Source organism: Ursus arctos, unplaced genomic scaffold (assembly GCF_023065955.2).
Source record: "Ursus arctos isolate Adak ecotype North America unplaced genomic scaffold, UrsArc2.0 scaffold_1, whole genome shotgun sequence".
NCBI classification, from domain to species: domain Eukaryota; kingdom Metazoa; phylum Chordata; class Mammalia; order Carnivora; family Ursidae; genus Ursus; species Ursus arctos.
In genome coordinates this window covers 63771564-63843652 of record NW_026622763.1, presented here as the reverse complement: position 1 = coordinate 63843652, position 72089 = coordinate 63771564, and the positions used below count along the sequence as shown (strand labels likewise).

The following is a 72089-nucleotide window of genomic DNA, read 5'->3' as shown; positions in this document are numbered from 1 at the left end:
TAAATGTATTTCAACCCCTGACTCTGATGCCATCAAAAGTCCCCCCATGAGTCACTCCCAAGGGACTTTCTGGAAACTTGGATTTTAACTGAGCAAAGGGTGTTATTATCCTGCTCAGACATATTAAACTATTAACATATTAACATTGATTGTGTTTTCTGGTTACATGTTTCTGCCAATCATTTTTATTGGAGGGAGCAAGGTGTACAGGGAAAGTAAAGAACATCTGAAACACAGTGCCTGGCCCATGTTATGAAGTACTTTTATGGAGGGCTTGGATAGCGAGAGGAGGCTCTAAGGCACATTTTCTCTTTGTCAGGTAGGGAGAAAGGAGAAAGACAAAAGGGAATATTCTCAAAACAAACTATGATTTTTTTTCTCCCTTTAGCCAAAGTTCTTTTTGTCTTCTAATAACTGGGGTACTTGCTAGGTCAGTATCAAAATGTGATAGTTTTCCACTGAAATTAGATGGTATTTTGATTATTCTCTTAGTAAAACAAACTTAAATAAGCAGTTGTACAGTTATGACTTAATAGATCCTTTAGAATATTCCTCACAAGAGTTCTACGATAGACACAATCATTTGAGATTAAAAATGAGGGGACTACAAAGAAAGTGGCATAAAACGTTTGTCTTTCGCCATGTGTTAAGCTGCAAGAATTTATCCCATCCTTGTAAGTGGTTTTAGTCTCTGAGAGAAAAACATTTAAAGAAAGCAGATGTTGGTGAGTCACATTTAATCTCTTATAGTTTGAAACACATGTTTTATTTGTATATAGAGCTGTTGTTTAGAAGGTGGTTAGCTGAAGTCCTCAACGAGAACTCTAAATGGTGGATTTTTCTGCACTGTAAACACCAGAGAAGTTGGTGTTAGATGATCTCTGAGAACACTCCCAACTCCTATATCCTACACTTCTTTACGAGCTTTACGCCTTTTTTGCTTTTGCCCCCGTTATGTAGCTACCAGATGATATTGCCCCCCCCCCCCCTTATCTCCTCTCACTCCTTCTTTAAGTCACTGTTCAACCTTTAACAGTGAGGGACTTAGGAAGAAAGAGAAACTTTCAAAGTGGGAGAAGGGGAGCAATTCCTTCACTGTTTAATAAATACTTAGAGATTTCTTACCATGTGTTGGACTGACCACAAGTAGACTAACTAAATCATCATAAGTACAACCGTAGACAAAGATTAGTGCTAGGACGTTTCCCTATAACGAAGGACTGAGGACCTGACGGAGGACTCCCGACAAGCTTCTCTCAGGAAGGATGGACACCTGAGCTGAGATCTAAGGAGGAGGAGGGGTTACAAAGTGAAAGAAGGTGGGTGGGCAAAAGCATTCCAGGTAGAACAAAGAGCCAGCGAGCCTTCACAAGGGTCGTGTAGCAGGAGGAAGTATGGTGTGTTCAGGAGCCTGAAGACAAGGGGATTCACCCCCGAGGTAGTTAGGAGAAATTGGACGGGACTTGGTAGTGATTTGGGTAACTGGAGATAGCTCTCTCAGATTCCTTGCTACTCTCTTCCTCCCTCTTTCTTTCCTAGCAGAGAACACTTCAGCTAGGCATTGTTTTAAGCACTTTATATGTATTAACTCAACAATGACCCAAGGAGTATGTGGTAGAATACATGAACTCATGACCCTATTTGAAAACCTCCTCTTAGACCTTTTCTGTCCCTCATATACTGAGCTATCCTTAAGATAGGAGACAGTTTTCGTAGGGACAAGCCCAGGGTTATCTGAGAAAAGAAATAAACAAACGAAGAAGATAGGGGTATGCAAATGTGTTTTGCTTATGCTGAGTCCCAGGGCATGGGACATAGGGAGAAAACTACTGAAAACCACAATCCGTTCATGTGTTATTTATTTAATTGCGATGTGTAATATTTGTTGAGTGCATATGGTGCCAGGTACTGTTCTGAACACTTTCAAATATTCGTTTAGTTAATCTCCACACTTATGTTATTATTACGGCCATTTTACAAATGAGAAAACCGAGAGAAATCTCCAAAGATGTGCAGCTATTAGCAGTGATGGGAGCGGGAGCGGATCCCACCACGGGGCAGTCTGTCTTCCAACGCCACACCCTTGCGCACTAGGCATTGTTTGCTCATTTGCATGACTGCCAAAGCCTTGCTACCTCCTAAAATTGTTCTCTTCTTCCTTCTCTAAAAGACTCCTTAATTACATTAGGAAAGAAAGATCCTCATGACAAACATAATATAGTCACCGAATTAACAGGAAAACAGGGAAACTCCGGTGGACCTCTCTGTAAGAACAACTACTGAAATTGCCTTTTCTTCAACAAATGAGAATATGGAAGTCATTTTGTGGCCGGTGAACATAAAATACTTAAGATATGCACCAAGCCACCATGTAACTTTAGATTCCTGAAATTGGTAGTATAGAAACAGCTCCAAGGCTGCTTTTGAGCAGGGATTATAGTCAACCCTACACCACTAAAGTAATTACAGTAGAAAAAAGGACCATTTTCAATAAAGTTGCAGAATTTCTCTGATTTGCATTAAGCATTTGTCATTTTCTTGGCATATGCTTTTCCTTTCATCACCGAACTGTATGAGAAATCATGTGTTTCAAGTCTGCCTCACTCTCATCTGGGTTCAGATCAAATTCCACAGAGTTCTTTTGGAAGAAGGGGTTTCCCTGAAGCTGAAGAGTTTCCTCCACTTTTGTTGAGATCTAAAGAAGCAGGATTTCAGTTCCTCTCATCGCTTTAATCACTTTCTTGCTACTTTCTTCCTCCATCTGACTCCCCCTAGCAGATAATAAAGCATTTCTGTTGTATTTTCTATGTGCCAACCACTGTTCTAACACTGCACACCTACTGACTCAACAATACCTTGTGAGTATAATAGCAAAGTGCAAGGGTCCAAATGCAGGGAGGCTGGAAGACAGCGTGGTGGAAGCATATGAAAGATCTCTTCTAAATGCTTGAAATCTCTATATAAATGAGAAACAGGCTATACTCTTTCACAGATGAGGAACCTAAAGCACAGAGAGAGTAAGCACATTGTTCAAGACCTTATAGCTGCAAAGTGGCAGAACCATGATGCAAATCCGAGCGGTCTGACTGCAGAGTCCACACGCTGAGCCTTCACACACAACTGCAAAACTCCTCCTTGGTTAAATTCGACTCTGTACATCCCCCTGCCTCGCCTTGGGAAGTTGAACATAACTGAACAAAAATGATCATGCGGAGTGTTCTCCCTTCACATTCAGGCCTTGGCATAGCCCTGAAAGCCCACTTTACTTTCCAGGTCAGTTCATTTGTGAATTATTTCATAGCTTCTCTCTCTTCAAACCTTTCCTGCCACTTCTCCACTCTTCACTCTGCTGAGGACTTATTTCCCATTTCATTGAGAAGAAACAATCAGCAGAGAACTTCCACGTGCTCCCACCAACACGTCTACTGCTCTGCTTGCATTGGGTCCCATGGACGCTGCCTGACCTTTTACCGCGGGTGAATGTCTATCCTCCTGTCTAAATCCAATAGCTTCTTATTGTGCACTGCACCCCATTTCCTTACCTTCTCTAGGATTGGTTTTTTTTTTTTTTTCAAATTTATCCTCTTTACTTTATCAATTTTCCTACCTACGAAGTTATTCCCATCAGTATATAGATATTCTATAATATCTCCTATATTAAAAACAAAAGCAGACTTTCTGGGTTTCTAGTCTGGCATGTAAAGAGGTGGGTAACTGGGGCACCTGGGTGGCTCAGTCAGTTAAGGACCTGGATCACTTCAGCACATTAGCCTCCTTGCTGTTTCCCAACTATACCAACTATACCCAACTATTCTTAACTATACCCTCCATCACTTTTGCATTTGTTTTCCCTCTGCCTGGAATGTCCTTCCTCTGGATAATCTGCTCAAATGTCTCTACTCATCCCTTCTTGCCTTCTTTATTATCTCCCTCGAAGAATTTTCCCCTCTTTTGAAGCATCATGGCCACCAGGAGAGGACTTAGCCTATAGATCAAGTTAAAACTTCAAAATCAGGTTCTTGGTGACATCCTTTGAGCATCTAGATCAAGCCTTGCCTAATGACGGCCGTACCCTTGGACATTTATATGAGGCAACCATGCCTTTTAGAGCTTATTACTATTTCTGGCAAACAACTTGGAAGGCATTGTATGTGAAAAACATCATTATCACTAGTATATTTTAATCATAATTATTGTTCACATTTTAATGTAGTAGAATTGCACATGATGAGTATTAGCATAAAGAAAATCGTAATTGTGTAAAAGGCTGGAGAAATGTGTTGCTTAATCTTTTCTTCTAAAGACATTATTATGTTGTACAACATGAAGAGAAAAGAGAAGAGACAGGGGAAGGAGACAAAGGGAAGGGAGCTGACAGTTATAAACTGTTAGGCTTTGTGCTAAGTGCCTCACAAGCATTTTCTTCTTCAAAACTCAGCATCTGCAGGGCAAATGTTTTCCTCCACATTTCATAGATGAGGAAAAGCAGAAGCTTAAGGTCATCTAGCTATTAAGGGGAATAGTTAGCACTTGTGACTAGGGCTGTGTTACTCCAAAACCTATCCTTTTGCTATTTTCACCATTCTGGGTTTGGTCTTTAAACCTTTCTACAATAAATAAGTACTATTTATTGAGTCAGTGAGTGAAGCCAGAAACCAAGTGGAAAAAAAAATTCTTTTCAGTCTGCAAATGTCAAGGGTGATAATATGTGGCTGTGTTCTTACCATTGAGCTTAAAATCTTGTAACTCAGGCTTTTGTAAAAATAGGAACAGAAGAAATATTCCGTCAGCACTTTTAATGAATTAAAGATTGGTAAAATGTTACTGCATATAGGGACAACAACCCACCTATTTCCTGGAGCCCATTCCATGAGGGAGAAGGATATGAATTAACCACGAATAGAAAAATCAGCTCACCTGTTTTTATCACATGCAAATTTAGTATCTAGGGTAAGCGTTGGTTTAAGAGTCCCCCTAAACTTGCCTTTTAGTGAGCAAAATTTTTGAATAGTGTATGTCTAAGAAATTATGATTATTCACTGTTATATTGTGGCTTAAAGTATGTCACATGAGAAACATTTAAAGAAGGATAATTTGGTATCTGTCCCAAGAGAAATTAACTTCAAACTACCATAAGTTATCAGGTGAATTCACTCAACTAACATTATTTAAGTGCCTATTTGTGCTTTGAACTCTGTTGGGTACTATGTACAAAGAGAGCACGGTGTACTCAAACTAGTCCATAGCCTCTAGAAATCCTCCAGGGACCCCTTCTTTTGTGAGTTCCCAGGCAATACAAAAGCTATTTGGGATGAGCTATATCCTGGGCAAAAAGCAGACATTGAATTGGCCAGTTCACCTCCTTCATGGAGTAGGAGAACTGAAATAAGGGCAAGGTATTCTTTCAAAATCCTTTGCATAACCAACCTACGATTAATCCTTTAAGTGTCTTCTCAATCTGTCTCACACATAAATTACTTTTATTGCTATTCTTTGAATCTATGCCAAAATACTTTACATATTCCCAGTACTGAGATATGGACAAATGGACACAAACATTTTCCAATAATTCTTAAGAAACATATATTTTTTTAAAAATCATCATTTGGGGTTTTCATTGGGAGAGCGGCCCTACAAGGTTTATTGTTGATACTCTAGCTATGTTAGTTTGGTATCTAGTTTTCCTCTTAGATCCATTGTTTAGTTCATTTGTTGCTGAAAATGTCCTCACTCCCATTAACACTTTATGCTGTGCCAATTAAAACAAGTTTTTAATCTATATAACATTTTTTGTTGATTTGTTTCTGCTCTCTGGAGAATTTGCAATAGCAGCCAATCTCCATTTAGGGCCACCAGTGTGTTACTATGCTTTCCTTTTATATAACAAGGAAGTTGTTCATGGTGTTATATCATACAGTTAAAAGATTCCAAGAAAAAGTGTATTCAAATCCAAATTAGCCACACCTTTTAAACACATATATAGCAGTGTCTGTACATGGATGGGAAAACCACTTGGCAAACGAGACTACAACATAGCTGGGGGAGGAGAGGGATGACACATTGGCTATGAATTTTCACTTCTGAAGCCAAGAGGGTCCTTATGCCTGCAATTTTGTATTCCTTAATCCACTCTGGGCTTCTGAGGGTCCAGATTCAAGAAACCCTTATTAGTAGTGGTTACCATGCCTTGCTTATATAGTTTCTGGAGATTGGGTGAGGCACCTATGATTGTTGTGAATGTGTTCAGCCATGAGGCAGTTTTCAGGGACCCTAAGAAGTGAGAAATCATCACTACTGGGTAATTTTATTCTTTCTTCTTTATCCAGTTATGGAATATACAACTTTGTCAGTTTGTGGTCTGTGCGTAAGTATGGTGGGCAAGGTGGAGGAGTGTAAGGAGAGAGAACTATTTCCTCTATGTTCGAACATGGGACTCCAAAACATATTTATAGTAACACCTTCCAATTTAGTGGAAAATATGAAGTTCTAACACTTCACTTTACTATTTTTTTAGAAAGAAAAACCTAAGGTAATTGTTGAAAGACCTTCACAGTTGCTAGAAACTAACTTGAAATTGAAGTCAACTCTGGAAATAAAATTTTTTTTCATTTTAATGTTGAATATATGACATAACTCAAGAATAAATGTATCCAACATATTGTATCCAAAAAATGGAATGAATGGATTCATTAAATGGCTAAGTTCTTCCTTAGAAGTTCACTGGTATTATTGCAAAATCATTTGGGTCCCAGGGTTCAGTATTCATTCTGAATGGATCTGCTGTGCCTTGGCCCAATTAATTCATCTTGCAGATCAACTGCCCAGAAGTGAGTAGTTGAATAGACTCAGATATTCTTCTAATTAAATCATGGTAATGTTGGTTTTTATATTGATAATCACAATAGCCCCACAGTATACTAGCTGAGGTTAAAAATAAAGAACTATTCATAAAATAATGTCAAAAGACTGACTGAGATTTGATTCTGCTTCTGACAGTGGCTATTTGACATTTTCTTTTTTTTTTTTTCTTTTAAGATTTATTTATTTATTTGAGAGAGCTTGAGAGAGAGAGAGAGAGAGAGAGAGCATGACTGGGAGTAACAGAAGGACAGGAAGAGAGGATCTCAAGCAGACCCCACTGAGCATGGGGCTCGATCTCACAACCCTGAGATCACGACCTCAGCTGAAACCAAGAGTTGGATGCCTAACCATCTCTGCCACCCAGGTGCCCCAGGGACATTTTCTTAACCTCTCTGGGACTCATTTGCTTTTTATGGAACAGAGGGATAAGAGTACTCAGCTCACAGAGTTCTTGTGAGGAATACATGAGATTAGCATGCAAAGAATTTAGCATAATGCCTGGTACAAAGTAAGTGCTCAATAGATACAAAGTGCTATCATCATCATCATTATTCCTACTGCCTCTATATGTGAGTGCCATCATGTTGGTTTTGTTCCTCCTCAACTCTATAGGGTTTGAACCCCAAGTAGAGGAAAATCAAATCTAAATTTAGTAATTAACAAAATTCCAATAAGTTAAAAAATCCTTCACAGTACTTTTAAGTATCCAGTAAACAATTCTAACATCTTGTTTTTTATAATTTTAATGTATTTATAATAAAATATAAATCTAAATATTTATTTATTTATATATATACTTTGTAAATATTTTAGGAATTTAGCCATGTCTCATGAAAAGGAAACTTAGTGCCACTCAACCTATTGAAATGATGTGAAAATAGGGTTTTTTAAAGTTTATTTTTTTAGTAATCTCTACATCCAACATGGGGCTCAAACTCATGACAATCAGGAGACATGTACTTTTCTGACTGAGCCAGCCAAACACTCTGAAAATAGTTTCTAAGACAAGAAAATACTTATTTCAATTGATGCAGAATAAGCATTTGACATAAATCAATACGATTTCATGATAAAAATGAGGAATAAAAGGAAAGTATTTCAATATATTAAAAGCCATATATGAAAAATTCACAGTTAACATCATACTCAACCACGAAAGACTGAAAATTTGTCTTCTAAGAAAGAACAAGGCAAAGATGCCCACTCTGGCCACTACTACTCAATATAGTACTGGATATCTAGGCAGGGCAGTTAGACAAGAAAAATAAATAAAAGGCATCCAAATTGTAAAGCAAGAAGTAAAATTATCTTTGTTCTCAGATGACATGTAGAAATGAATGTATATATAGAAAATCCTAAGTATTTCACACACAAAAAATGTTAAAACTAAAAAACTATTTTGGCAAAGTTGTAGGATACAAAATCAACATGCAAAATTCAGTTGCATTTCTATACAATAATGATGACCAATCTGAAGAGGAAATTAAGTAAACAGTCCCATTTATAAGAGCATCAAAAAGGATAAAATCTTAGGAATAAACTTAATTAAGGGGGTGAAAGACTTATATACCAAAAACTATAAAACATTGCTTAAATAAATGGAAGGAGATACCAAAATAGTGGAAAACTTTGGAAGACTTACCATTGTTAAAATGTCCATACTACCCCAAGAAGCTGCAGGTTTAGGAAATCCTTATCAAAATCCCAACAATATCCTTTGAAGAAATAGAAAAAAAAACTAAAATTCATATGTAATCCCATGGGACCCTGACTAACCAAAACAATCTAAAAGAACAAAGTTGGAGTCCTCACACCTCCTTACTTCAAAATATACTACAAAGCAACAGTAATGGCATATACATACAATGGAATATGATACAGTCTTTAAAGAGAAGAAAATACTGTCACATGCTACAACAGTGATGAACCTGGAGGAGGTTAAGCTAAAAGAAATAAGCCAGTCACAAAAAGACCATCTACTGTATGATTCCACTCATATGAAGCATCGGAAGTAGCCAAAATCATAGAAACAGAAAGTAGAAAGGTGGCTTCCCAGGGCTTGGGTCAGGGAAAGGAGAAAGGAGAAATTAGTGTTTCAGTTTTGCAAGATGAGAAAGTTCTAGAGATCTGTTGAACAACAATGTGAATATACTTAATACTACTAAGCTGTTATACTTAAAAATGGTTAAGATGGTAAATTTAATGTTATGTGGGGTTTTTTTTGCTACACACACACACACAAATCTGAAAGTCAAGGGTCTCTGTAACTGCACTCCCCCCCTACTAATACGTAATAACCATAATACAAAGACAACTACTGTTAACAGGTATATAGCTTCAACACCTTTTCTTTTTAACAAGATACACACAATACACTTTTCAATAGTGTTCTCATACTTGCCTTTTTTTTTTTTAATAGTCAGCATAGTATCATGGTCATCTTTCCATGTTAGTACGTTGAAAAATCTACTTTATTCTTTTTTTTAAGATTTTATTTTTAAGTAATCTCTACACCCAAAGTGGGGCTTGAACTCACAACTCCATGATCAAGAGTCACACTCTCTATTGACTAAGCCAGCCAGGTGCCCCTCTACTTCAGTCTTTTAAACAGCTGCATAGTACTTCATTGTATGGATGTGCCATATTTGACAAATGTAGAAACATAGGTCTCAGAGACTTATATTTCCTAAAGAATGAGCACTTTAATGATAAAAATTTTAATAATGAATAAATATTCATTGCCTAAAAGCACAGCACTGGGGGGAGTGCTAAAATTAATGAGAGTTCCTGTCCTGAAGCAAATAATACTCTATTATGGAAGCAAAGATATATACATTAATAAACAATGTAGAAAGATTGGAATGTGAATTTTAGACCACCAATATGGGGAGAATCAAAGGTGGTTTCAAGGGAATGTGTCTTCAGAATATTCAAGGATTGGAAGGTTTTAGGAATGTGGAGATTGGGAGACTAGAGAAGAACAAGAGAATACTTCACAAAGTAGGAACAGGTAGATAAGACATACAAAATTACCATACAATAACACAATAGCTACCAGTTCCTCAGCACCTGTGTCCTAAGTATTTGATAGCAAGTACTAAGTACATACATACCAAGCTACATTCTTTACATATAATATCATATTTTAGCCTCGCAACTGAGGAATATTTTATTCCCATTATACTAGTGAGGTAACTCAGGATCAGGAAAGGTAAGCATTAACATTTCAAGTCATTTGACTAAAGAAATGATAGCGTTGTGACAACATGCATGGCCCTTGAGGGCATTATGGTAAAGAAATAAGTCAGAAGAAGACAAACACTATACGATCTCACTTATATGTGGTATCTAAAAAAACAACTCATTGAAAAAAAGGTCATATATCTTGTTACCAGATGTGAGGGTGGGGATGGGGAAATTGTATAAAAGTGGCCAAAAAGTACAAATTTCCAGTTAGAAGATAAATAAGTACGAGGGATTTAATGTACATGATGACTATAGTTAACACTCGTATATTATATTTGAAAGTTATAAGATGAACAGCAACATGCAAAAGAATGAAACTGGACCATGCTTCCTACGCCATACACAAAAATAAATTCAAAATGGATGAAAGACCCAAATGTGAGACAAGATACCATAAATATCTTAGAGGGGAACACAGGCAGTCACCTCTGACATGAGCCATAGCAACTTCCTTCTAGATATGTCTCCTGAGGCAAGGGAAACAAAAACAAAAATAAACTATCAGGACCATACTAAAACAAAAAGCTTCTGCACATTGAAGGAAACAATCAACGAAACTAAAAGTCAACCTACAGAATGAGAGGAAATATTTGGAAATGACATATCTAATAAAGGGTTAGTATCCACGAATATGTAAAGAACTGGTAAAACTAAACACCCCAAAAATGAATAATCCACTTAAAAAATGAGCAGAAGACATGACTAGGCATTTCTCCAAAGAAGACATACAGATGGCCAACAGACACACGAAAAGATGCTCAACATTACTGATCATTGGGGAAATACAAATCAAAACTACAAGGAGATATCACCTCACACCTGTCAGAATGGTTAAAGTCAATAACACAAGAAACAACAAGTGACGGTGAGGGTGTGGAGAAAAAGAAACCCTCTTGCACTGTTGGTGGGAGTGCAAACTGGTGCAGCCACTGTGGAAAACAGTCTGGAGGTTCCTCAAAAAGTTAAAAACAGAACTACCCTGTGATCCAGCAATTGTACTACTAGGTATTTACCCAAAGAATACAAAAATACTAATTCGAAGGGATACATGCACCCCAGTGTTTATAGCAGCATTATCACCAACAGCCAAACTATGGAAAAAGCCCAAATGGCCTTCGACTGATTAATGGGTAAAGAAGTGAGACACACACACACACACACACACACACACACACACACACACACACATGAATATTACTCAGCCATAAAAAAGAACGAAATCCTGCCATTTGCAATGACATGGATGGAGCTAGAGAGTATTACACTAAACAAAATAAGTCAGAGAAAGACAAATACCATATGATTTCATTCATACATGGAATTTAAGAAACAAAACAAATGAGCAAAGGAAAAGAGAAAAAGAGAGGGAGAGAGATAAACCAAGAAAAGACTCTTAACTATAAAGAACAAACTGAGGGCTACCAGAAGGGAGGTAGGTTAAGTAGGTGATGAGGATTAAGGAAAGCACTTGCCCTCATAAGCACCAGGTGTTGTATGAAAGTGTTGAATCACTATATTGTACACCTGAAACTAATATTATACTGGATGTTTACTGGAATTTAAATAAAAACTTAAAAAAGAGAAAGTTATAAGAGAGTAGATCCTAAAAGTTCTCATTACAAGAAAAAAATCAAAAAATTTTTTGTATCTATGTAAGATGATGGATGTTAACTTATTGTGGTAATAATTTCACAATATATTTAAGTGAAGTCATTATGCTGTATACCTTAAGCTAATACAGTGCTGTATGTCAGTTATACCTCAATAAAACTGGGGGAAAAAAAAGAAATGATAATGTAGGAGAGGGAAGCTGGAACCAGACCAAAGCAGACTTGGAAGATCATGCCTGAAATTTTAGGTTTTTTTTTTTTTTTTAGACAATTTAGAGCCACTGAAGAATTAGGAAGATGGAAGCCTCCTGATTAAAGCAATGCTTTAAGAAGGTAAGTCTGCTAGTGCTTTGGATTATTAGTTATAGGAAGGAAAGGAAATAAATTAGATTAATTAGAGCACAGTGACCATATGCTCAGGTTTGTAAAGGGCAGTTTCAATGAATATCAGTTGTCCCAGTATAAGTATTGAAAGAGTTTCTTCACTTCCCATGATGTCTTTTTCACACTCAAAAATGTCCCAGTTTGGAAGATAAATAACATAATTATGAAGGCAGTAGAGCCTTCATAATACATAATACAGTATAGTCATAGAGGATAGTAAATAGAAAGGAGGACGGACGTGAGAGAATCTTGGTGTGGTAGAATAATCAAATAGGTATTTTTTAGTTCAAGTAGATGGGTAATAAAATCTCAATAACAAGGAGGAAAAAAGAGAAAGAAGAAAGAGAGAGAAGAAAAGATTTGGGAGAGAAAATGATGATTTAGCTTGGACTCTGAGGCAGTGGCAGGATTGTCACGTTGAGCTGTGCAGTGTCTTACTGGAAATGTGAGGCTGGAGATACAGTTGCCCGTATGGACATGATTATTGAAATCATGAAAGTGAACGAGATTGCCAAAGAACAGGGAATAATTAAAGATGGCAAAGAGGCCCGGAGGACCTCAAGGAAGGCCTATTTAGAAAAACTCTCAAATTGTAAATACCAAACAAAGCTAATAGAGTTAATAGCTAATTCTGCAATTACCTGATAATCTTGAGCCTCGTCAAAATGATCAACCACCGCCCGCGTGGAATGATGAGTTTGAAAGTAGCTGGTCAAGAAACCAAAGGGCAACTTCGCAAACTTTCCCGCTTGTTATCACTTAGTGACATTTACATCAACATTTTTCTTGTGAATATGAATTCCTCCCAAGTATTATGTTATAACCATGACACACATTCTTAGCCCAGGACTAGAGAGATTATATGCAGGTGAAGAAAACGTTTCCCTTCCTCCCTTCTAGGTTTTTTGGCTGGTCTCATTACTAAATTGGCATAAAACAGATTAACAGGAGAAAAACGAATTTAATTTCATACTCGTGGGAGCCCCAAAAATAAGAGACTTCAAAAAGTGACCAAAGCAGGCCGCTTTTATAGCTTTCGGACAAAAACAGTATTTGTGAAGATTTGACAAAGCAAAGAGGTTTGGGCTTGAGGTTAACGAATGAATGAAGAAGTAACAAAGTTTGCTTATCCAGCCTTGTTGGCCTTGAATTCCCTATCTCCGGCAATAAAGATGCTTTCTACTTTCCTGGTACAGGAAGGATACCTTCACATGGGAGATTTATTTCCTGCTTCAGGGGGACAAAGAAGGATCAGAGTGTCCTTTTTACACTGGCTATTTCTTAAGTAAGTTTAATTCAAAATAATCAATATGCCGAAGTGGCATATTTTGCTCCCCTTCAGACGTAAGAAGGTAAATATTGCAGTAGGTGTTGGGGGCCACTTAAGTGTCTACATTCTCTGTCACTCACTTTCCTGAACATGACTAAAGAACAGAATTCATCTCTGTATTATCAGTGCCTTCAGAACTATAGGGTACATTGGCAAATCGCTTAGCATTCATATGTAAAAGCCCACGACTTAACTGTCTGATTTATATCTAGAGAAGTAAATCTCACCCAGGAAAGACCAGGTACACCTTAAAATTACTATGTGGAATTGATAAACATATAAAAAAAGAGATTTGAATTTAAAGATTACTTTGAAAATTGAGAAAAAGGTGCCTTAAAAATGTTCACATTTTATAGGGCAAATTCATATTCTTTTGCCCTTAAAACAAAGCCATATGAAAGCACTTCAAATGCAAAACTTCATGTACTGTGCAGGAAGTTGAAATTGAACACGAGCACCCCGTGGTTTTTAGCTTGTCTCTTTAAAAACAAACCAACTTTGATGTTTCAGTAAGTACCAACAACATTTATAATTAACTACAAGTCTAACTGAGAACAGAGACTTTGCAATCGCAATGCTCTTTCCCTTTATTTAATGAAATTCACTTTTCGGAGTAAAAACAGTTTTAAAGTAAACCACATATTTTTCCATATATCTGTAAACAAATGGCAGTCAACTGGAGTTAATTTATGAGGAAGAAAATGAAGGAGTATAATGAATCTTTCCAAGCAATTTCAATACATTCTAAATCTTAACCTACTGTCAAAAAGACAAATAGTGCGCAACTCTGCTAAGGCTCTCTGAAAAGCAATGCGTTTTTAATACCTGCTTGGGGAAAAAAAAAATGTATGTATCTAGTTAAGAATTCAGATTCTTTGCCAGTATCGTGAAATGAATTCAGGCAGTATGGTTGTCTGCAATATGCAGGGTTCATTACTCATCAATGCAACCAATTTTTCCAGGTTGGTATTAGGATTTCCACACGTAAAACTGAAAATTTTTAATACGGTCATCATGGAAAGCTTGTGCCTGATGGTAAAACACATTCAGTAATAAGTTGTAAACAGTCAATTAATAGCTGGAATCTAGCCAGACACTATGTTGTTTGATATCATTAATGGCTTCATCTTTGTTTTGTTTTGAAAAGGATTACAATATTCATATTAAGAAAAAATCTGTAAACCATTTTTGGCAATATGTTTAGTAAAGAAGAGCCTAGGCAGAGGCTGAGAAGTTTTCTCTTTCCTAGGATTATACAGCTAAACTATTACATCCATGATATGTTCAGAGGGTGAGGCAAACTAAACTGCTGTCTTGTATGTTCCCTGAATTTCCAGAGCCTAGTTTTTAAACTGGAGATCTTGAACAGGTTGTTACTACCACTTCAAATGCTTTCCCCATTTTTAGGATGGTGTTAACTTCAGTCTTCATCACTAACATATAGGCAAGTAAATGAACCAAGAAACCAAAAGTGGTCAAATGTGTCAAAATATTTCTTGAGATCCAATTTAAAGCAACAGCTTTTAACCTAAACATATGGAAATAAAAACAAAGCATGAAGATATATATGTATCTTCTCTGAGAAGGTAATCTACTGAATATTTAAGCTTCTATAAGTTTATATAGTTGTAAAGAATTTGTTAGTTATTGTGGGTTTTACATAAAAAAGTCTTAGGAAAGAGAAAGCAGTAATTTGGGAGAAACTTTTTTGTTTCACATATTATTTAAATACAGATACATCTTTTTAACAGTGAATTCAAAAGAAGTATGTACTGTAACAAGATCATTCTTTCAGCCACTCAGTAGACCTCTTAATTTCCCCTAAAGTTCTTGACATTTACTTATATTATACCTGAGTTGTTCTCATGAGATTTTAATATTTCATACTATAATCACACACAGATAATTTCTACTCAAATGTTTAACCATTAAAAAGAATCTTAATAGAATAAAGCAAATTGTTCTTTCTTGAAAATGAACATTCTTAATATTTACAAAGCTATTTCTGCCAAGTAGATTTTATAAGTAGTACTGACTAAAAACATAAGCTACCTGGGTAAACATAAGGATCTGTGGTGAAGAATTAATGGGGGGGTGGTACTTTGTGAACCCCCACACTAATGCTAGATTTTGAAGGTTCAGTCAAATATCTCCTGTTTTAAAGAAGTAGTGCAAATCTAAATTTAGACTTCACTTCCACTTTTGGCCAACATGTCACAATGATCAGATTTACCTCCTTCTTGAAACAATTAAAAAAATGTAATATATAAAAAAATGGTTTTCAAGGCACTGAATATCAGACAATAGGTAGTGATCCCTAATGGATGGAAAACAAAGGTGAGCCCAGCGATTGCTCCCAGCTAACTGTGTGGAGTTTCCAGGCCATAGGGCTGGAAGGGGAAACCCAGGAGGAGATGGAGTTTAGGAAGGTCAAGGCAACTACAACTTGCAAGACGGTGTACCAGACGGAAGAAAGACACACACAAAGCCACTCTAGAGATATTTAGAGGGTGTCTTCAACTGAGTACTACTGACAAGCCCATGCATTTCAGGAAACTATCCAAGGCTGGAGGAAAAAAAAAACATCTAAAAGTTTTAGAATAATACTCAAAGCTCAGACAGCAGCCAGAATAGTTCCTGCTCTCACCAGAGAGGAAGATCACATAATTCATGGGGCATCTGGCACAGTACTCACTTGTGAGGAAAATTACACCTAAACTAAATCTGTTCCTAAGTAACTTAACTACATACAAAACTCAAGTATATTTACAGAAATACAAAAATAAATATCTAGCACTAAACAAAGAAAAGTTCAAAATGTCTAATCATCCAATTGAAAATTATCAGGTGAAAGAAGCAGAAAAATATAACCCATAATAAGAAAAACTCAACCAATCAAAATTAACACAAATTACAGCTAATAAGTGAAAAGAAATAAAATGAAATCATATATATTCAATTTAAAAACAAGGTAGTAAAAGGAAAAAGGGACACAAAGAACAAACAGAAACAAGGGCAAGATGATAGACTTTAACCCAGTCAGATGTGTAATCATATTATATGTAAATGGTCTAAGCACCCCAATTAAAAGGCACAGATTATTAGATTAGATAAAAAGCAGGACCCAACTATATGTTGTCTAAAAGAAACCCACTTTAAAGACACAAATAGGATAAATGTAAAAGGATGGAAAAGATATGCCATACTAGCACTGTATCAGTAATGACACAAAGGACTGAAAAACACTATTGACCCACTTGACCTAATAAACATTTATGGAACAACCAACAACAGCAGAAATGCACGTGGGACATTCATCAAGATTAACCATACTCTGGGTCATAAAACAAATCTCAATTATTTTAAAAGGATCCAAATAAAAAAAGTATGTTCTCCAGTCACAACAGAATTAGGAATCAGTAACAGATGATTCTTGGAAAACTTCCAAATATTTGTGAAATAACACATTTCTAAATATCTCACTGGTCAAAGGAAATTAGAAAGTATTTTGATCTGAATAAAAATGCAAATTTATGGGATATAACATATCAAAACTTACAAGATGCAGCCAAAACAGTAATTAGTGGGAAATAAGTAAATGTGTGCTAATACGTTGAAAACATATGAAATGGCCAAATTCCTTGAGACACAACTAACAAAGCTCACACAAAAAGAAATAATCTAAACATCCCTATATCTATTAAAAGATATTGATTTTGTAATTGAAAACCTTTCCACAAAGGTGGTTTTGCTGGTAAATTCTATCATATATCACACAGCACCTTCCAGAAAATCAAGGAGACAAAATATTTCCCAATTCATTCTATAAGGACAATATTACCCTGATCCCCAAACCAAAGACATTATAAGAAAACCAGGCTAACTCATCAATTACAAACATAACCATAAATATTCAAAATATAATTTTATCAAATCAAATTTAACAATGTATTAAAAATACATTAGGATCAACTAGAGTTTTTCTCAGGAATTCAAAGTTGGCTTCACCATATTAACATGTTACAATTAAAAAAAGCCATATGATCACTTCAAAGGATCCAAAAGCCAACACCTGTTCTTGATTAAAACAAAACAAAAACCCCTCCAACTATCAGTAAGTTAGGAATAGAAGGGAACTTGCTCAATCTTACATAAGCAATCTATGAAAAATCTAACAGCTAACATCACTTATTGGTGAAAGACTGAATGCTTTTCACCTAAAATCATGAACAAAGTAAAAATGTTTGCTTTTACCACTTCTATTCAATACCTTACTAAAGGTTCTAGCCAGTGCATTAAGGCAGTTTGGCCTTTTTAAAAATTAATTTTTAAACATTTTTAAATAAAGGGTCAGGTAGTAAATAAGTCAGGCTTTGTGGGGCTGTTTCATCTTTGTGGTAACGACTAAACTCTATCATTGTTGTATGAAAGCAGGCAAGGTAATACATAAGAAAAGGTATTTGAGTAAAATTTCATTTACAAAAACAGGTTTGCCAACTCATGCACAATAATGCAATTATGCCAAAAAAAAAAAAAAACCAAAAACAAACAAACAAAATATATCTAGATTGGAAAGGAAGAAAACCGTCTTTATTCACATATGACTCTCAGATGATCATCTATGTGGAAGACTGAAATCTACAAAAGGAGCTACTAGAATAAGTGAGTTTAGCAAGGTTGCAGAATACAATCAAAACGCAAAATCAATTGTGTTTCTGTATATTAACCACCAATTACTGTAAACTGAAATTTAAAAAAAAACCATTTATAACAACATCAAAAATATGAAATACTTCAGGATATGACAAAAGATGTATAAGAACTGCATACTGAAAACCACAAAGCATTGAAATTCAGAAAGACCTAAATAAAATGGAGATATAGCTCATATTCATGGATCAGAAGATTCAATACTGAGATGTCAATTCCTTGCAAATCTGATCTACAGATTTAATGCAAACCTGATAAAAATTCCAGCAGTATTTTGTTTTTGGTAAAAATCTGCACGCTCATTATTCTAAAATGCACAGGGAAATGCGTAGAATCTAAAATAGCCAAAGCAACTTTGTAAAATATTAACAAAGTTGGAGGAATTATTCTACCTGATTTCAAGACTCTATTAGTATAAAGCTACAGCCATGAAGAAAGTATGGTATCGATATAATGATAGTCAAAGAGATAAATGAATCAAAATAGTTAAAAAAAACCAAACAGTCGAATTGTCAATTGATGGTCAGTTGATTTTCAACAAAGATGCAAAGGCAATTCAGTGTAGAAGTCTTCCAATAAATGGTGCTGGAATAATCCGATTGTTCACCATGTGCAAAAAAATTAACTTATATCCATACTCTGGACCAGATAAAAAATTAACCCTAAATGGACAACAGACCTAAATTAAAACTGATCATAGGAAGTGTTAGTGAGAATGTGGAGCAAATAGAACTCTTATAAACTGGCTGGTGGAAAAATAACACAGTACAACCACTTAGGAAAACACTGTAGAAATTTCTTAAAAAGTTAAAAATATGAGCTAGACATTCCATGTTTATGTATTTGTCCAAATGAAACGAAACCGTATGTTCATACAAAGACTTGCATGTGAATATTCACAGTAACTTTATAATAACCCCAAACTGGAAATAACCCTAATGTGTACCAACAGATTAATGGATAAACAAGTTGTGTTATATCCATACAAGAAAATACTACTTAGCAACAAAAAAGAATGCATTATTGATACCTCCAACATCATGGATATATCTCCAAATAATTATGCTGAGTTAAAAAATACATGATTCTATTTACATAGTTATAGAAAATACAAATGAACCTATGGTGATGAGTGCTTGCTTGGAGAGGGAAGGACTAGCAAAGGCATGAGGAATATTGTGGTGGGGATGAATATGTACAATATATCCTAATTGTGATTATGATTTCACAGGTACATACATTTGTCAAACATAAAATTGTATACTTTAAATATGCATAGTTTATTGTGTCAATTATACCTCAATAAATCTGTTCAGAGGATTAATGAAAAGCCATTTAGGTTTTGTTTTTTTTTTTAAGATTTTATTTATTTATTTGAGAGAGAGAGAGAATGACTGGAGGGAGGGGCAGAGGGAGCAGACTCCCCACGGAGCAGGTAGCCCAGCGTGGGACCCGATCCCAGGACCTTGGGATCATGACCTGAGCCGAAGGCAGACGCTTAACTGACTGAGCCACCCAGGCACCCCGAAAAGCCATTTAGTTTTATCAGAATAATTCAGACATTTCTATCAATTTGCCTCTGAAATTTGGCTTATTTTAAACCTGTAATGTTAGTAGCTCACAATACATGCTCACATTTTGAAAAATAAATTTCATTTAGAACTGTGGCAAAAATCTCTATGTGAAGGCCATTGCACAGAAAATTCCAATGTGCTATTCTATTTCTCATAGAAAAGCTCATTCTCAGTTTTACAGACAAATATGTGGAGTCTTCCTTATGTATGAAATTAAATCAGATACAAAAATATAAGTACAAGAATAAACCTGTTAGCAGCCTGTTTGTTGTCAAAACCTCTGAAATATTATTGGCTCACTTTAATTTTTTCCTATGCTTTCATTGTTTGCCTCTGGACAAGTTTTGACAGATAATTTTGCATTTGGTCTTCTGATCTTCAACTATCAAAGAGAAGAGAAAATGAAAAAGATGGACAGGCTTTTGAAAACTGTTAGCACCATTCAACTCTGTTCAGGAAGAATGAACAGTGAGTGATATGCATTATGCATTTAAGATTCTTACTGAAACTTAAAAAAATCTGTACTTATTTTCATTTGGCTTCAAATAAAACTGGCAGCGTTCTAGGCAGCATAAAAAGCTTGTATTAAATTGTAATAGGTGCAAGGGCGCCTGGGTGGCTCAGTCACTTAAGCTTCCAACTCTTCATTTCTGCTCAGGTCATGATCTCAGGGTCAGGGTCCTGAGATCCAGCCCCGTGGTCAGGTGCTGAGTGGGGGGAAGTGTTTGGGATTCTCTCTCTCCCTCTGTATCCACCCCCCACCACTAAAATAAAGAATTTTAAGAGTTTAAGAAATTTCTTTCTTCCTTTTATATATTCATGACACACATAAAGGATGAAGAGATTTATGTTCCTGGCCAGATGAAACCTTTTGAATGCAAATGAATTATCAAGAAAATTGATCCTAAACCATTTCGCTTGTTATTGCATTCCGGTATTTTTAAAGAGTATTATGTTTGCAGAGTTGCATGCTGTACATGGACATAGGATTCTATGATTAGCATAAAACTACTGTCCCAGTGAATGCCTTTCCAGCCTTCTAAACAGTTTTCTTACAGACAACTCACCTGTGTTGATAATTCTGTCACTTCTAATAGTCATTGTTTTAAAGAGTATCAACTTTCATCCTTCAGTTCTGACTTTTATAGATATCACAATCAGAAACCACCCGTGTAATAAACCTCCAAATTAAATATTTTTTAGTTATCACTAATATTGGATGATTAATAATTAAAAATAATTCTTTGCTGTCAAAAATCTTCTTGGGAAAGGGGAGGGATGGCGTGGGTGTCAACCATGAATGGAGTCTCCTGTATGTAAGCCATTTCACACATCTAAGGGTTCTTGAAGGCTGTAATATTAACTAGCTGAGTCTTCACCCTTCCCATGAAAAGACTGCGGTTGGGGAAAAAAATTAAGAAGACCAATCAAGTAATTAAAAAATGGCAATGATTAGCTCAAACTAGATGGTATCATAATTCTTTTTTGTCCTGCTTAGAGATAAATAGGCTGAAGCTATTAGCAATTAATCTCCCCCCTCCATAGGAGTGGAAGATAGTTCTGGAGTATAAAAGAGATTGTTTACTTTTCCTTCCACGGTGGGTAATCAGTGCAAGAGGTGTAGCAATACCTAATAATTCTTAGCATATTACAAGAAAATGATCCATGGAGTGAACCACCAATGTAGTTAATTAGCTTGAATACAACTGAATGGGTAACAGCTGGTATAGTTACGCATTATCTCCACAAATTAACTGGCTTTTCAATCACATGTTAATTCACAAAATTATCAAAAGGATTGTTACTAAATTCAAGGATGAACATTACTATTAATGCAGTGGATTCTACTTCTCCTACATTGAACTTTTCTAAATGAAATACATACAATATATACAATAATGTACAATTATGAAGTGATCCACGCAATTAGTGTGTTATACACTGTACTTTTAAATTGAGGGGTTTCTGTTATCTCAAGTACTTTCAACTATACATTCTTAGACACTCTATTTCTATACATGCTATAAACAGGATTACTCAACATTAATAATTATCAATTAAATATGGAAACATCACAAAATACTTAAAATAAGTTGAGTAGTGAAAGTGGTACTAATGACTTTTGTCACTGAAATACACAGAACCTTAAGACTTAGATAAACATAGTTCCAAGGATTCACAGGTAGAAATAGCTATACATGTAGAATGTATAAATATTTGGTGTTCTCAATATTTGGTGTTCTCAAAGGAATATACATGTTCCTTTGAGAACACTGGTATATCCCAGAGATGAACTACCCCAAAAAAGTGGTAAATAGGATAAAAAGAGCACGGGCTGATGAAATCTCATAGATATTAAGGAGAAAATGAAAAGTTCTTACATTTGGGAAAATAATCTTATTTTATAGACTACAAGGAAGTGCAAAACCACAGTTCCCCTCCTGTGGAAGGCTTATACTGTTAAGTTTCTGAATGTCTAAAAGCACCTTTATTTTTTATTTTATTTTATTTTTAAAAAGATTTTATTTATTTATTTGACAGGGAGAGAGCCAGCAAGAGTGGGAACACAAGTAGGGGGAGTGGGAGAGGAAGAAGCATGCTCTCAGCAGAGGAGCCTGATGTGGGGCTTGATCCCAGAACGCCGGGATCACGCCCTGAGCCGAAGGCAGACACTTAACGACTGAGCCACCCAGCCGCCCCTAAAAGCACCTTTAAAATGAAGCTAAGTCACATAACTGAAATTAGATCACAGAGATATACTATGTTAACAATGGGAATTATATAAAAGAACAATTTGTAAGAAAAAACTACGTAAAGTTATGTGTAAATGGGTTTGAAAAGAGGAGCCAATTTCAGATTCACTGTACTGATATACAGTAACTGTACTGTGAACAATACAAAATTGTATTGATTGGCCTCTGAAATATACTATGTGTTATTTTGGAAGAGTTAATTTTACATTTTGATTTTCTCATATTAAAATATTTTTACATTTTCTGAGCATATATTGATTGTATTTATAATGGAAGAAACCTAAGGGCAAGATAGGTGAAGGCCATCTTAAAGAATCGTAGGTATCAAAAATTACCTCTACTGTAGCATTTCCCTTTGACTCACTTATTAAAGAAAATTTGGATTTTCAAAATCACGTATTTGCTGTAAGGCAGTAATACTTTAAAGAACTAAAAGCCTTCAGCATACTTTTGTTTAAATAGGTTTTCCATATACATTTAAAAAAACACACACACACACAACTTAGGGTATAAAGTAAATGGACGAAAGTTAGGGTCTAAAGTAAATACAATTATTTGGAAACGTTTTAGATGGTTTCAAAAGTGAAAAAGAAAAAGACTGCTTGGGTTACAGCTTTAGAAAGATTTAAACACTTTGGAGTATTTTGAAAATGTTTCATTATTAAATAATTAATAACATTTAAGACTTTTTATAAAGAATGAAACAAATCTTTCATAGATCAAAATTTTTAAACTCAAGCAGTCTTTTTATACACAAATTTAAGTACACTTTCATTGCATATGGGAAATAAAGTTGGTTCATGTTCTACATTTTAAAAGTGTCAATTACAGTACAAGTATTGAATAGATAGGAAGTCAATTTCATTATCAACTTTGATATTATCATTTGACAAGATTTACAATCATGTTTTCTTAGGTTTTACAACTGAGAAGCACTTTAACTGCTATATGCAGATGAAGAAACTAAGATTCAGATTTAAAAATCATATAATTTATCTAAGGCAGAAATGAAATTAGGGCCCAAGTTACCTGACATGTTCATACTATTATCTTAGTCTAATATTTTAAAATCCGTTTTTATTTTCAGGTAACAAAAGAAACATAGTAGTAATATTTGAAAATAAAATGACAAAAAGGTGCTAGCACAAATTTATCATTTGTAAATTATGTCCATTTAAAATGTATCACCCTAATTTTTCAGTAGAACTCAATGACAAAGACCCTCAGCTCAGTTTTCTGATGCATTTGTTTACATTCTTTCATAGTAATCAAACTTTAGCATGTATTATTGTTAACACCATGGATCTCCACAATGATGTTTAAGTAGTAGTTAGTTCTGTAGGTGATATTTACTTAGGCTGATACCTACCAATTAGGGAACTACTCTTTCCTATAGCATTACCTATAGTCTCTTTTTAAAGCCAAATTCGTAGTTTACTGAATTCATAGTAGTACTGTCAGTATTCTACATAGTTTCATAACCAGTTAACCTTTAAATGTCTGTACCTTCTGTGGTAACTATAAGAGATAATATTTAGTTAAAATTCTCTATAAATTCTAAGAAAATATTCATATAAAAACTTAAAGAAAAAAAGGACATATTTGGATTTTAATGTATGATGGTCTTTATTTACAACTTTATTGGCAAAAAGGATGAGGGAAACATTTAAAACAGTTTAACACAGGGCATTGCAGCTGATTCTGTCAGGTTAAAGAAGTTTCCTTTTAAATGTCCATCTAATTGTCCAAAGATATACAATACTGAATCTGCATATGCAGTTTCCTTTATGAAATACAGTGCTCATATTTTAGGCAGTCTTTGAAACATATAAATACAAAGGAAATGAAATCACTCATCAAAAACTGCGTTAAATGAAGGATATTTTAAATTTAAATTTATGTTGTTTTTATAATACATGCCCAATGAAAATCAAAAGCTGGAAAAGCAGTTATACTTCCTACTTGAATGGACGGTTATAACAATCATTTTCTGCAATGACCATTAGATTTTCAATTTATCATGAACTACTCTGAACTTACTATGAGATGTAGCCAAAGTCAGAAGACAAGATGTAGGGAGAATATTCCTTTTTTGGAGGAGAGTAAGCCCTCCAGAATCAGCATGGGAAATAAACATCCTGTTGAAGAATTCTAGGTGGAAAAAAATTACTGTAGTCAATTTCAACTCATGCTGAGCTGGCTTAATTTTTTCAGACTTGTTTGGTGTCATTCTTCTAAATCAAGTGTGTTTAATTCTTCTTCTAGTTCATCCAAATCTTCCCCAGTAAAAAGATTTTCATCAACAGGAACAGCATCGATGGCTCCATTTTCCTGTCCCTCCCCTTCGTTGTCCTCTTCCAAATCACTTCTTTCACCATTCTCAGCCCTACCTCCAGAAGCTTCACTTAATTTGTTTTCTAAAAATAAACATTGAAATCAATAAGGCCGAGAAACAGAAAACACTATTCCATTACTGACAGTCACAGACTGATACGTTTCTTTTCCTTTTTCCATGAAAGCTTTCCCTAAGATTACTCCAACAAGAATTGACCTTTTTCTAAGTTTAACAAAGCTTAAGCTATACCTATACCTAGTGCAAGTATGTCTTTGCAAGTATTTGATTGCTTAACGGTTTATACATTTGGAAGCAAGATTTATCATATACAATTTTGTGTTTCCTACACGATCCAGCAATTTGGTTTTTAAACAACTTCCACATAGTATTTTGAATAAATGATTATGGAATCAAGAAATGTTCATTAGCAGCTACTTAGCTTTTGATTTGGGGAACAGTAGTTAAATCACACTAGTTATAATAATGCTGCAAATAGATGTGAATCCAAAAAATTTCACCTTATCATCAAATTGTGAAAAAAGAACCTAAGGCTATGCAGCTACTTTTCTTTACAGGCTAGAAAGGATTGAGAAAACAAAAACGCTGTTTCTGTTTTTCATGTTCCAAGACACCAATATTTACACAAAGACAATTTTTAATAGCTTAATTTAGATTTTAACTATTTCAAACATCTTTGATGACAAAAGTCTTGGGGGATTATAGACTCTGAAGTACTTGTAATTTTGCCTACTGTCATCAAAGTCCTACTTCTTTTTTTTTTTTTTAAAGATTTTATTTATTTATTCGACAGAGATAGAGACAGCCAGCGAGAGAGGGAACACAAGCAGGGGGAGTGGGAGAGGAAGAAGCAGGCTCATAGCGGAGGAGCCTGATGTGGGGCTCGATCCCATAACGCCGGGATCACGCCCTGAGCCGAAGGCAGACGCCCAACCGCTGTGCCACCCAGGCGCCCCCAAAGTCCTACTTCTAAAAGGAACAAATCCAGTCTTCAGATTGGCATTAAGACAATAGTCTGACAGCACTCAGATCTCAGGAGGGCAAGCCAGTTTTTCAAGTTATAACTTGCATTCCTTTATTGTAAAAATAAGGTTCGTTTTTGCTCTCTCAAACTTTGCCTTGATTAGTATTCTACCTCCTTCTCTCATACTAACTACGCCAAACGTTCACTTCCCTTTAAACTCTTCAGTTAAGGCACCATTAGATATAAATTTTTTCAACAAGGCTTACTACCCAGGCTTTCCTCCATTCTCACTCTTAACTAAACCCATTATTTGTATTTCCAGATCTTGTTTCTAAAACTAATATCCTTTCATCTTCCATTTTTCTTCTTCTCCTGGATCTTTTTTCCCCTGACGTACAAGCCCTTCCCACGACCATGTCTCCCCCTCAAACAAAGTTTGTTAGCGTCATCTGCGCTTACATTTTTCTCCTCATTCATCACTGCAGTCCTGATGAAAACTTGCACCCTAATTCCTACAACTTCTTTCTTTTTTTTTTTTTTTTTAAGATTTTATTTATTTATGTGACAGAGAGACAGCCAGCGAGAGAGGGAGCACAGCAGGGGAGTGGGAGAGGAAGAAGCAGGCTCCCAGCGGAGGAGCCCGATGTGGGACTCGATCCCGGAACGCCGGGATCACGCCCTGAGCCGAAGGCAGACGCTTAACGACTGCGCTACCCAGGCGCCCCTCTCCTACAGCTTCTTTCTTACTGCAACTAAAGAATTATTTCCAGTTCTTACCCTACTTAATTTTTCTGAAACTCTTTTTTCTTTTCCTTTGTCCTTCTCATTGTCTTTCCCAAGCTTTCCCTCTTTTGACTACTCTAACTGATGTTTGCAGTGTATTCTACAATATTCTCATGGTTAAGTATTGAGTCTGGGAGAGTTAATTCACTCTGAGCTACCAAATGAAAATGACTTTCAAAAGTTTTCCTCCTGTGAATGTCTACACAGTATCCTAGACATTGCCACTTTTGGTAATTAAAATATCTCAAAATCACGAGGTTCCAAACTGATTAGCTACATCTCCAAATTCATTTTGTCCCCTTCTACTTTCAGTTAATGGCTTCCAAACCCACCTAGCCACCCATTCTACAGCTTCCACGACTCACTACTTCTATATACAGCCAAACCACACATATTTATGTTACTGGTCTGGTACCTGCAGACATCAAAGTTTGCCAGTCTGGTCTAACTGTCCCTCATCCCCCTTTAGACAGCTTCCTACTTCACAAAAAAGTTAGTGTACTTACCATCCTTTTCTGAAGTATATGTGCTGAATCTTTCAAGACTGGCTACAGTAATACCTGTCTCATCCACATCTCTTGGGATATACAGGCTTAAATCTATGTCATTTACACTCACTGAATCATCAACCTTTAAAAACATAGAAAAGAAAGTTGTTACCTATGAGAACAGTTTTCATAAATTACTTACCTTCTACCTCCGACATTTATCTTAGTGAAACAAAATTATTACTAATGCCAAATGAAAACAATAACTGACAAGAGCCAAAATTCACTGCTTTTCCTAAACTTCTTGGGAAAAAGAAATAGCAATGTCATATTTCAAGTTTCTTCCTCTGACATACAGAATAAGACGTTTTTATTTTCAACTCAGAGAGAGTGGTTGGAATTTTATACCATACAAAAAAATGAATAATCAGCTATGTTTGCCTGTAACTAAGTGATTCTGCTGTTGTCTCCTATTCCCTACTCTGTACTTTTTTCCCCTACTCTATACTTCTTTAGTCTCTGTCCCTTTTTTTTTTTCAGTATAAAATATTAAACAAAAAAAATACTGTTTCCCTTTTAGAGGGAGAATAAAACACATACTTTGTAGCTAATACATATAAACACTTAACTCTACCCCAGTCACTGTTCTACTTTCTTTATAAAGAACTATAATATAATTTCATTAACTCATTTAATTCTCACAAGTAGCCTGCATGTTTAGATTATCAGTACATCTTTATTACAGATGAGGGTAGAGACCTACAGTATAGGTGATTTCCCAGGTTAGAGTCAGGATTTGAACCGAGGCCCCAGAGTTGGTACCCTTAACCATGCTACTCTATTGTTATTCTCTACTGTTTCTCTCCATCAACATGAGATGAGATGCCAAAGCTGCTTCTTACCTCGTCACCACCTGTTCCCTGGGTGTAACGGGTATCATCTGCTTCCTCATCATCATCATCAACCAGTTCAGGACGAAATTCAAACACCTCACGACCACTAATCTATTCAGATACACAAATATATCAACTCAGGGTAAAATTCAAACATTTCTTGGTCATTGATTTCAGACATAAATATGATTAAATTACAATAAATTCTTGCGTGGCACAGAAATTATAAAATGAAAGAAAGAATAAAGATCTGTTCAGGTGAGTTTGGGACATACCACTAATGCTTTCCCTGCTTTGAAGTCTGCTTTCCTTCTTTCCATATCTTGCTCAAGTTTATCAATCTTTTCTTGTCTTTTTCTTTTCTTCCATGCAAGAAAAGATTCTAGAGTGATTTTGGTAACATTTGGACCTAGGGCAGAACGCTGCAAAGACAAAAGAGTTGGTTTTTTCCTCAGATCACCTATAACAATATTTAATCATTTTCTTTAAATGCAATTAAGTCCTTACCTATGACTGTTAAGACATCAAATTTAGAATAAACAGATTTATTTTCATATTATATAGCAATGAGCAAAATGAATGTCCAGAGATACAAACATTTCTAAACACAGTAAAATATATTATTCTGAGCCGAACTTCTTTTTAAAACTGAAGGTGCGTAAAACTTGTCATATGAGAAATGGTTTTAACATAAGTCAATTGCTGAAAACAAAAAATAGGAAAAGCACCATGACAACATCCGAGTTTCATTTGTGTTCCTCAGGAAATGAGGGAAAAAAACTAGGCAAAAACACCATCTGCTCCTCAGAGCCAATAATCAAGTAATAAATGGATGGAACAATAATACTTGCTGAACATCTGCCAGGTATTCAATATTAAATGCTTTCTACACATATCCTAACACACTGATCTCCACAAATAAGCAAACAGAAAGAGATGGGAAATATACCAAGGTTAACACCTAATCTGTGGTAGAAGTAGGATACAAACAATCCCAAATATACCTGACTCCAAATTCTGTGTTTTCTATTATAAAATAGTGTCTCCTATAAGACACTAAACAACATGTCCATTTAAGAATAAACGTATATAATCCCAACTTTAGACATTTACACAACATATTTAGACATTTACACAGCGTATTTAGACAATCCAAAGAAGGCAAAATGGATGTAATTTGAAATATACAACCCTAAACCTAATATTTCCAATAATCTCAACATCTTCTTGTCACTCCCAGGAGCCATATACACTAACTCAGAAGCCCCACCTACCATCACATGGAGTAAATCTTTTTTGTGCTAAACCAGAAATGAGGAGAAGATTCTCTTCAATGAGACATATTCCCTTCTATTTACAGAATGAGAGTTTTGAGCCCAGAGATGATGATAAAACCTTCAAATGGAAAACTGTAGGAGCTGTCTCCTTCAATACATATTACTGATTAGTAAAATGGCTAAAAAATAAGACATCAGGGGAAACATGTAAAACTTCAAGTTCAATCAATCTGAAATATCATTTTAATGAATATACTAGTATATCAATCTTACAAAAGAATTTGATAAACCAGTGGCATAAAAAATTGTTTCATAATCCTAAAATTAATGTCATGATGGGCTAGTGATTATGGTTAGGTTTACATTCTAGACATACAAGAATAAAGAAAAAGTAAGGCGACTTTGGGAAAAGGTCATATTTTTCCTCCTTTCATAATATAATGCTATTGCCCCCAAGTGGTAAATATTATAATTTCACAACAAATACTGCTTTAGTTTTATAGTAGGAAAAAATTCTAGTTACCTCTCTTTCAATTAGATCTTCTAATGAAATTTCATCTTCTTTCTCTTCTTTTTTTTTATCTTTTTTCAATACAAATCCAGGAGGAAGTGCATGACGATACATGCAAATATCACCACCTCCAGGGCATACCCAAAACCAGCCGTATTTGTTGTTTTCAATAGCTTCAAGGAAATGCTTGCACACCTACAGAGACAATATTATTCACAAGTAGTGGCTCAGTGCAGTCCATTTCCAAGGTAAATGCTTAAGTATATGGAACAAGTACATTCTTACTCACATCCTTAGGCCATTCACTTTTCAGAGCACCCTTTGTGCAGAAATGTACATACAAATTAATCTTAAAATACTTAACATGATGGTAAATTTCCTTTAGAGAGGATCTATATAAAATTTCTATTTTCAACATTGTTTCAAATTCTGAATTACACAAAAGGACGTGCCTCAGTTTTAGCCTTTGTAAATGTAATCCAAGTCTGATTTTTAAATAAGTGAAAAAATATAAAAATGTTATAAAAAACTAAAACCAATGAATTTGCTTTGGTTTGATCTCTCCTAAAAACTCCTCAAATGCAATCATGATACAAATACTATTTGAATTACCTGGAATTAGAGGCAATTTCTCACATTTAAGAAGGGAGGAAAAAAAGCAAGGCATAAAAGGAACACAAATGATAGTGACTTTTGGTGCAAAATATAATTGTATTGAAGTCTCAGGTAATAAATTTTAAAAATTAACTAATAAACAATATTCTTTTCCTGAAAAAATACAACGGATATAAGAAAACTAGTGTTTAGAAATTTTCTAGCACACCAAGGTTATTCACTCTAACTGCGCTATAGGTAAATATGTGGACGTTAATGCTGGATCTGAGAAATATGGTACCAATTTTTAAAAGTACACTTCCTGGAATACTAGAGCCATTACCTATCCAAAACTCATTTTGCAATTCATAATTGTGACAATATTTTCATCTTTTTTATTAAAAATCTCCCTACCATTAAAACAGAGTAGGTGTTTATCAATTCTCCCTCCATTCATTTTGCACAAAAAAAATGAAAGAATTCTTTCTTGTCTGAATGTGACTGTGTTGATCCATATTTGAGAGAAAGTAAAATCACCTCAGAAAATGGCACTTGAGGACTTTAGTCACATGCTTTTCAAAGGCTACTTCTGAATAAAAATCTAATTTTGTATAACTTACACTTGCAAATTCCAAAACAAACCTTGATGCACTTTATGAAAAGCTCCAATAATTTAAAAAATAATCCAGTAAAAAATAGCAGCAAATACCTTGCCACATAATTCTCCCTAATGATAAATATCACAGCAACTCAATTCAAGAAAAGGACATACTATTTGAGTTTTTGGTTTTTTCTTTTCCGCCTCACCGTGCTTCTTGTTCACTACTTCTTCCAGTTTTTTCTCATCCCAATTATCCATAGTATCTAAATAAAAAGAGATACGAAGACTAAATACTGTAATTTTATTTACTGTTTGAGAGACATATTGCATATCTCCTTAGACAGGAAAGCTGTATCATAAGACTTATGACCTAACACATTTTCTTTAAATGACACCAAAGATAGGAATAAACAGTGTTATGAAATTATTCACCAAAATCCCAAGAAGTTTAGGCAAATGAGAAGGGAGTACTGGAAGAAAGGGTGAGACAAGTCCAAATTAAGTAACTGGTTTTTATACATCTTCATTTACTTAATCAAAGGACATGACGTTGTCAATTCAGATCTTATGAAAAGAATTATTATTATTATTTTTTTTACAAACACAGCCTTCCTAAGACCAAAATATTCTTCAAGTACTAAATATCTTACTAACAACCAAAAGATATTTTTAAGAAAATGTCTTTAAAAAGTACCTTTTTCAAGTTCTTCATCTCTTGCATCAATGTAAACACTTCGCTTTTCACACTTTCTCTCCAGAGTCAAGTCATGAGAGAACTTACACTTATCTCCTTTAGTACACTGTCCTTGCTTAAAGAATGCACATACCACGGATTTGGGATCTGCACCTATGTCAAATAGCACATGGTATTTGTATTACAATCTGCCAGATCACAAAGTATAGCTCTTATCTGAGATAAAATTACCATTGGTGAACTTGTTATTTTCCATTCACCGATGTGAGAGGAAAATACCACTTACAAGTGATTGTTAAGACATTTCTTTAAAGTTCCTTCTACAGCATTTTATATCTACTTTTGTTTTATTCTTACCATTATTCCTTCCATTCTCACTCTTATCTCCAGGGGTGGGAAACCAAACAAACTCACAGGCTATTCCATAGTCACTTGTCTACTTTGAGTCAATGAGGCAGAGGCAAAAGAGAAATATAAATATACATGGAGACACAATGCCAAGAGTTTGGAACTTACAATTTATAGAACCATAGGTTTGTCTTGGCTATCACCAAAGAATAGATATTATAAATCAACTAGCAGACTGTCTAAATTCTTAATTTTGCCTTAACTGGGGGCTAGTGGCTGGAGTTAGAGTTGTACAATCACATAGTTGAGCACATAGAGGAACCATAAGAAAGTCACTGATACAGTTTAATTTTGACAAAGGAGTATCATATCTCCATAGCAGACACACTGGTTTACAACATGAAGAAAATATACATCAAAACAAATAGAGAATTTTTTTAAATTGAAGTGTAGTTGACACACAATGTTACATTAGTTTCAGGAGTACAACACAATGTTACATTAGTTTCAGGAGTACAACACAAGACAAGTCTATATGCTATCCTCACCACAAGTGTAGCTACCATCTATCACCATGCAATGCTATTACAATACCATTTACTATACTCCCTATGCTGTACCTTTTATCCTCATGACTTATTCATTCCATAACTGGAAGCCTGCACCTCCCTTCTCCCCTTCATCCTTTTGCCCATCCCAGGCCCCCAATCCCCTCCTCTCTGGCAAACCATCAGTTTATTCTCTGTATTTATAGGTCTGTTTGTGCTTTTTTTTATGCATTCATAAAACAAATTAAGAGGTTTTTAAACATGAATTACACTTAATAATACTTCTGACATTTAAAGTTTACCTTTACTTATTTTTTGAGCAGCAACTACAGGTTTGAACAGCTCATTTAGTTCTTGCAATTCTTTCTTCTTGTCATCTTTCTTCAATTTCTTTTCAGCTTCACTTTGTGCTACCTATAATATTCCCAGGTATAATATGTAAATTTGATTTCATATAATAAAATTGTTCTCATTATACAATAGTACATATAGCATCACTAACATAACAAAAACATTTGCACGTTTGTGTGTATATAGTCGTACCTCTTAGTATCAGTGTTACAATGGCCTTTCAGTATATATTAAATGATGTGGTTAAACTATTAAATGAAACTGCGAAATCTTATATCAGTTGACTTAAATAAATGTATAAATTGTACCATGCCAAGTAAAAAGCATATTCAAAAGCTTACAGCAATAAGCATTTATTAAGCATTTGCTACATGCCCAGCACTTTTAGTAAATGGTTCTCACCTGGGATTTTCTTCTTATGACAACCACCCACTCCCCAGAAATATGAGGGTGCCTTTTGAAGATCAGAAATGCAAACACCTGGAAGTGCGCAGTCCCACACAATAAAGAACTGTACCACCCAAAATACCTATTACCCTTGTGGAAAAACACGGAGCTAGGTCAATGTGGGAGATTAAACAAAACAAATATGACATATGACATAGTTCCAGGCACACGATTTACATACCTAATACGATTAGAGGATTCATCCAAACATTTATATGTCAGGTCCTATGTTAGATGACAGGGAATACAAAGATGAAAAGGTAAAGATGCTTATTTAAAGAAGCTCAGAATCTAGTGGGAAGACAGACATGTCAACAACTATAATATAATACACGGTTCTCTGGGAACAAGGAATGCCTATTTGCCTATGAAAATTAGACTGAGCCAATACTTTATGGATGAATTTTTCTGATGGGTAAGAAAAGGAATGTGGAGAGTCAGACAATGCAAAGATACAGGGACCAGAAGGAACAAGGTATGAGAAACATCAATGAAAAGTTTGGACTGTATCAGTAGGTGACAGGTAAAACTCCATGGCTTAAAGTAACTCAATGACACAATCAGACTGCATTTTATGAAGATCACAATGGCAACTGTGTGAAAAGTGGACTAGAAAGTGCCCAAGAACAGCAAGGAAAAAATTAAGAGGCTAATGCAATTACTGTAGGCAAGAAAATACAAGAGCTTAAAATAGGCATTAGTAGCAAGGACGGAGAAAAGAAGTGAGAGACAGCTCTTACGGAGGTAGAACTGATAGTAATAAGTGACTGACTGACATAAAGTATAAAAGAGAGGGTGGGGTTTAGGATTATCACATGTATGGTTAGTGCTGTTAAACAAGACAGGGTATACAGGAGTAACAGGTTTCAGGGTAGAAGGTGGAGATGAGCTCAGTTTTAGACATACTGTGTACAAGATGCTTACAGAGCATCTGAATGGAGCTATTTAGAAGGCAAGTGGACAGAGATCTTAATACCTGGAGAGTCTGCTTTAAAATAAAGATTTTAGAAACAGCTTACAGATAATAACTTATTAAAACTTTGAGTGTGTATGACATTACTCAAGAACAGCAGAAAGAAGTAATTAAAAAATAAAAGAGTGACAAGAGCAGAGGACAGTTCCTTGAAGAATACCAATATTAAATGAGCCAATATAACCTTAAAAAACCCATAAAAGGGTCCAAGAAACACCAAAGATACAGGTAGAAATCCAGCACAAAAAAAGTACTTAAGGAAGGGGAAATTTTACAGCCAGATGCTGTAAGGTTAAAGACATCCCAAATCCTGACTTTGATCATACGGTAAGATGTGTTTAAATGGAAAAATGGGAAACATTTTTTAAAAAGAAAAATTAAGTCATTTTATCTATGATAAAAGTATCTTTTGCTCATTAGGCTCATCTCAAGCATTTATGGGCCCAGAGCAAGGATACAATGGAAGCCCATAAACCATTTTTGTAAATATTAGTAAGTTAGAAATCAAACTAATGCTAAATAAAATATGGTTTGTACCTCTACTTGACAAATATACCTTATAACCTAGAAGGACGGGTTCAAATTTAAAATGCTCAGGTTCCATGGAGTTCTACACTGGAGCACAGCAGTAAAACAAGAGTCCACGCCTGGCTCCTCCTCTTCCCATCCTGAGTTTCATCCCACCATGTATGTGCATGAAGGTGAAAGGTGTGGGGAAGGACATGGTAAGGAGTCAGATCTGTCCACACTCATGGCACACACCCTTCTTTTTTTGAATATGTGCTGCTGAAGTGAACACACAACCTTCCTTTGACGACTTCAGGCATATTGGCAGTACAGTATGCCCTAAGATAAATACAAGTAACATGACCTTTGCAGGCCCTGAAGTATTATGGAGAGGAATGGTATAAATTCCCTTTACCTCAATGACTCCTTGCCTGTGGGAGAGCTATGTCTGAAAGAAACAGAGTAGGGTCATCCTCTACAACACAGGACCTAGAGTGGGGTATCTACTGCCTGGCTCTAACAGCAGGACAGCTGCTCATTTTACAGGCAAAAGCCAAGTACCCAAGAAATTATCAAAAATTATAATACCGAATGTACTATCAATCCTAACCGCCACCACCACCACCAATTTTATGGCTTTCTCGGGTCTATGAAATACAGAATTACCAGTCAATATACTTCCCACTAGAAGAAAAAAAAGGGAGAGAACAGGATTGAGAAAAGGAATAAGGGAAGAAAAGTAAATTCTTTTCACACACCTATATTCACCAGAAGATTCACATTATCTTCTCATTTAACCACCACAGGTACTTTACAAGGGTAATTATCCTTCCATTGTATAGATAAGCGTTGCTAAATAATTTAAATTCATGTAACGAATAAGATGACTCCAAGGTCTGAGCATACATTTTTATTAAACCAGGCTACTAAATTAGCGGCATGGAAGATCAATAGTTTTTGGCCCTAGAATCAAGCTGGGTGTAAGAAAAGAAAAATGTTGGAGGCACTAATCTGTAGACAATATATGAGAGAAATCTGTTTCAGATTGGGGTCACAAATATGTATTCTGATATTCTCAGATAAAAAAAGTATTTCCAAAAGTTAAGAAAAAGGACAGAATGGCAAAAAAAGTACTTTTTAAAATAAAGATGCAGGTCTTAAACTCAAGAAAGTGAAAGATCTAAAGAACATGAAGAAACAGAGCTAACTTTTTTGAACGCATTGCCAATGGATAAAATAATTTCAAAATTCATATGGAAGGATAAAGGCCTAAGAATAAGGCAAGAAAAATACAAAATAAGTAACATTTGGGGGAAAGGACTTCCTTTAATAGCTAACAGAATATGTTACTAGGCCACTATAATCAAAATCAATGTGATACTGGTTTAGGGACAGAAAATAACAGAAAAAGAGAATCCAGGAATAGATCCTAACATATTCGAGACTTTACTATATGTCAACAATGGTATTTCAATTCACTGGAATAAATGATGCTGGTATAAGTGGCTATTCATTTGAAAGAAAATTAACTTAGTGACATATGAAATAAATTTATGACAAATTATAGACTGTAAAAATACAATAGAAATCTAGGAAAAACACATAATCTAGTGGTGCAGGAAACTTCTTAACTATATTTTAAAAAAGCCTCTAGACATATCTGACAATACAAAAAGTAAAAATTGTTGTACAGCAAATAAAACAGAAACATCACAAATTATCTGTAATGCAGACAAACGGTGTCTCTCATAAACTGACAAGAAAAAGACAAATAACCAGAAAAGCAAAGGATATGAATAGGCAAGTCAGAGAAGTATAAACCCAGACAGCCAACAACCATATGAAAAGATACTCAAAACAAAATGTAACAACAACAAAAAAAAACAAAACAAAAGATACTCAAACTTACTAGTAGAGAGGGAAACAAAGTAAAAAAATGAGGTTTCAATTTATACTTACCACATTGGAAAACATTAAAAAGAACTTTAGTACCTATAACTCATGCACTGCAAATGAAAATGTGAAGGATTACAATCTCTACAGAAAGTAATCTATTAAAATCAGAAATCCAGGGTGCCTGGGTGGCTCAATTTGTTAAGCATCAGACTCTTGATTTCCACTCAGGTGATGATCTCAGAGTCAAGAGGTAGAGCCCTGGGTTAGCTCCAAGCTAACTGGGATTCTCTCCTCCCCAACCAGCTGGAGCTTGCACACTCTCTCTTTAAAAAAACAAATAAATAAAAAAGAAATCCATTTCCCTTGATCTAGAAATGCGTCACAATTTATGCCACGGAAATAAAGGCACAAATGCCTGTAGGAACACATGTGCAAGGACATTTCTTGTGGAATTGTTCTAATGTCAAAAAGCTAGAAACAAAGTGATCACTTACAGTGAGATGGATGGATATAGTACATCCACATTGTAGAACAGTATGAAGCCATTAGAATAAACCAGAGCTATATCAAGATGGCTTGGAGGAATATCTAAGACATATTGCTGAGCAACAAAGGCAAGACGCAGAAAAGTTTGAGAGTAGGATTCCATTTTGCAATACAATTATCCTACCAAATACTTCTATCTGTAACAGATGACTTATTACACCCATATGAAGAAAATGCAGAAATTTTAAGTTATTTACCTGACGTGGATTTTGTTGACCAAACTTAACCTGATGAGTGACAGCCTTAATAAACTTCTGTTGTTTTGCTCCTTTCTTATTCTTCAGACCAAAAGTTTTGTCCTGAATGAAAAAGAGTATAGAAATATTATAGCAATTTATATTAATTTCTTATCTATTTTTTCGGTCATATCTAAAAATCACTCTTTCATTTACTTACTGGTAAGAAAACTATTCTTTCTAATGCTGTATAAACATTGCAAAACACTAAAACTTCAAGTCAAGCCACCATATGACCCAGGATTCTTTACAATTCAATACATTCTTACAACTATTGTTATTAAACCTGTTACTCTATGATGCTTTTTCCAAAGTGTGTTTCAGAATCTAAATTCTACAGGATGTGCAGGGTTGTAATACAGTACAAGATGACCTATAGTCATGTAAGTTTAGGAAAATGCTTGGCTAACAGTGTTTTTAATTCTTAAGCATAAGATACCTTACTTAGAGCCTTTACCAGAAGGGATGCAGTGTGTAGCAATTTTAAATCTTTTTTTTTTTTTTTTTTTTTTTTTTTTACTTCAGAATGCATTCTTCTCAGAGTACCCTAAGGGATTATGTACTATTGAACACATTTTGGGGAATACTGCATAAGATAAACCACTGCACTGTTTTTTGTTTTTTGTTAAGAGAATTATCTTGTCAAAATAATTTAAAAAAATTTTTTAAAGATTTATTTAAGGGTGCTTGGGTGGCTCAGTCGTTTGAGATCTGTTCTTCTACTGAGCCAGTTACCAACTTATTCATACACTATCAATCTTTGTAGATTGACACTCAAAGAGATGTTTAATTTTATCTTTTTTTAAAAAATGTATTTATTTATTTTTTAAGTAGGCTCCATGCCCAATATGGGGGTTGAACTCATGACCTCGTGATCAAGAACTGCATGCTCAGGGCACCTGGGTGGCTCAGCTGGTTAAGTATCTGCCTTTGGTTCCGGTCATGATCCCAGGGTCCTGGGTTCAAGTCCCATATCTGGTTCCTTGCCCAGCGGGAGCCTGCTTCTCCCCCTGCCTGCTGCTCCCCCTGCTTGTGCTCTCTCTGACAAATAAATAAAATCTAAAAAATAAAATAAAATAAAATAAAATAAAATAAAATAAAATAAATTGCATGCTCTACCAACTGAGCCAACTAGCTGCCCCTAGATATTTAATTTTAAAATGGGAGTTTGCATCTATCTCTTTCTCATTCTCTTGTTGATGGGTGGGTCTGAGAAAGGAAGAAGAGGCAAAAAGGTCTATACTTTTGAAAGGAAGCGGAGACCCTCTGAAAGGAATTTAGTCTAAAATAAACTGACAATTTTAAAGCCTTAATTTTGGCTATTACTTCTGAGGGAAGGGACAAGGTAATAGGAAGAAAGTATTATAGCTACAGAATACCTATGTGGACATGCTGGAAATGAAAAACAGTATTGATATGATTAGTATTTGAAAACATCCAACATGACATAAACTTACAGAATCTCAAAATCAATAAAACGGGTCTTTCAATTTTCTTAACATTTGCAAAGTTCAAGACAGTTTTAGCTCTAGAAGGTTCTCATTGAGAAGTATCTTTTTATTAATTCATCGCATCTATATCCATCCATATACCAAAATTTCACTTTCCCCTGCTTAAATTTCTATTCTTCTGTTTTAATATCCCATATTTCAAAATTCTACATGAATTTTCTATTACCTACGCATGTAAAAAAAAGGATGTATGTACATGTTGAACTTGAGTTATTTATGGCTGGTGTCCCTTATTTTTATACGTAAGAGAGTTTAACATTCAATTCAGTAAGAAGAAAAGATGGTCAAGTATAATGTGATATATGAAGAGAAATGAGCACATGCAGCAACTGGGTGTGAAATGTCACCTTCCTTTCACAAAAAGTGAGTTCTCATGGGAGGCAGGGGAGATGGAAAATCCTAGATAAAAATATCAAGATCAAAGTGCAACAGCATCTACATAAGCCTCGCCAGAGAAGTGTGTAACCAGGGTTCAAACCATGCCACGTTAACCAGAGAATAAGCAAACTATGAATAAACGAGGCCAAATAGCAAGGTAGCTACTGACATATTAAGATTTAGGAAAGAAGAAAGTACTCTAAGGGGACCTGGCCAGCTAGAAAAAAGTACTCATGACAACAGCTTCTGATAGAGGTGTATAAGCTCCAGATCCCAGAAGAAAAACAGTTTTTCAGGTTTAATTACACTGCTTTAGCACATAATTAACCAGCCTAAAAGAGATAATGAATGAGTTGTGTTTTTAAAGTCTCTAATTAGGTTAGAGCTCAGAAATTATTATTTTTTCCACAGAGACAGGGGACATATCTATTCAGCATTCATGAAACCTAAACTCAACATATATTTTATTCAATGCTCTTAACAATCTTACGATGCATTATCTCACTCTCTAAATGTTATACTGAAGCTGAGAACTGTTCAACAATTCTTCTGAAGGTAGACTGTAGAGTGTAATGATTTAAGAGTACAAGTTCTAGAGTCAGACTGCCAAAGTTCTAAGCTCAAACAGAACTGGGCAAATTACCTTCTTTGCCACAGTTTTCTTATTTGTAAAGTGGGTCTCACTCTAACCTTTTAGGATTGTTGTGAAAGTTAAAAGATTTACTACAAAGAAGTAGTAGAGCACATTGGTTAACAGTAAGGGGTCTGGGGGCGCCTGGATGACTCAGTCGTTAAGCATCTGCCTTTGGTCCTGGTCCTGGGATTGAGCCCTGTATCTGGCTCCCTGTTCAGCAGGAAGCCTGCTTCTCCCTCTCCCACTCCCCCTGCTTGTGTTCCCTCTCTCACTGTCTCTCTCTTGGGCAAATGGATAAATAAAATCTTAAAAAAAAAAAAAAAAAAACCCAAAAAACAAAACAGAACAAAACAGTTAATGGTCTGCAACCACACTTTCTGGGTCTGCCAATGGCCAGTTTAGTAACCTTGGGGAAGTTATTTAACCTCTGTGACTGTTTCCTTAATTACAAAAAGGGTGATAATACTTATCTCACTGAGAAAATTAAAGAAGCTGTATAAATTTATCATTGTACATGGCTTGTCTTTTCTCCTTTCTCAACACACTGATAACTGTGTCTGGCTCATTAAGTGTTAACTATTGAGTGACACAGATGATATCTGAACCAAGGTATATTTGACTCCAAGCAAAGTCTTTGCTCTTTCCACCATGAAAAACTATTTTCCAGAGAAACCTAGTTAGATTACCGTGCAGGCTGGTACACAAAAAGTTTTCTGAATACCATATTGTTGATCCGGGATACCAACAACAGCTACTGATAATAGGATGGTTTATAATTTGGAATACTTCCAAAGGGCTTTCTCCCTTTTTCTTGAATTTAGGACAAACACGTGAAGATTAACCTGGATTTGGCGGTGGGGAGATATGAGGCAGGAAGACTGGAGGTTACAATCAAACCCAAATCATGGTTAAAATAAAACTGGGAAATCGTAGTCCTCACTGGATCAATAAGGTCCCAAAGATTAGGTATAAGGAAGGAACAGTGTGTGTGTGTTTCAGATTTGGGAAACTGAATACAAAGGAGTTTAGAAAACAAGTTTTTTTTTTTTTTTTTAAAGGATGGCTCCCTGAAGCTCCAAGAGCCTTAACATTCAATGAACTCCAGACTTCACTTAAAACTGACCCTTTCTTCCCCTTCCCATCCCATTAAGTAATCATGCTTCTTTTACAGCCAGCCTCCATTCCTTAAATAAGATGTCTGGAAAAAAAACCAAAAAACAAAAAAGAAAAAAAACAAAAAACGGTGGGGGGAGCAGTTGGGAGAGCAGGTCAATAGTACTTGGAATAGTACTCCAAGACAACTAGAGACTACCTTTTGGGACACTAGGGTAAGCAGAAGCTAGGACTGTTTTATTTCGTTATTCTTGTTGCCTCCCCCGCCCGCCACATGCACTATCTAATGTATTTTTGTTCTCCACCCATGCAATGGATATTCTGCAGCTGGTTAATCTAATTTCAAGTAATTAACAATTGACCTTGACTGAAGTTTTTCACTGGCAACCAATCATTTCTCTTTCTCCATCCTTTACACATCTGGATCCCATCTCTATAGGTGTCTTATTACCACTTCCTTGCTGTTACAAGTCCTTAGCTGGACATCCTTTATTTTCATGCCCTACAACCCAAGGATTGTTTCTCTTTCCATAACCAAATCTATTTCTAAAAGTTGACTTCAGTTTATTAAATGTTAGCTATCAGAAAGCAAATGGTATATGCCATTTGGGACAACTGCATGAATGTCTAACAGAACCATAACAGCTTTTGATATACTTCTGTCAGAAAGAAAATACCTATTAATCTAAATCAGTTAATAAATTTTGGAAGGTTTAAAGAAGGAAAGAAGGAAATTATTTCAAGTGACAGAAAGTAAACCCTATAGAGACAGCACAGGTCAGTCCGATTATTTCCCCTAACTAGTTTTTTTTTTTTTAATAATAAATAATATCAGCTGCCACTTATTAACTATATAAATGTCAAGTATTTTACAAATTCATCTCATTTAACCCACATATCTGTAATATAGGAATTAGCTCCATTTTACGGATGAGAAGTACATCAGTCTTTGCTCCCAGCTCCTCAATTTTCATCCTTAATGCCTGCCATGCACTAGCCATCAAGACATGCTAGGGTTTTGGGGGGAAAAAAAAAGCCACCTATAATATTTAACAAAGAGGAATATATTGTTTCCTAACCAGGGTGAGTAATGGAATTTTCTCTATAAATCTCATCTCACAACAAATGATAAAACACTACATTCACATCATAGTTGTACCTCTCCACTGGCAGCAAATACCCATGCAGCACACTTGAGTCTATAAAACCTTACTATCATTAAAAAAAAAAAAGCTCATCATATATGATAAATGGGGCGGGGGGGGGGGGGGCAGGCTAACATCACCACTCTGTTAGGGTATTTTTGGTCAGTTAAAGAATGCATCTGTCTTATTGTGCATTTTTCTATGGCTAAGTCTTCATTAATGAAACTAAGGTTGCTTTCTCTTTACCTCAAGAATGACTGTATACAAGATGAATGAAGCCATTATATACCTACACTTTTAGTTGATAAAACACTATCAATAACTTTCATGTACAATTCCTTAAAACAAAAATACCACTCCTACCAATTTAAAATAAATAACTGTATATAGTCAAAGTTCAATAATGCAGGAGGTATACTTTGTCAGGTAACATTTACTATCATGTCTATAAGGAAATTTCACTTTGTATCATGTTAATTCAATCTTAATAAAGGAAACTAACAAGTAAAATGTGATCCCTAAAATGCCCCTGGTTTACATAGCACTGAATGCTATGAGATCACCATTCCCAGAGATCTACTTAAATGCCAGTAGTCCAGATTGTTCAAAAAGGTGACAGTAGACACACGTGTGAAGAAGACAGTCATTTGCTTTTAAAGTTCTGGCTAATCTGCTTCATCACAGTTCTAAATAGTACATATTGGCAAATAGAATACAGGTTCTGGGGGGCGTCTGACTCTTGACCTTGGCTCAGGCCTTGATTTCAGGGTCATGAGTTCAAGCCCCACATTGGGTTCCAAGTGGAGCCTACAAGGAAGGAAGGAAGGAAGGAAGGAAGGAAGGAAGGAAGGAAGGAAGGAAGGAAGGAGAAGGAAGGAAGGGAAGGAGGAAGAAGGAAAAAAGAATACAGGTTCTGCTTCAGAGTTGGAAGTTGGCAAAGATTACTAGAATTCTTTATAAGCAATGTTAAACCAGCAGACTTTAAAAATTATGTAAAAATCGATAGACAAGTTCTGATTAGGTTTATACTATAAAGCCCTGAGGGCTTTCATTGCTGTTTTTCAAGGCTGTAAATACCAAATATTAAAAATAGTAATCACTGAGGTATGCCTGGGTGGCTCAGTCAGTTAAGCGTCTGCCTTCGGCTCAGGTCATGATCCCAGGGTCCTGGGATCCAGTCTTGCATTGGGCTCCTTGTTCAGTGGGGAGCCTGCTTCTCCCTCTGTCTGCTGCTTCCCCTGCTTGTGTGCTTACTCTCTCTGTGACAAATAAATAAAATCTTTGAGAAACAAAGAAAACCAGTAATAATTTATAAATAAACTTCTCATTTCAAAATACCCAACATGCATTTTGGGTGTAACAATTCCACAAAGGCTGTCCATTACTCAGGTACACCATAAGCAGGAAAATGGCCATGGCTTTTTCCAATTACATCCAAAGAACACGAAGCAGTGTTTAAAAGTCACTGATGGTTCACTCTCAGGAAACTTACTGGTACAGTCCTTGGAAGGCAAATATACTCAAGAACGTCAATAGTGTTTGTTCCTTGGCCATAAAGAGCTACAGGCTCAGTGCACTAAATACATAAATAAATATATATACGTGTGTGTGTGTATGTGTATAAATAAAAACATTCGGGTACAGCACTTAACACAGCTAGTGACACTGACACAATCTCTTTTAAAGCAGAGTCGATATAATTCACAATCTATATATATCATGAGCTATGTACAAAACGGTGAGCTGCGACCTTAAAAAAACCTCCACTCTCTATGGAAATCGTAATGAACCCACGAAGTGGTAATCTGTTGGCTCGAAAGTACTACTACTTCTAAGTGATGAGTAAAAATGGAACACAAAGGATCGTCACGAACCGACCCCCCAGAAAGAGTCTGGCCCAAGCCCATTCAGCATACTTTTTAAAAACACCAGCCTAGAAACGTCTCCAATTTTAAGGACTAGCGAAGGACAAAACCCTGAAGCAGGCAGGGGTAGATGAGTGCCCTTTCGCACCGGGGTCGGTAAAGACGGGCATGTGGGCGGAGAAGCAAAGCCCGGGTGCGGGGGCGCCAGCAGCGTCACTATAGCGATGAGAGGCAGCGAGCGTCATCACGGGGCTGGAGAAGGGGCAGTGGGCCACAGAGGCAGAGGGGGACACGTCGCTCTGGAAGACGCGAGCAGGAGCCGTGGAGCGGGGAACCAGGAGGTGCTTCCCCGAGAGCTCGAAGCATGAGTGGGGGAGGGGGGTACTCACTTCAATAATCTTCTCCTTCTTTTTCTGCTCCGCCTTTTTGCTGCCCCCCGCCTGAGCTTGTTTCTTGGGGGGCATTGCGGAGACAGGTGGCACCGGCCAGACTTAAGCGCAGCTGGACACCGTCAGGGGATCTGGCCCCGCGGCAGGAGGAAAAGGACACGGGCCTCCGTCGCCGCCGCACCGCACGGAAAGCGAGACGCTCACTCGCCGCCGAAACGCGGCCTTTGCGACAGGTCGGTGCTGCAGAGCATTGTGGGTAGCGAGAAGAGGCGCCCGGAAGCGGAGCTGCGCGTGCGCTTCTGCCGAGGCCGGCCAGGAGGGGGCAGGGAAGGGACGTGGGAAAATGACTTGGCATCGCTTGTGATGTCGCTCATCTACCTGGTCCTTTCTAGGTTGTGTCGGGCCTCAGGATCAATGAATGGGGCGAGGTGATCGGCGCCCGCTGCGCTTTGGTCCTCCGTTCACGTTCTTTTTTGCTGAGGATGGGCAATTCTTTTGTCCTGCCTGCTCGGTTAATGGTTGCCCTTATCATCCCCGTCCTGAATGATCACTGAGCAGCCGCCGCAACCTCAGGGCTGTTGGAGCGCCACGGTACTCAGTTACTTTCTTCTTGTGCACAGATTGAACAGGGCCGGCGAATACAGGATGTTTCAGGTTCCTGCAAAGCTTTCTTAAGACATGGAAAAAGTTTCATTTGAAGGACGCCAGGGTGGCTGCCTAGAGAAGGGAAAACTTAAACTCTTTTGATGTACAATACTTACCAAGTTCTTTTCAGATTTTAGGAAAGTGTCTAGATGATTCCTAAAAACCGATTTATAATGGGAAATTAACCAACCCTAGTTTGGGGGTAGAGAGCACATCTCAACAGCTTTCATTAAGTTCTTGAAAGTCTGGAAACTACTTGACACATTACACACATTTCATTTTGTTATCACAAGGACTTTGGGGTAGGAATTGTTACTATTTGCATTTTATAGATGAAACAAAAAGAAACATGCCCAAGGTTATATTAAAGGCTGAGCCAGGGATTTAAACTTTGGCAGTCTCATTTCTATCTAAATTCTTATCACTAATATTACAAAAATAGTCCTGTTTGAAAAAGGACGTGAATGAATGGTTGTCGCCTGTTAATATTTCTGCAAACCGAAATACTTTTTTTTTTTTTTTTTTTTTTTTGTGGGCTCCATAGGCTGTGAGGGCCAGGACCAGAGCTGTGCGCTTCAGCGTGGTCACCCGGGAGGACCGGGGGGTGGAGAGTACCGGCATGTCACCTGGGTTGGATGCACAGGGCTGGGACTGGTGCCTGAGGCAGAAGTCGAGGCAGGTGGCTGGAAGGGTTGTTGCTCTGACCCCCAGCTCCTTGTCTAGGCAACTGGAAACCTTGCAGTGGTCCCTGAGACTGTCGCGTTAGGCCACCGGGGCGGTGCTGGGGCCCCTGGTGCGGTGGGCTCAGGGCTCTCCAGGGTAGCGGCCTTTTCAGGCAGCCAAGATGGAGAAACTTGTCAGGCCCCTAGCCCCTAGGGTCAGAGCCTCGGGGTGGGGAGGGTGTCAGCAGAGAGGGCGTCTCTTCCTCTCCACCTCCTTCTCCGCCTCCGCCTCCTCCTCCTCTCTTGGTGGCGCCCCTCCCCGGGGCACCAGGCGCGTCCGTCCGCTCCGCAGCCTGGCTGAAGCCGACAGTGACTCCACCACCCACCCCTCCCCAGGGGCGAGTCGGGGGGGCGAAATACTATTTTTTTTAAATGTAATGCTTGGCTGTTATTTGTGTTCTATGATTATTATTTAAACTGTTTCTGTTAGGAAGTATTGTAGGGCCTAGAGTCATCTTAATAGACAAAGATTTTAATCTCTAATTAATTTGGATAAGAAGAGAACTAGGAGTTCCTTTAATTAGTGCAATTGATTATTTGAGTAGTAGCTTTCTACATAAGACAGATAGTGCCAAAGAATCCCAAGTAGGGTGTGTGTGCTCGTGTGTATGTGTTTGTGTATATACAGATCTTTGAAACTTATGATGGGTTATGTCCTGATAAAACCGTGGTAAGTTGAAAATACTATTAATTCAAAATGCAATTAATATATTTAATCTACTGAGCATCATAGCTTAGCCTAGCCTACCTTAAACATGCTCAGAACACTCACAAAATTGAGTGTGTATCATCAGGAAGTCAAAAAATTGTAAGTCAAACCTTCATAAGTCGGGGACTGTCTGTATTCACACTTATGAAATTTACTTCATTTGGGCTCCTGTCCCAGATTGATGGACTACCCGCTCTTTTACTTACTTACGTACTTCCTTCCTTATTTACTTCCTTGTTTATCTTTTGTTATTTTTTTAGTTGTTGCCATCTGTAAGCCAAGGAGAGAGGCCTCAGAAGAAACTAACACCTTGATCTTGGATTGCTAGCCTCCAGAATCATACGAACAGAATTTTCTGTTGGTTAAGCCACACATCTGTGATATTTTGTTGCGGCAGCTGATAAAGGACCAATCTCTGCTGTGGATGTTGCTATTCTGGTGAGCAGAGGCAAGACTGCTAGCTTATCTAACTAAATTCTTGTCATAAAGACAAGACCAATCTAGTCATGTAAGTCACTGATGCATTTTATGAGCTGAGGCACTACGTATTAGAAAGTATTTTGATTTAAATATAAATATTGGATTCTTCAAAATGCTTCTGACATGTAGGCAGTTTCCTTTAAGACATTTTTTTCTCTCCAAAATAATAAACTATTACAAAAGATTTGCCAATGTTTCAATAGAGCATGTAAAATCTCTTTTAACTTGTCAGTTTGAGTTTCAATTCTGTAAACCTTCACTTCAACCTACACTGACATAAAATTTTCTTAAATGGGTGACTTACGTGGGTGACTTATCTGTTGCTATTTGAAATATTTCTTGGTGCCATTCTGATAATAGTTATTATGGCATTTGTCAAGATATCAAGATGTACAATTTCCAAATATTTTTTGCTTCATTTAAGTTAAAACCATTTTCCATCAATCATGTCGTTTCCCTAGTAATAGTTTTCTGATAGTTTCCCATGCCCCTTTGAATTCAATACAAAGGATTCTATACTTTCCTCAGCCCAGTAATGTCTCCTTTTTATCTGGTTATTTCAGTTCATACTCTCCATTTTAGGGGATCTTTTCCTATCCTCTCTGTACCCCACATACAAGACTCCATACCCTTTGAGTTTTTCATAAATAGCTTCATGTATACAACAGAAACTGTCTACCTTTCATCTAGGTACCATAAATAGAAACTCTGATGAGTCATCTTCGATTCTTCCTTCAGCTTCCAAATCTAGTCAAGTCCTAATTACTCTACCTCTTTTTTAAAAAGAGATTTTTTTATTTTAGAGAGAGAGAAAAAGAGCAAGAGAGAGCGAGCGGGGAGGGGGGTGGGAGGGGCAGAGGAAGAGGGAGACAAAGCCTCAAGCAGACTCCACACTGAGCGGAGGAGCCCGATGCGGGGCTTGATCCCATGACCTTGAAATCATGACCTGAGCCAAAACCAAGAGCAGGATGCTCAACTGACTGCGCCACCCAGACGCCCCCTAATTACTCTACCTTTTAAGTATTTTTCAAATTATACCCTTCCTACCTCACTACTTTATTTCCAGGCCACATCTCTTGCTTGAGCTATTGCAAAAAACTCATATTCTCAATTTCAATCTTTCTACTTCACATGTGTTCTTAAAAAGGTAGTAGATTGCTAACATTTTTAGTTAGCAGATCATCAAACAAGTGAACAAAGAGGAAACAAGCAGTAATGGATAAAATACTTCATGTGACTTCACATTTTATATGCATTTCAAATAATCTGAGGATATTTTATATAATATTATATATTGGTAGTCTTATTTTCTGTTTGAAACATATCCAGGTTTTTGTGACATTAAATGTATATATTTTTTGTTATTGCCCAAATAACACCACAACTTCCAATGTTTGCTACCTGAACACATTTTAGAATAACTGATTTAATTAATCAGATACCATGTCACCTATGTATCTGGATTTAGTGCCAGTTTTCCTAGAATGCTAATATCGTTGAAGTGGTTTTTAAGTTTGTTCCTGGAAAGAACTATCAAGTTAAATGCTTGATTTTTCTTTTAAGAAAGCTAACTTCTACGTCTTTTCTATGATACAGTGTTCAAAAGATCAAATTTTAGAGTCAGAAATATGTGGATTAAATCTCATCCCTTCCACTTCTATAAGTGATTTTAGGCAAATTCCTGAACACCTCTAAGCTTCAGTTTCCTTATATATAAAAGAGAAATAATTAAACTGTTTGTAGCTTATAAAGCTATTGAAAGGATGAAATGACAATGCATCAGACATGACACATGGTAAGCACAGAATTAGTTTATATTATTGTATAATCCAGGTCATAGTATAAAGAACTAAATAATTTAGTGTTGACTCCTTAATTTCTAAAGGAACTTACTCCAAGAAATATTAAGAATGTATAAGGAAGATTGGGTGACTAGGTGTTGGAGCTAAGGGGTAAGAAGTCAGAAAGTAAGGAGAGGATTTCCATGTGTCAAGCATGGCCAAATGATCAGTGATGATGTTAGGTAGGTTACATCAGTAATGTACAGAGTGTGTGAGCAGGGCAGGGGGTAATGTATCCAGTTTTGGCTCTGTTGAATTTAGGGTGCTAGCAGGACATTCATGTGGAGAAATCCAGTGGCATATGGATATTTGACCTATGGCATATTGGAAGCTCAGGAGAGACTTTGGAACATATGGGCGTCAATGGGAATGGACAACTTTGAGGGTGATTATAGTGAGCAAAAACAATAGGAATATAGGTGAACAGCAAATACAGGAAGAACAGCTCAGAGAGGAAAGTGAGAAGAGGCAACTGTGACAGGGACGCTTAGTGAGAAGAACCTTTCAGGTAGGAGGTTGTCAACAGGGTAATTTTGACTCTGGAGGTGATTTAAAAATGTGGCTACTCATTTTTTGGATGATGAATTAGGATGAATTGTACTGGGCATCCAAAGTAAGACATAAAGGTCTGATGTTTGTAGATATTTCAAACTGTCTTGGCCTGTATTTCTTTCCTTATATATATGGATACTGCCATTATATATATGCATACTGCCATCAGCTGGTAACCTGCCTTTTGTGATTAGGGCACTGTATTTAAGGTATGGTTGCCCTTGTTTCCTCTTTGGGGTATATTCTTCTGCCAGATCTCCACATGACTGGCCCATTTTCAGCTCAGAGGTCTCAGCTCAAATACCAATTCCTCAAAATGCCTACCTGTGACCATTATATCTAAAGGGCTTCCATCCCCCACTCCCAGTTAACCTCCATCTCATCACTCATTTCTTTAATAGCATTTACCACAATCTGTAATTACTTTGTGCTTTTGTTTCTTTGTTTCTTAATTGGGTGTCTCTCGCCCCAGAATGTAGACTTCATGGGAGCAGGGGTCCTAAGTCTCTTTTTTACCACTGCATTAATAGCATCTAACACAACCTTTCTCTTAGTAGTAACTCAATGAATGTGTTTTTTTTTTTTTTTAAAGTAATTGATGGCTAAGAACTAAGTTGAGAGCTGAGAGTTCCTTCCCACTTGCTCTGTAAAAGTATATTTAGTTTTGGTATTTACCTTATCTATGGGAGATGAATTTATAAAAGCCTCCAGGCCAAGATGTTTTGAGCATCCATTTCCATCTGGGGAATTTTCCAGTAATTATGGGGATGTGCTATATGTCACTAAATGCCAAGATTCCACAAGAGAAGGACAAAATTAATAGGTTAGATTTCTGAGGATAAACATCTTTAATTAGGCGTAGAGACACATTTGTAGGCTTCCTTTCTTCCAGTTCTCCTGATGACACCTCAGCTGCTTATTATGAAATGTGGGTTTGTAATGTTATGTTGGGGGTGGTGGGGGATGGGGAATGGGCAATGTGGGGAAGAGTGTAAGCATTACTAAAATATTTACTTGTGCTCTGGTCTTGAAATGACTCTTTGTCTTCTTTAATGATGAGTATTTGCAACATAAAATTTAACTATGTTCCAAAAATTCTATAAGAGAAAGTGTCTTCCTGCAATAGGTTACTTTGGAATTCCTGGAGGGGACAAGTAGTGTCACTAGCGATCAATTTTCTGAATTAAAAAGTGGGAAACGTAGTCTGAATTTTCTGAATTAAAAAGTGGGAAACGTAGTCTGACAAATTTATTCATGTTCTTATAAGGAAATAAAGACAGAACATCTGAAATTGAAGCCGTCCTAAAAACATCCATGACATATGGGTGGCAAAGATATGCCAACAGTATATGCAAGATGTGATGGTGTGATAAAAATGACTTCTCACCTAGGGAAGTCAGAGAGAGGAGCTTAGAGGAGGTGCTGTTTGAACTCTGAATATAGGAGTTTACAAAGCAGAGTGGAAAGTAGTGGGTATTTCAGACAGAAGATAGCATATGCAAATATATGACTGTGTGAAAGTAATGACATTTTTGGGGAATGCCAGTGATTTGGTGAAGATGTGTTAGGACAGTGACAGAGATGAAGTTAAAAACATTTTAGGATCAGATTTTAAAGGGCCTTATATATCATTTTTAAAGGACTTGGACTTTAAACTGAAGTTATTAGTGAGCCATTCAAGGTTTTTATAAAGATATATGATCTCAGATATATATTTTAGCCAAGATAAATATGACAAAAGATAAATTAGAAAGAGGAGAGACTAGACATAGAGTTCAATTATTAGGCTACTGTAGTAGGCCTAGAGAGAAACGATGACAGCTTTACAGAGATAGTGATGATGAAGAGAGGAAATAAATTGAGAGTTATTTAGTAGGTAAAAACAATGAGGATAAATCTATCTCAAAGGTGATGAGAGGTGAGGAGAGGTAGGAATTGAGGATAATTTTGTGTTTTCTATCTTGGATAACTGGGTTGAAGATCTAGAAGAAAGAGCTGAATTGGGAGCAAAGAGAGGAAAACAAGAATTTGGTTTTGGGTAAGCTGAGTTGTCTTTCTGACAGGCAGTTGACAATACAAATATGAGTTTTGGAAGAGAGGTCAGAACTAGAATTGTGAGATTCAATATAGAAGAATATATTCAACAATATAGATGGCATTTGGGACCATGGGAGGGGTTGAGATCCCGAAGGAAGAGCGAATCAAGTGAGAAAGTAAGAGGACTGAGATAAGACCCCTCAGGAAGAGTCACATTCAAGGAACACAGTGCAGAAGTCTGTGGTAATATAAAAACAAGTCCACAAATTAACTGATACTTTTCAAGAGGTAGAATCTAATTCCTCTCTTGAGTGTTGGGCTGACTTAGCGGCTTACTTCCAACAAATAGAATTAAAGTAAAAGTGGCAGTGTACAACTTTGAATACTAGGGCATAAAAGGTATTGCAGCTTTTTGTCTGTCCGTCTGTCTTTCTCTTTGCTTGATCTGGAGGAAGTCATCTGCCACATCATGAAGACACTCAGGCAGCCTACAGAAAGACCCCTGGGTAGTGAGGAACTGAGGCTTCTAGCAAACAGCCAATGAGGAACTGAGACATCTGTAAGAAGCTGGAGAGGAACTGAGGACTTCTGCCAACAGCCACATGGATGAAGCATCATGAAAGAGGGTCCTCCAGCTCCATTCAAGCCTTTAGATGACCATAGCCCCAGTCAATGTCTTAACTGTACCTCGTCAGAGACCCTGAGCCAGAATGGCCCTGTCCCCTGACCCCAAGTTGCTCCTGAATTCCTGACCGACACTTTGAGTGAATTAATATTTGTTGTTTCGAGCCTCTAAGTTTTAGGGTGATTTGTTACACAGGAATACATAACTGATACAAAGACTTTGAAGGAAAAAGGACAAGGAGTTGTCGGAGAGGTAGGAGGAAAACAAGGAAAGAACAGTGTTGAAAAAACCAAGGGAGGAGAGTTTTTAGGAGGAGGGGTTGTGTCAAATCCAATAGGTGAAAGTACTACACTTGGAAAAGACCTTTGGTTCTGGTTAGCAGGGCCTTGGTGATCTAAATGAGATCCATTTTATTAGAGCTTATGGAGTGAAAGCCACATAGAAAAATCAATTAGAAAGTGGGAATAATAAATATAAATGACATCTTAGGGATACTGGAAATAAAAGGGGGAAAAAGTAGATTGAGGGAATGACAAAAATAAGGAAAGTTCTGTTCAAGGTAGTAGAGAAGCTTAAATGTGTTTATAGATTGAGAGGTCGAAGACAGCCTAGATGTAGCAATTATTTTATTTTTTTTAAAGATTTTATTAGAGAGAGAGAGTGCACAAGCAGGGGGAAGGACTGAGGGAGAGGGACTGGCAGACTCTCCACTGAGCAGGGAGCCCGACATGGGGCTCAATCCTATAATCCTGAGATCATGACCTGAGGTGAAGTCGGATGCTTAACCCACTGAGCCACCCAGGTACCCCTAGATGTAGTGATTATGAGTGAATTAGTCAAAACCAAGGAGGCTGAATATGATTGCATAGAAAACATAGGAAGAAATGCTTTTCTTGGAAAGTTTAGGAAAATACCAGTCTCTATGAAATAATAGGAAACAGAGTATGAGTCGGTACAAATAAAAGTATTTGGAGGTAAAGGTAAAAACAAGTGAGGTTTTTTCCAGTAGTCCACTTAAAGAAAAACCATTGACTAAAAGTAAGGAGAACAGGGTGGATAGGCAGGTAACTTATGACCTCACTGGGAACATTCTGCACCCATTCCAGATCAGTCTCCTTCCTTGATCTGTCTCTTTCCACAATGGACATTTTCCCTCCAGTTCATCTACTATTGAATACTACTGGAGAAAATCAAGCTAATTGGTGTTTTTAATGTGTTTAAAATATATTCTTTCCTGTATGTTGTGAGGTAAGGATTTTTCTTTAAATGGAGTGGATTATGTAACTTCCATTAGAGGAAGAAAATGCCAGTTACTTCACTGAGGCCTACAGAGCAGGATATAGGAAGTGACATGCTGATTCACTATCAGTTGTTTTATTGAAGGCTAGAGCCCAATTGTCTGTGCAGCTTTCTGACTCCTACTTGTTACTGCGGATTAATGGCTTAGTAAATCACAGTTTATTATCTGACTTACCTGCAGTTTTTTTTTTTTAACCAACTACAATAAACTCTCAAGTAAATTGGAGGGAGAATTGGGACATATTAATTCAAATGTCAAGTGCCAACAAAACTCAAAGATAAGCAGAGCAAACAGTCTCCTTCAGTAAATGGTCTCCTTTCTGTATGTGAGGGAAAGGTAGGTAGCACACACAGATCTGAAAAAGCCATTATGTGAAAGAAAGCACAACAAATGCAGCAAACTTTATTTTATGGCTTTGATCAAGTTATTAATTTCCTATGAAAATGCAACGGATCCTCCAAATGGAGTAACTTTCATATAAAAAAATACGGAAAATTTCTGACATTTATGTGTGAATCCAATGTGTAATTCATGTTTCTTTGCCATATGTCAAGGCTAAAAATCAAAATAATTTTTTTGTCAGTTAAATAGAAAATAGGTTTTTAAGTTGCTGTAATCTGAAAATTAGTCTTAGAGCTTGTGGTCTAATAGCCTTGCTTGAAAGAGGTAAGAACTGTATAGTGTTTTAAACATTTGCAGAATGCTTTCACTTATGTCACCTAATATGAGCTAATAAAAAAATCTGTTTTTAAAGATATAGTTATAATAACCTCCAGTTTTCAAGTAAGAAAATTTAGGGTTATGTAAAACACATTAGTTGTCTAGAGTCACTTATTTGAGTCAAAGAGACAGGAACCCTCTTCTTCAAAGTTTAGGCTTTTAAGTAATTAGGCAGCATGGATTTTATTGGTGTTCAGTTTTCAGTTCAGCCAGTATTTATTGAGAACTACACACTTTTGGTACTGTGCTTTATTTCACTGTGCTTGGTGAAACTGGTTTTTTAAAATGATTAAATTATAAGTCAAATTGTCATTTTGTGGTCTTAAACTAAGTTAGAAAATGACCTAGCTCGTTCATAAAGTTTAGTTTTTTACAAAATACCTGTTTTGTGTACTGCATTAGCTTGGTAGTCAATTTTTCTGATTTCAGATAGTAAATCTCTTAGTACTGAAAGAAATAATCAACAAGAAAAATCTCAAATATACAACCTAACCTTGAAGAATGAAGGGCGGGAAAACAGAGGAGGAGACAAACCAGGAGAGACTATGAACTCTGGGAAACAAACTGAGGGTTTTAGAGGGGAGGGAGGTGGGGGGATGGGCTAGCCCGGTGTTGTGTATTAAGGAGGGCATGTATTACATGGAGCACTGGGTATTATATGCAAACAATGAATCATGGAACACTACATCAAAAACTAATGATGTACTGTATGGTGACTAACATAACATGATAAAAAAAAAAAAGAAAGAAAGGAGCTAGTAAGAGAACAACAAATGAAACCTAAAGCCAGCAGAAGAAAGGAAATAATAAAGATTAGAGCAGAAATAGATGAACAGAACTACCCTCTGACCTAGCAATTGAACTATTAGGTATTTATCCAAAGGATGCAAGAATACTGATTAGAAGGGATAGATGCACGCCAGTGTTTATTGCAGCATTATCAATAGCCAAATTATGGAAAGAGCCCAAATGTCTATTGACTGATGAATGGATAAAGAAGAGGTGGTATATATATACAATGGAATATCACTCAGCCATAAAAAGAATGAAGTCTCGCCATGTGCACAATGTGGATGGAACTAAAATGTATTATGCTAAGTAAAATAAATTAGAGAAAGACAAATACCATATGATTTCACTCATATGTGGAATTTACGAAACAAAACAGATGAACATAGAGGAAGGGAAGGAAAAATAATATAAAATAAAAACAGAGGGAAGCAAATCATAAGAGACTCTCAATATAGGGAACAAATGGAGGGTTGCTATAGGTGAGGCGAGTGGGGGGAAGGGCTAAATATGTGATGGGCATTAAGGAAGGCACTTGTGATAAGCACTGGCTGTTGTATGTAAGTGATGAATCACTAAATTCTATACCTGAAACTAATATTACACTGTATGTGAACTAACCGGAATTTAAATACAAACTTGAAAAAAGTAAACTTTTGGAAAATCTACATAACTATTAAACTGATATATTTCAAAAGATCAGTGCATGAATTAACAAAATCTTATGTGGGTATAATACCCATTGAGAGTGCAAGATGCATCATTTTAATGTAACAGAGTAGGAAACTTTATTGACATGGTTTCAGATTCCACATTGTAACTAACCTTTTTTAAAAACTACCATTTGTTGAACATAAGAACTAGGATGATCGGTAGGGGAAGAAAGGGATAAAGAAAGGGGGGGTAATCAGAAGGGGGAATGAAACATGAGAGACTATGGACTATGAGAAACAAACTGAGGACTTCAGAGGGGAGGGGGGTGGGGGAATGGGATAGACCGGTGATGGGTAGTAAGGAGGGCACGTATTGCATGGTGCACTGGGTGTTATACACAACTAATGAATCATCGAGCCTTACATCGGAAACCGGGGATGTACTGTATGGTGACTAACATAATATAATAAAAAATCATTAAAAAAAAAAAAAAACTACCATTTGTTGAGTCATGGTATATTATCAAATAATGTTTTTCACAATGATTTTAAAAAATATTTAAGTTTCTTCTCTTTTCTAACAGTATATCTGTGTCAGACTGGATTTTCATCATATGTTTTAATCAAGAAGCCAGTGTGAATATCCAAGCATCTTCTATTGATAGATATTAAAGGAATTTGGAAAAATACTACTCTTCCCATTAAGTTTTTTGTTTTGGAAAATTTTATTTTTCCTAAAACTATTATTTATGTTAACATGTAAGAGGTTTATTGTTACTTTTTTTATTTAAAAAGATTTATTTATTTGAGAAGAGAGAGACAGAGTGAGCATGAGTGGGGTGGAGGGGCAGAGGAAGAGAAAGAATCCATAAGCAGATTCCCCCCTGAGCGTGGTGCCCAATGGGGGGGGGGGGGAGGGAGGAAGGCTGATCCCAGTACCCTGAGATCATGACCTGAGCTGAAACCGAGTCAGCCGCTTAACACAGTGAGCCACCGAAGCGCTCCTATTGTTACTTTAAAATGAGTGAATATGGGGCATGTGGGTGGCTCAGGTGGTTGATAAACCTACTCTTGATTTCAGCTCAGGTCGTGATCTCAGGGTTGTGAGATTGAGCCCTGTGTCAGGCTCCACACAGCGTGGAGTCTGCTTGAAATTGTCTCTTTCCTTCTCCCTTGGCCCTTCCCTGCTCTCACTCTCTCTCAAATAAATAAATAAAATCTTTAAAATGAATTAATATGTATTAAGAAACTTCTCAGTATTAATTTCTAGTATGGTCAATATTCAGAGGTTGGCCCTCCTAAACAAAAGCTCTTTGGTTTCTCCATCATTTTTAAGAGCACAAAGTGGTCATGAGACCAACAAATTTGAGAATTGCTGTTGTACGTGGCAAGCAATGAGACAGATGATGGAAAACTTGGAGTCCTAAGTTGAACAGATAAGGTTTCTCTCTATCCTGGAGAGACAAAAGGAACTTTGTTTCTGTTGCCGTTGTTTGTAGAGACTGAGTCAATTTTCATTACATAGAGTTCCCATCAATGTCAGGCTTGGAGTCTTTACTATGCAGTAAGATCAGTGGTGGGCTGCTGGCAGCTCTTTGACCTTTGCTATTTCTTGCAGCTGGTATTAGTTCATAAAAGTGGATTGGTAAACTTTTAGGAATTATGCATCACATTTGTTCAACACATCCATTTTTAAGAAATTAAATATACAAGTTTATAAGTAAATCAATTGTATTACAAATGAATAATAAACATTTTTAAAACAATAAATGGGTAATAAATATTCAGAATTCTCCACACTCTTGAGATGATGTCTATTATATCTGTATGGTGGCAACACCACGTGACTACGTGCTAGTGTGCATCTCTTTCTCACTGTATTCCATCGTGTCACATGATTAGCTTGAAATCAACCACAATAGGAATATTTACAATATGGAAATTGGCAATTCCTACAAATTCGGTTTTCCCCCCCTTTCTTCCCCTCATTCCCCCCACATAGAACTGGTTGGTAAATATTTACCAAAACATCAATGAATATGATGTTTTTTTTATTACATTAATTAGAGTTTTCTCCTCTTATATTTGCATCTCCCCTCCATTAGCAGCAGATAGTTTGGCCTTTGTCCTTCTTCACTCAAGAAGAATTTGTATTACCTGATAGAAAGCAGATATTATTTGCAAATAGCTTGTTTTCTTCCTTCGTTTTATGGAGAGAGCTGAGCTTCCAAAGAACAGTTAGTGCAGAGAAGAAAGTTGAATCCCTTTGAGGGACGTGAATAAAGGAAGAGACATTTTCCAAGACTAGGAATGGAGGTTCATGAACCTCAAGAATAGTGATGATCCACAGTCTAGTACCTGGCAGTACCCTCAGCAACTGCAAGACATCTGAATAGATACACTGTGTGGTATCCTGGAGAGACCTGGTCCACAGCAATGGGACTCCCAGTTTTGACAAAGATTCTTGGGCTCAGTTTTGACATGGAATGAGCAGAGTTGTCTGCCTTCAGGAACCAAGTGGCCTTGGAAGACATCACAAGGAAATACACTAAGAAAAGATGAGAGGATGCTTGTGAACTCTAAAGGACCTAGGAAGAATTTCCTGCTGGTCCATGGGATGGGAAGTTGGAGATGGAATTAATTTGATTTATAAGAAATAATGGAATTCGACATTTCTTGCAAATGTGTTTATAGTTGGAAATACAGTATATACCTACTGTATCAATGAGTGTTCTCCAAAGAATGTGTGTGTGTATTTATATATTATAAGGAATCGGCTCATGTGATTTTGGGAGCTAGCCTGCCTGAAATTTGTAGGACAGGTGGGCTAGCCATAAATTCAAGCAATAGTTGCAGTCTTGTCACCATCTTAAGCCAAAATTCCTTCTCCTCCGGGAAACTTCAGTTTTGCGTCATAAATCTTTTTCCTTAAAATTACCTCTATATTTGCTTTTGTCATCATAGACAAAATAAAAAGGTTATTGAAACGTTCTTAAGGAAAAAACAGAGAAAATAAAAATATCAAGTACTTTCCTGGAGCCAGTTACAAGTCTAGTGTAAATTAGAAGTCCTTAAAACAGATTAATTCTTAGAAACAAGCACCAACAAACACAGTTTTTACTTCTCCAGTTTTAAAGAGATCTCTGTGACTGTTTCATGTGCGATAAATCAGATTTAGTTCCATTCTTCTCATTCCCACAATATTTTTAGAAAATACTAATAATAGTTGGCATTTGAAAAGCCTTTCATCAATCAGGAAAAATAATTCTTAATATATAAGAAGATACCTTAGTATATTGGAATGAAGTTGGAAGTAAAAATTATATGAATTAACTGGTATTTCAAAGGGTCATAAATAGATTGCTTATGGTGCTTTTCTTCCTACAGTCCTCCCAAGGTCCTTTTGTTCTTTATAATAAGGCAAAAAAGGTTTAATCAATAGGAATGAGCTTGGTTCCAAGATAAGAGTTAACCTTGGATTTGAATGATTCTATTGATTTGGCTTTATGAACCGTGAGGCAGGATTGCATCTAAGGATTGGGGTGTACTTTAGTTTAAAATGAGTGCTCCTTATGTTGTTGGCAAATAGACTTCAATTGCCAATAAACTTGGCTGAGACAGGCTCAAACAATAGCTAAGCTCATACAGAGATAATAACTCAGATAAATATAGGAGTCGAAAAATGTTCACTTTTAAAAACCTTTCTACACTATAATTATCAAAGTAAATATCACCAGTAATGAGAAGTGAAGCTAACCAAAACACCTCAAGGGTACTCATGACCTTCAGTGTGGAAAGGAGCGTATTTTTAGTGCTTTTTTTCCCCTCATGAACGATATTCTTTTTACCTCCTCTCACTTTCTTCTTTTTCTGCAAATCTACAACATCACCTTCACCTACAGGAAAGTCACATTTTTTGCAATTTTTAAAATACTCATTGAAGAAGTCCTGGCTCTGAAATCTGACAATGGTTAAGTCACTATGGGTGCTGTGGGGGGGAGTACACAAACTGTTGTAACCTCCTCAAGCCCAGTCCTCTCCTTCCCCATCTCTATGGGGTCAGCCATTTAAAACATCACCTTATTGCAGAGGGATAAGAAGTTTACTGTTAGTGATAATACGTTTGTCTTAAATGTTTTGATTAAGCTAAGTTGCATAGTGTATTTTATTTTGTTTCATTGCTTTTTAGAGATTAAGGATGTTGAAGGGGAGATAAAGAGCTTTTCCTGAATATGCTGGGTTTTGGTTACTTTTTAACTCAAAATACTCTCCGTGCCAAAGTGGCACCTCTTGGGGCAGCCTGCCATTGGCCCCTACAATATAGACATGAGGTAGTTACTATACCATATGGTAATTCTGTAACAGAAGTCTACAAAGTGTTCTGAAACTATAGTGCCAAGAACAATTAACTCTATCTTAGGGTGACAAGAAATGTAATATTATATAAAAGTAGGTGTTACTGTATTTGGAAATGTGTTGACATAGTAAAAAGTAATTTAAGAAAGAAAACCTTTTATAAAAATTAGAAGCCAAAATACAAGGATAGTGAGAAAACAGACCCATTGGCCTGATACCAGCAGACATTAGGGAGATATAATACGAAAGGGACAAATAACTCCCTGTATTTTAATAACATGCAAATGGCAGGAATCAAGGAGTGGGTCCAACACAATCTCAGGGGAAGTGGTGAAAGAAGGAAACAGAGAGAAGGAGTTTTTATTTTTTGTATAAGTATGTGTATCTAAACCTATGTACTTGAGAACTTTTTTGTAAACCTGTATCTTCACTCACTGACTGATGAAATCAGTAGATAATAAATCACAAAATTGCCACCCAATGTCACCATACTTGTTCTGCTAGTTGGACTCGCTGAAAAAAAAACAAAACAAAAACTGACCGGAAAAAATCAGAAGCTATTCAGGAAGTCAACTCCAGGTGATGGGAAACATTCACAGGAGAAGTGACCTTTTCCAGGCATGGAAGCAATGGTAAATTCATTCCAGGAAAAGCAAAATGTGTGCGCAAAGGCTTGAGAACATGGAAAAATTATGGTGAGTTTGAGGACTGGTAAGCTGATTGGAGAAGCTGGAGTGACAGAAATATTGTCAAGGCTACAGGGCAGAGGTCTCTGTGCTCCGCTACTCTTTGAGCTAATCTGCGACTTGAGGAAATGTGGGTCAACACTATGCTATAAATTTGGGGAACTCAAGGCAGCAGAGTAAAAGGTCTCTGATACTAGATGAACTTCCAAATTGTTGAAACTTCTGTTTAGAGGTCCCAGCTTACTTATGAGTTCCTTAGGATTGGTTTTACCTCTCCACGTACCTGGATTTCTCTTTACCAGCACACGTTCGTCTCTTTAACATTAAAAGTCTAGTGACCTTAAATGCCAAAACAGCACTAAATGATGAAGAAAAAAGAATGTGTCACTGCTTTAAATTTAAAAAAGCTCTGGGTTGGGGCTATGTAGTAGCACAGCTCTGTTGAGAGGTTTATATTAGACTTTATATAATTTTCTTTATTTCTATTTCTATTTATATGCTACGATAAAATGGACGCGACAATAAAGTTACAGTTTAGTGTGTGCGAAGTAAAGTTAAGGTTTTCATTGTGGGTTTTGACTTCTTATAATGAGTATGTCTTTGGTGAAAAAAGAAAAAAACTATTATTACTAATATTACTGTTATTCATATGATCATAACACAAAAAGTAAAGTAAAAAAATGGCTTGACATATACTAGTTTTCTAAAGTTGCATAATAAATTATCACAAACTTTGTAGTTAAAATAACAATATTTATGATCTTGCAGTTTCTGTCAGGAGTCCAGGCGCAGCTTAGCCGGGGTCCTCTGTCTCAGAGTCTCCGAAGGCTGCAAGGAAGCTCTCAGATGGATCTGCGACTCATCTGAAGTTTGGGTCCTCTTCCACGCTCACTGGTTGGCAGAACTCTTTCTTACAGCTGAAGATCTGAGACCCCAGCCCCTAGAGACTCCTGCCATCCCCTGCCATGTGGCTCTCTCCACAACATGCCAGTTTGCTTCTAGACCAATAGGATAGTGTCTACTGCTACTTTGAGTTTCTTTTAAGGGTTCTTCTGATTAGGGCAGGCCCACCCAGAATAATCTTTTTTATTAACTCAAGGTCAACTAATTAAGGGCCTTAATTACATCTGTAAAATCCCTTCATTTTTGCCATATACTGTGCCTTAATCCAAAGAATGATATCTCATAATTTTCACAGGTCCTACACTCAAGGAGGAGGGGAATCACTGGCAGTCATCTTAAAATTCTGATGTGATGAGCACTGGGTGTTATACGCTGCACAGGGTGTTAAACGCAACTAATGAATCAATGAACACTACATCAAAAACTAATGATGTACTGTATGTTGGCTAATTGAATTTAAATAAAAAATAATAAAAAAAAATTCTGCCTACCACATCTATCAATTTTAAATTACAAATCTTTTTCCTATTTTCACACATGAGCTAAGAAATTTTGTAATACCTTTATAGTAGTATCTGAGGCTTAGATGCTATCACAGTACTGTCTAACAGAATTATAATCCAAGCCACAAATGTGAACCACATATGTAACTTAAAACTGTTAATAACCACATAAAGAAAAAGTAAATAGAAACAAGTGAAATTAATTTTAATAATAATATTTAACCAATATATCCAGAATATTATCAACATGTAATCAACTTAGAACATTATTAGTGAGATATCGTACATTTTTTTCACATTAAATCTTTGAACATCACATCATAATTTGGGCTAGCCACATTTCAAATGCTTCACAGCCACAGGTGCCTAGTGGCTGCTCTTTTGAAAGCATAAGGCTATTACTTGCCTTTTCAACAATGTCCACCAGGTGTCACAAGGAGCTTACAACTCCAAGCCAGAGGCACCAACAAATTTCTTCTCTCTTGGTGACAATTGTTGGAATTCTATTTATATTAACATATTTTTTTGCTTCCTGCATATTTGTAATTTCACTTGAGGTTTTTGCCTAGATAACTAAGAAATCAAGCAATATGGATTTTACTACTTGAGCAATGAGTCCAAATTCAAATTATTTGTATATCAGACCCACCATTCCTTACTTTTTCTACAACCTCCTCCTAGATGATCTGACTGGTGAAAGAGTTAATAATTATGAATTACATGAACGTGCAATACTTAACAAGATAATAACAATTACTTTAGAGTTAGATCATTTCAAATGCCCAAGCAATTTTCTTAACCTCAGAAGTAATTAAATGGTGCTATTTTTACTTTCTCAAATTGTTTAATAGAACACATTAAAAATAGAAAACCAAGGTTTTAAAGAGTCACAAAATGTTCTTTTATTTTTATACCATTACTGAAATTTACTAATTGCCAACAAAGATTTTTACTTTTCACATACATAGCAAGCCCAAAAGGATTATGATGTTTGAGTTTATTAACACTTATTACTTTGAAAAACAGAATCACTTAAGAATTCTAATTCAGTTATTTGTAGGTTGTTATAAGATTCCTTTTTAAGTGAGAGATAAATGGCTTTGTTTTTTATTCCATTGTTTTAATTTTTAGAGTCTTGTTCTTTCAAAATTTTCCAGGTAAAACTATATATTTAGAGATTGAGGCATCTCAAATACTTTCTCCTTAACTTTTAGAAAATCATAATTAATATTAATGTTATTAATATTTTAAAAATTTAAAAATACGCAATCACAATCAAGAAGACGATCAGAAGCAATCATGAGTGTTAGATTAAACTGTGAGTTTTTATCATTAACTTCTATAAAATGAATTTATTTACCTGTACTGTTGTTTTATACTAATAATTAAGCTTTCTTTGTCCTATTAGTCTTAGCTGTATGATGGCCGTAAAATAAAAATAAACCTGATTCTAATTATATATATATAGAGAGAGAAGCAATAATTATTCATCTCTTGATTCACATTATCAACTAGCTTCAAAAGAACCGAATCAGCCTTGGCACCTTACTAACCAACATATTAAGGATAAAGTGACCAGTGTTGTGGCCATAACTATATGACAAGATAGAAGAGTCACTAAGTGAAGTTGTTCAAGTAGTATTTTTATTTATTTATTTATTTATTTATTTATTTATTTATTTTTAGATTTATTCATTTATTTTACAGAGAGAGAGCACGAGTGGGAGGGGCAGAGGGAGGAAGAGAGAGAATCTCACGCAGACTCCACACTGAACACAGAGCCTGATGAAGGCTTGATCTTACCACACTGAGATCGGAACCTGCACTGAAGCCAAGAGTCCAACGCTTAACAGACTGCCCTCCCCCCGCAGGTGCCCCTCAAGTAATAGTTTAAATAAAAACATAAAGCTTAAGGTTAAGATAATGTATACTTTTTTTCCCCTTTGTTTTGATAAAACTCTGAGAACACATCCAGGAAAATTTAACCACATACATAAATGTTTTATAAGCTAGCTTTTTAGTAAAATAATTAAGAACATAAAAATAATATTATAACTTGTCTTATTTGCTTCTTAAAGAAATTTTAGCAATGTGAAGGTGGAAGGCCTAGTTTGTTTGTTCTTTTTGAAAGCACAATGCTCAGACAGTCCAAGAGATGGCAGCCAACATCTTTTGTAAAATAAATTATGTTGCTACTTTGTCATGGTAATTTTAATGTTTTTTTCTTTATTTTAATAACATCAACACTGAAGCAATCATTAAAAGAATAAAAACTGCTGAAATCTAAATGTGGATATCTCATCATTTAAGTGGGCTTTAAAGAGATTCCTCAGAATATTTTACAAGGCAAACTGAATAGATTTCTTTTTCCTTTTTTTTACTCCTGCCAGCAGAGCAGTGGTTTCTGTCAGAATATTAACCTAAAATTACCTGTAGAGAAGTAGGATTAAAGAATAAATTGTAGCAGCAGCTGGGTGACTCAAGTCAGTCAGGTGTCTGCCTTCAGCTCTGGTCATGATCCCGAAGTCCCAGGATTGAGCCTTGCATTGGGCTCCTGCTCAGCGAGGAGTCTGCTTCTCCCTCTGACCCCTGCCCCTCTCGTGCTCTCTCTCACACTCTCCAATAAATAAATAAAATCTTAAAAAGAGAATAAATTGTAATATTAATGATTATTTCAGCAGTATTAAAAATTAAACACATGAAACACTAATGTCATTTAGAAAGTATGTCAGAACTGATAGTTGAGCTTCTTTTGAATAACATATACTTTTTTGTTAAATTTATAATTAAAATTAACCCATTTTTATGACAGGTAAGAAAGATTCTTTATAAAGCAAGAAAAGGATAAATACAGTGAAGATTTTGTTGATGTATTTGTTTTAAGAGGCTATTTTAACTTATAACTATATTATTTTGTTTAATATTAAGCTGTTTTGTTATGGGATTTTACAGAGTAAAGAAAGGCATTGTCTTGTTTTGGGGTGTTTATCAGTTACAACGGTGGACCTAGGAAACTTTGTTTCTCTGAATTTCAAAATTCAATAAGGAGCTCTTTACACCAGCGTATTAGTTTTTTAATGTGCAACAAATTCCTATAAACTAAATAGCTTAAAAAACACCCATAAGCTCACGATTCTGTAAGTCAGAAGGCTGGGCATAACTCAGCTCAGTTTTCAGCTCAGGGTGTTGGCTCAGCTGTGTTCTCATCTGGAGCTCACGTGGGTGTGGCAAGATTCAGTTCCTTGTGCTTGTAAGACTGAGATCCCTATTTCTTTGTTAGTCACCCAGGGACTGCTCTCAACTCTTACAGGTCACCCCAATTCCTTGCTGTGTGGCTGTCTATACTCAAAGCCAGCAAAAGAGAATCTCTCTCACACAAATCCTTCTCGTGCTCTGCATCTCTTGCCAGGAGGATCCTGGTGCCTTTTAAAAGCTTACCTGATGAGGCCAGACTCACTGAGGATAATTTCCTTATTTTTAGGTCAACTGACTTGGGATCTTAATTATATCTATAAAATGCCATTGCATTTAGGTTAGTGTTCAATTAGATATTTGAGAGGAGGTATGTGTGTACACGAGGGGCTGTGAATCTTGATGCCATTTTATTTTTTATTTTTAATTTATTTTTATTTTTTACTTTTTAAATCTTCCACAGGTTAATTTTTTTTATAGTTTTTATTTAAATTCCAGTCAGTTAACATACAGTTTGATGGCCATTTTAGATTCTGCCTACCAGAACAGATTGTATTTATTGGGCTTAGAATACCACCTAAGTGGTCACTGGTAGATGAATGGATAAAGAATAATGAAATATTATTCAGGCTTAAAAAGAAAGAAATCTTACCATTTGCAACAAAATAATATTTTATAGTGCATATTATCCATATATGTTGTTTGCCATATGTTAATAAAATTCATATCATTTCATTTCATCTTCATAACAATTGTAGAAAGTATTCCTAACTAAATTTTACAGATGTGAAAACAGGATCAGAGATAAGTAACTTTCTTAAAGTCACACAGATAATACGAAGCAGAGCATTATCTAAAAGCTCCTGAGCCTAATTCAGAGTTGTTATGGATATATCACTCTTTATCACCCCCGTCTCTGTTTTCAAGAAATCAAATTCTGTAACAGCTGATCTTCTGATAAATTCTTGCCACATTTTTCTCACAATTTCATCTCTGAAAAGGTCAAAAGAGACTAAGGGGGATTGCTATTCTGTGATTAATTCTAAATAAGAAAGAATTGATTGATGATGTGGAATTGATGTGCACCTTGAGAGGAAAGTCTATGGGATGCTGAACATAGTCCAGTATAGATAGTGGATTTTAGAAAAGAAAACTTCAAAAATTTCAGAAAAAAAGTTGGGCATGAAACCCTGGTTGGAACTTAACTGGAAATGAGGCTTGAGATGGTTGGGAAGTTTGAAATGAAATGCAGGAAGTACATACAATGTGTTCCACCAATAATGAATAGGGAGTCGCAATGGAAGAAACCAATGTGAATAAAATGGGGCAGGGAGACTTACAGGCTATGTATAGAAGATGGGAAGAAAATGAATACCAAGAGTGGTAGGGGTTTACAAAGTGGTAGGAAGACTAAGTTCATAATAAGTTCACTTTTTGAAATATCCTACAAATAAGTAAAAAATGGAATTAAAGCATATTTTGAGGCATGAAGAAGGAGAGGAAACATGAAGTAAAGGCAGGCTGGCTGTTTGGAGTCGTTGGTGTAGTGTTCAGATGTTAGGAAAAAGCACAATACTCAATTGTATTTTGCTCCTATTTTACCTATTAAAAGGGAAAGGCCTCCAAATTATGAAGTAAAATAATTAAGAGGAAATTGAAAATTGGTAATAAATTAAAAGTATAGTCACTTCAATGAATTAATCTTTTTGGGCTGATTGACTTACATTTTTAAAAATGCATGAATTTTTCTTTTCTTATACGTGATCAAAGAACTGTCAGAATCTTTTGAGGAATGCTGAAGAACATGAGAAGTTACAAAAGCCTAGATAAGCAACTTTGATCTTTTTTTTAAAAGATTTTATTTATTTATTTGAGAGAGCCAGAGCAGGAAGCCCGATCTGGGACTCGATCTCAGGACCCTGGGATCACGACCTGAGTCAAAAGCAAATGCCTAACCAACTGAGCCACCAGGCACCCACAACTTTAATTTTTAAGTTAAGCAACTAGAGACAACCAGTTTTGGTTTTCAGGACTGGAAAAAGTGAATCTTATTAATTATTGTCTGGTATATGGATTCTGAACAAAATGTTGAGGAAACTGTTAACCAAGTCAGGAAGAGAAAACATATTTGTGCAAAGATCAGTTCATGTCAAATTAGACTTTCTTCTGTTCCCCTCACTTGCTTTTCCATATTGAAAAAAGATATCCCATGATGCGAAATGCATAGTGATATAAAAGGATCCTGACAAAGTCAAAACTGGTCCCTCTAATACTGGGACTGTAATAACAATAACTGTAAGGTTTTGAGTGTATATAAGCATATGATAATGACAATCATCTTCAAGATTAATTTGGATGTAGCCTAATGATCACATATTATTATCATGGACTCTTTTTGGAGGAGAGGCAGTATTTAAAATAACAATCACTTAATGATATTTGTGCTTTTGTTTTATGTTGCTTTATTTATTCAACAATCTTTATTCAACAAAATTTATCTAATAAAGATCCATTTCCTAGGTTTTAAACTGTTACAAACTCAGGATACAAAGGTGAATAGAGCCCCAAACTTTGAAGGTTCACTATCTAGGTGGGGATAAAAACATAAACCAATTATGTAATATTGCACTATAATAATTCATATAATATATTAATCAAATATTTGTATGATAAATACAATAAAACTTACCAGTCAATGGGAATACAGAAGAGGCAATAATTAACTTTGCCTCTACTAATAATTCCAGGATTTTAGAAAAGAAAGTATCAAAAAGTTCAGAAAAAAAGATAGGCATGATACCATGTGGGAACATTTATGTTGAGTCTTGAAGCATTAATGGTAAAAGGAAAGTTTATTGCATGAAAAAGGACTTGGCTATGAAAAATCATGGCTTGAGACAGAAATGTGTCCTCAGGCATCAACAAATGGCTTAGTATTCCTAGAAAATAATGTGCACGTGAGGGGAAAGGATGATGGAAGTTGCATGGGGAAAGCAGGTAACAGCTGATAATGGACATGTGACATTAAACATACTAATGGGTTGGTAAGGGGGAGAAATAATAATGGTCCAATAAGATTACATCTTTGAGGGCAAGCTAGTAGAAAGATCTTGGATTCTACAGATCTTATAAGAAATAAGTAGCTATTGTAGAATTTTGTAGAGGAAAAATGTCATTTGATTTCTTTTATAGAAACATCACCCTGACAACAGAAAAGAGGTTGGATTTAAGGAGACCAAGATGGGAGGTATGAAGGCTACTAAACTTTTCTTAAGAGGTGAATTGAATTAAAGCAGTGGAAGGTGAAAGAAGAGGAAGGAATAAATTAAGTTTGGAAAATACACTGGTTTTATTGACTAATTGGAAATGATATATAACGGAGAGGAAGGAATCTAAGGTAACTACCAGGATCGTGGCTCAAGTAACTAGTTAGATGGTAATGCCATTAACCAGGCTGGGTATACAGAGAATCTTACTATTATTATTTTTCAAAGTAAGCTCTTTTTTTTTAAGAGTTTATTTATTTATTTATTTATTTATTTATTTATTTATTTATTTATTTGACAGAGAGAGAGACAGGCAGCAAGAGAGGGAACACAAGCAGGGGGAGTGGGAGAGGAAGAAGCAGGCTCCCACCTTATGTGGGGCTCGATCCCAGAACGCCGGGATCACGCCCTGAGCCGAAGGCAGACGCTTAATGACTGAGCCACCCAGGCGCCCCTAAAGCAAGCTCTTAACATGATGTGGGGCTCAAACTCATGGCTCCAAGATCAAGAGCGACATACTCCACCAACTGAGCCAGCCAGGCACCCCAAAGAGAATCTTGTTTTTGAAATAAAAAAATTATTTTGATAATGTTGAATTTGAGGTATTTGTGGGAATTCCGAAGGAAACACTTGATGCAGATACAGGTCTGGAACCAAGTATAGACTTGGGAATCCTTACTGTGTAAGTGGCTATTGAAACCTGAAACACTCTATTACTTCGAGGCTGTTTTAAATATGTATGTTGCATTCTTGCCTCTTTTTCTTTAATATGAAGCTAAAAATCAATTTGAAATGTATCCAAATGCGAATAACATGTTTGTTGTAATACATACTTTATAACTATAACTTCAAAATTAAACTCCAAAAATTTGTGGATCAAAGTTATATAACTTTTTTTTCTTAATTCCATTAAAAGGCATGTTTTTGTAGCTTGTGAGGGTCTTAATGCCTAAGCAGTATTGTACAGCATTTTATAAGGCATAAAAATATTTCTGAGGATAGTACTTCAAATTATTTTTATGTAACACATTTAGAAGTTTATTTAATACATAACCTTGTGTTGTTGAATAGTATAATTGCTAGACACTTGCATTTATTTTCTTCTTAAAAATACCTGTTACCTTACAGGCTGGGTTAAATAAATGCCTTTTCTCCAGCTTCCATACAACCCTGAATATCATTTTACCATAGCACTTATATTAATACATTGAAATGCTTTCTTTACATGTTTATCATCAAACAGCCCCCTCTTCCCTCAGCCACCACCCTGATTACGAAATAGTCTATAACAATAGCTTTCAAATCTTTTTGCCTTCAACTGTAGTAAGAAATACCTTTTATGTGAGTTACCTATAAAACTGAAGTTAAATTTCATGAAACAATATTTAGAGGGGAAATGTACTATGATATTTTCCATTCCATTCCATTGCTTTAGAAACATTGGTGCAACCCAATATATTGATTTAATGAAACTCTAATTGATCTCAAGCTGTGGTTTGAAAAAGTTACTCCAAGGCATGTCTTCTTGATGCTTGTATCTCTGATGTTTAACATAGGCTCTGGCACCCTTGGTTGAATATAGACCTATGGAATTATTTTAGATAGTACTGTATATGTAAATTCTAATGTAGGAAAAAAGATGCTGCTTCCACTATGCTCAGAATAGGATTTTCTAAATTCACATTTTAAGAGGTAGCGTGTGCCATGAGCCATGAATTGTGTTAAAAAATAAAAGACTGTAAAGCCTTATTGCATTGCATTTTTGTGATTCTCCTAATACCAGTGTGACTTATCCACATGCATCCAAGGGTAACATACTGACAAATTCTCAATTAGTACAAGCGTTTCTGAGCTTTTAGTAGGCAGCTCTAGTGTATTAAAGCTTTGTCACTTTCAGCACGGAAAAAACATAGAAGCCAAATGATTAGAGTATATAAAGGAGCTCAATTTTTTATTTAATGTTATTAAATATGAGGAAAAGTTGTACATTTAAAATGACTACTCAAACTAATAAATCAAGAGGAAATTATCCCATTTCACTATGAATAACAAAGTCTTAAAACCTGATGAAATGTTGAATATAAAAATCTTAATAAGTATTTGTATTTATATTCATAGTGTTTTTGTGAACTTGAGTATACATAGGTAAATGAATAATATAAGAATATATTATAGAATTCATAATACAGGCATTTACATTTATATATATTTTTTCTAGCAGCCTCCCTTACTCTCTGCTCACTTTCACAGCTAAATTTCTAAATTCCAACCTTCTTCAGTCAAGTTTTGTCCCAGTCATACCACTGAAAATGCCTTTGCTTCAATTATCAGTGACCCCATCGATGCCCATTTCAGACACTGTGGGACCTTACCTTTCTTGCCAAATCTGTTCAATTTGATACTGTGGTCAGTTTTGAAATTTTCTTCTTCCTTGGCTTCTTTGACACCATTTTTTCCAGTTTTCTTTCTACTTTTTATTGGTTGCTTCTCAATTTTCTCTCTGAAATCTGTTCTACGTAGTCTCTCAGGGCGTCTCCAGCAGGACTGAGCCCTAGTTGACTACAGTGTAATCCACATTGCAGTGTCCTTTTATTGGGTTTATCCCTTTCCCTGTTTGATTTTCCCACTCCTGCTTCTGGATCAACTTCAACACAATCTATTTGCATTCATGGTCTGAGAAACACATGTTGTACTCATTGCTTCTGGAGGAGAACAATACTTCTCTTTCTCTTCAATCTTCCACATTTTATAAGTGCCTCTCTTTGACAGAATTTAAAACAGAAAGTTGCTTGCAAAAATGTCTGGGAAATGTAGTTTTTAGGTTTTAGGTTTTTACTCCTTGTGGTACTGTGATTCCTAAATTGCTGCTATTCTTGATTTAAGGTTAAAAAAAATCACTATTTTTTTTAAAGATTTTATTTATTTATTTGAGAGAGAGGGAGCATGAGAGGGGAATGGTCAGAGGGAGCAGCAGACTCCCTGCCTAGCAGGGAGCCCAATGTGGGACTCGATCCTGGGACTCCAGGATCATGACCTGAGCTGAAGGCAGTGGCTTAACTAACTGAGCCACCAAGGCACCCCGAAAAATCACTATTTTTTAAAATAATAATATTTTTTTATTATATTATGTTAGTCACCATACAGTACATCCCTAGTTTTTGATGTAAAGTTCCATGATACATTACTTGCGTATAACACCCAGCACACCATGCAATACGTGCCCTCCTTAATACCCATCATCAGCCTATCCCATTCCCCTACTCCCCTCCCCTCTGAAGCCCTCAGTTTGTTTCCCAGAGTCCCTAGTCTCTCATGGTTCATTCCCCCTTCTGTTTACCCCCCTTTCTTCTTCCCTTTCTTCTCCTACCGATCTTCCTACTTCTTATGTTCCATAAATGAGTGAAACCATATAATTGTCTTTCTCTGCTTGACTTACTTTTGATGTCATTTTATCAATGATTTATCAACTTTGAGCTGCTCATATAATCCAACAGTATGCATCAATACATTTAGAGACTTTAAGGCACAGATGGATTCTAATTTAAAATAATTCATTTATAGCTCTCTTACTGAAGAAAGTTAATACATAATGCTTTC

At 36.1% G+C, this 72089-nt stretch overlaps 1 protein-coding gene and 1 long non-coding RNA gene across 2 annotated transcripts; one reads left to right on the top strand and one right to left on the bottom strand.

Annotated features, from left to right (window-relative positions):
- Positions 1-24075: 24075 nt before the first annotated feature.
- On the bottom strand, positions 24076-44739 carry ZC3H15 (zinc finger CCCH-type containing 15). The gene is made up of 10 exons (XM_026492379.4): positions 44514-44739; positions 37440-37541; positions 32825-32936; positions 31627-31779; positions 31104-31195; positions 29750-29932; positions 28225-28371; positions 27959-28060; positions 27075-27198; positions 24076-24885 (listed from the first exon to the last, which is right to left on the bottom strand). Exons 1-10 carry the CDS (start codon positions 44586-44588, stop codon positions 24695-24697), a joined length of 1281 nt encoding a protein of 426 aa, XP_026348164.1. The 5' UTR covers positions 44589-44739; the 3' UTR covers positions 24076-24694.
- A 67-nt stretch (positions 44740-44806) lies between these two features.
- On the top strand, positions 44807-50487 carry LOC130541867 (uncharacterized). The gene is made up of 2 exons (XR_008955940.1): positions 44807-45104; positions 46850-50487. It is a non-coding gene; the product is annotated as an uncharacterized LOC130541867 (long non-coding RNA).
- Positions 50488-72089: the final 21602 nt, after the last annotated feature.

Coding starts and splice junctions, on each gene's coding strand:
- ZC3H15 (XM_026492379.4), bottom strand. CDS start 44,588: ATGCCCCCCAAGAAACAAGCTCAGGCGGGGGGCAGCAAAAAGGCGGAG. Junction 31,780..32,824: donor TGCTCAAAAAATAAGTAAAG/GTAAACTTTAAA, acceptor TATTTGACATAG/GTGCAGATCCCAAATCCGTG. Junction 31,196..31,626: donor AGATGAAGAACTTGAAAAAG/GTACTTTTTAAA, acceptor CTTTTTATTTAG/ATACTATGGATAATTGGGAT.